Below are 72,089 nucleotides of genomic sequence, written 5' to 3' on the forward strand. Positions count from 1 at the left end.
TTGGGGTATTTTTATATTGCACGGATAAATCAGAAAACAAACAAAAAAATACTATTTTTACTTTATTTCAACTAAATAACAGAAAGTAGAAAGAGGGTACAGAAGGTTGTGCCTTCTAGTTTCATCCATCTCATGCTCATCAAAAGGAATCCACTAACAAGGTTGATCAAGTCTTGTTAACAAACTCATTCCGAATAACATGGAACCGAAGAAATTACGAATAACACTATGTTACCTCAACGGGGATATGCACATCCCCAACAATAAGAATATCATATTTCTTCTTGACAGTAGGAAGAGGAAATTCAAAACCTCCAAAAATAATTGATGGAATTTTTCCAATAGAATTGATACTGTGAACTTGAGGTTGTTTCCTCGGAAAGTGTACCGTATGCTCATTACCATTAACATGAAAAGTGACATTGCCTTTGTTGCAATCAATAACAGCCCCTGCAGTATTCAAAAAAGGTCTTCCAAGAATAATAGACATACTATCGTCCTCGGGAATATCAAGAATAACAAAGTCCGTTAAAATAGTAACGTTTGCAAACACAACAGGCACGTCCTCACAAATACCAACAGGTATAGCAGTTGATTTATCGGCCATTTGCAAAGATATTTCAGTAGGTGTCAACTTATTCAAATCAAGTCTACGATATAAAGAGAAAGGCATAACACTAACACCGGCTCCAAGATCACATAAAGCAGTTTTAACATAGTTTCCTTTAATGGAGCATGGTATAGTTGGTACTCCTGGATCTCCACTTTTCTTTTTGTATTCCACCTTTAAAAGTATAATTAGCAAGCATGGTGGAAATTTCAGCTTCCGGTATCTTTCTTTTATTTGTGACAATTTCTTTCATATACTTAGCATAAGGATTCATTTTGAGCATATTAGTTAATCGCATATGCAAGAAGATAGGTCTAATCATTTCAGCAAAGCGCTCAAAATCCTCATCATACTTTTTCTTGGATGGTTTGGGAGGAAAAGGCATGGGTTTCTGAACCCATGGTTCTCTTTCTTTACCATGTTTCCTAGCAACAAATTCTCTCTTATCATAACGTTGATTCTTTGATTGTGGGTTATCAAGATCAACAGCAGGTTCAATTTCTACATCATTATCATTACTAGGTTGAGCATCATCATGAACATCATCATTAGCATTTTCACTAGGTTCATGTTCATTACCAGATTGTATTTCAGCATCAGAAATAGAAATATCATTTGGATTCTCAGGTGGTTCAGCAATAGGTTCACTAGAAGCATGCAAAGTCCTATCATTTTTCTTTTTCTTCTTTTTAGAAGGACTAGGTGCATCAATATTATTTCTCTTAGGGCAATGAGCATACGGTACAAGGTGGCCTTCAGGATACAAAGGTTCCTGAGTCATTTTACCAGTTCTAGTAGCCACTCTAACAGCATAATCAGTTTTCTTACTATTCATTTCATTGAGCAAATCATTTTGAGCTTTAAGTACTTGTTCTACTTGAGTGGTAACCATAGAAGCATGTTTACTAATGAGTTTAAGTTCACCTTTAACATTAGCCATATAATCACCCAAGTGTTCAATCATATAAGCATTTTGTTTTAATTGTCTACCAAAATAAGCATTGAAATCTTCTTGCTTAACCATAAAGTTATCAAACTCATCCAAGCATTGGCTAGCAATTTTAGTAGGAGGGATTTCAGCTTTATGATATCTATAGAGAGAATTTACCTTTACTACCTGTGTCGGGTTATCAAGACCATGAGGTTCTTCAATAGGTAATGGATTAAGATCATATGTTTCTTCAACAGGCGGTAAATTAAGACCATGTATTTATTCAATAGGAGGTAAATTCTTAACATCTTCAGCTTTAATACCCTTTTCTTTCATAGATTTCTTTGCCTCTTGCATATCTTCAGGACTGAGAAATAGAACATCTCTCTTCTTCGGAGTTGGTTTAGGAATAGGCTCAGGAGCTGGCTCAGAAAGTGTCAAATTATTTTCATTTGTCAACATATTATTCAATAGAACTAGAAAAGTGGCCCGCTCGATGTGCGGGATAGAAATTTATAAAGTTAAATAATTAGAATATATTATTTGATTTGTCTAAAGGAAAATTGGAACCAAATGTTATAACATAGAAAAATATACGACTTCTTCGAACATAGTTTTGTCATAGTGTGTTTTTATTATTTATTCATATATAATTGTATATGTTATCAACCATTTATCATCTACCATGTACGTTACTTTTTATGATTAATGGTGTTATGCAAAATATAGCTGCATCTATTATTTTTGCATTTTTAACATGTTGCATTTTAAAGAGAAAAAAAATGAATACAGTTTAATAGTTCCATTGTTTTCGTGTAGGCCTAGTTAAATGTGCATGCAATATTGTTAATTCTCTGTTTAAGTAAGGTAAAAACTGTAAATTGTTAGAAAGTGTGTCTCACCAAAGTATTGATTGAAGAAGACAATTTTTCATGTATATTTTTCACTTTGGAGTTGGAAAAAAAATATTAGAACCGCACATACATACATACATACATACATAGATACATACATACATACATACATACATACACATGTTACTGACGTGTGAAAGAAGCAAATAGTTCATATTCAATCTAGTAATATTTCTCCAGTTTTCTTTACCACCATCGATCTCATGCTACTCCACTGGATTGGACATCCTCCACTTCTCGCAAAGCTGTATGATGCCATGCCATTGGATGGAAATGATGGACGTGAATGTAACAACCATATACAATGTGCACTTTGGTTGCTGCAACTGGCTTCATTATAGATTTTCACTATGAAATATGGAGAACAGGGAAGACATCGAGACCAATTACTGACATCTTTGATAATGAACAGTAGAAAATAGAAATGTTAGTGTTGCTACCTAATGGTGGAAGCATATAGTTCAAACACTATTGGGTTGGAATACTCCCAGTATGCAGCTTTGAAAATGGATTAGAGTTACAAACACATTAAAGCTTCTACGGACATGTTAGTACGAACTATTAAGAATGTAAAGTATACCATGAAAATAGTTTCTGTGGCATTCACCCAACCTACCCGAAAGTTTCTCTATTTGTAAATATAAGGTATATTTCTTTACACAAATAGAAATTATTTTCCATCTTCTTACAAAATTAGTCTTGTTCCTTGTATGCCCCTATTAAATATCCACAAATTCTCTACAACATACAGACATACTACAGTGAGGTGCAATGCAGTCACAATGAGGGGGACATTGTTTCCATATTTAGTTGTCAATGGTTTAGGGGCGAATTATAACACATGATAATATTGAGCTCATTAAGTTACCATGTAGACTCTTTGGCTATTTTCTCATTGTCTTTGTTGATACTAAAACATAACTCATTTACCATATTTATTAAATTAATAGTAGCGACGAAGTGATGACTTTGAGGAGTTAAAAACTGTCAGTTGGTGAATGACTCCAAATCTGCAGTTAGACATTTGGAAAAGTAAACACATACATCGAGAGAGGAATTCATTTATCTTTCTCACATGCAGAATATAGAAAATGGTGAAAATGTTATAAGTACATGCTTGGTAGAAACTGAGCCAATTGTAATAGAGAAGTAGTACGTCATTTCAATGACATGAATAATTCTAACTTCAGTAATGCAGTATTTCTGAGTTTCAAGTAATCTGAACGTCAAATACATAAAGGTTTACCTATTTCATTGCATCAACACAATTTGAGGGTTTGAACATTTTGTGAAATTAATTGATGATATATACAAGGTAAACATGTTGGCAGAGCTATGATTGGTGATTATTTTTCCTACACATAGCTTGTAGCAGAACTATAATCTAGCATAACCTAAACAAAGAGACAAGTCATGGACTATTATCTTCCCATTGTACCACCATGCTAATGCTGAAAACAATGTATAGTACAATAAAACATTTGTCTTGGTTTAATATAACAGAACTACTACCCTGTAACTTTATTCTATACTAAAAAATAATAAATGCAATAGTTGTAAGGTTCTTGCAACTCTTGTCAGGTAAAATGCCTATACAAAAAGAAAGTTTTAACAATTTGCAGGCCATTGATCATGCTCTTGATTCTTAAGTATGTGTTGGGTTTATCACATTCATATGAACGGTATGCAAATAAATGATCTATTTCTGGTACATTTTCCAAAACAACATGATTAATTGCTAGTTAGAGTCACTAATTATCACCACTGCTAGGATTTAGATGGTCCTAAGCAGAGCGCCCCCCGAACCCGACTATCAATACTCTCGATGTACCGATCAAGTTCACTATCCCAGTGTGCAATATCATGGCAGCATGGATGCGAAGGCGATTTTCAACCTGGCCTGATGGATGCAAGTGTTTGCTGGTTTTGGGTCTCTATGATGACCAAGACTCAGTGATCTCCGACATGCAGAATGACTTTGGTGCACTGCTCTGACGAAAAGCCGAGGTTGTAGAAAAATGTGCATGACATGCCATAATTGGGTCTGATTTGCCAGGAAGCATGTTGTCATTTGACCATTATTATTGTCGTCACTTACCCAAACTTGTACTGACATAACATATTACGCCATTCATGGGTCACTGTTTTCATGAGCTCAACTCCTATCACATTGCCAAAACTGAAGCCTTGCTTCTCTCGTGGATGTATGTATGTGTCGAAGGAAGCAGACAGGTAGAATGCCACCAGCCTTGACTCTTAAAAAATGTGGATAGGAACATCTCCATAATGCATCGCCATGCTTGCGTAGTGACAATTGACAGGAAACGAAAGCGCGCTTTAGCCTCATCGATTTTTTCAAGTCTGGATACAAAGAGTTTGTTTGGACAACTGAACAGGAAATCCTTTTACCGGAGCCGGACATGTGAACAAAGCAAGGGATTGAGTATTACCTGGCATTGCATTATGTCTATATCCCAGCCAACATCTAGTGTGCTAATGAGACTGGTATATATACTCAACCAAATTAAGGGCCATAAAAAAAATCTAGTAGCTCGGCATTGCTAACTATGCTCCACACTCGTGTAGTGGATGGAACACAATATCAAGAGATGCATCAATTGTTGGGCGTGGACCTGACGGTAAGTTCTTTACATCTGCGCAATTATGAATCTACAGTACAAAAATGTATGGAATTGGATCAATGATGTCAGATTTAATCATCAATCTCGGAATAGACCTAAAGGCTAAAGAAAACATACCTGAAGTTCCCGCGTAAAGAATCGATCGGATCCATCTAGAGCCAGCCTGAGCACGCGGAAGCACGTACGGTGAGTTTACAGCTAGCTGAAGACATACCGATCAAGCTATATTCCCTCAGTCTAGCTATGCACACCTATGTGTGTATGTTTTTCTGCGAGCTGAAATGAACGGTTAGAAAGCCGATGGCACCGAGCAGAACGCTTTTATTAGAAATATAAAAGCTCTTGTTCACGATTGTGAGATTATATTTTGCATCAATTTAGTAAACAGAACAGAGCACCTGCAACCACAAACTATTCAGGGAAACACACTATATAGCAGTTTGTAAGATTAGTTCCAAAATATTGGATTCAAAACCATTGTTAGTCCAAGATATTACAAATAAGAAGAGACTTGGATCATTATATGCAATTAAGTTGTTTCCTAACTCCATTGTTGCAACGTACTATTCGTAACTATAAAGAAGATGGCATTTTGATTTAATATAAAATTATCTGAGGCTTTCGAACTGCGCTACTCAGATCAGGCTTTGCGATGAAATCAAGGTAATTTCACCGTAACTTAACAGTCTTCAGTCACATTACCATTAAATTTACTCCACAAGCAGACATGTAGAACTACCTGCTTACCTAAAACTGAAACTAATTACCATGTTCTTTGTTCTCTGGTTGAAACTGAAACTTCAACAACTCAACTCCACCAATGAAGCTGCCCTGAACATTTAAAATATTTCTATTACGTAGACAAAACGTGCATATATATAGTAAGATTATATGTTAGGGCACGTCGTTATTTATTACTGTATTTTATCGGGTATACACCAAGAAATTTGGCATGTATGTGTGGAAATCAAATGACTTCTCTACATATTGAATCACATGCACCTGCAAGCGTGAAGTGAGTTAACGCTGCTCTACTGCATCAGTAGCTCGAGTTTGGTTCAGCCAGTGCATGCATCTGCATCCGACGGTAAGCACCATCGGGCTATTAGGTAATTATAAAGAGTTCGTGTTTGGTGAACAAACCTGGACTCTTTTTCTTCTATTTGACAGTAAAATAAACAAACCTGAAGCAAGTCATGGAGCATGAAAGCGATGCTGGCCCCTCCCTCAACCTTGTTGCTTATTTCTTCACAGTAGAAGTCGCCTTCGACTGCAGATTGATCTTTATTCTTTGCTGGCCCCTCCCTCATCCTTCCTGCGTTGAGCAGCTAAAGGTGAGATCTCTGGCGGCCAAGGAGGACTACGGAGAGGTCGGTGGCTCAATGATCCACGCACATAAAGCTAGGTTTGCTAAGCTACGTGTGCAGTAGCGGCATAGCCCAAGCTAGCCCCAATAGGTCAATGTACGTGGTGTTTCCGGCTGGCCGTGCATGTACAAATCAAGCCACTAAGCTAGCTTTGCCAAGCTACGCGCGCGCCGGTAATTTACAATCAATCTGAAATTTATCTTTAGAATCTGAGTGATCTTCTATGAAACCGAGTTCCTCAATCAATCTTGGCACATCTTGATAAAAGCAGTGCGGCTAGTGATAATCAATCAATCTACACCCTAGGGTTTGGGGAGGGGCATATATACCTTAAAGGGGTAATTGGAAGAATTGAGTTGATGGAGTACCAGGTCGTCTTGTTCGGTCTCCGATGATAGTCGACATCGCCGGAGCTCGAGGCCTTGGTGACAGTCGTGGCTGCCGCCGCCAGTTCGCGTCCCTCTTTTTTCTTTTGAAGCATGGCTGCCTCTTTTTCACGTACATATGAGAGAAACAGAGGAGATGAACATATCGAGGGAAAAGCTATCTTTTTTTTGAAGCATGCCTACCTCTTTTTCACGTATATATGAGAGAAAGAGAGGAGATGGAGCAGATCGAGGGTCTTTTTTCTTTTCACGTGCGTGAGCGAAGGGCTTTGGTTATTTTTTTCCACGTATATATGAGAGAAAGAAAGGAGATGGAGCAAATCGAGGGGCTTTTTTCTTTTCACGTGCGTGAGCGAAGGGTTTTGTTTTTTTGTTTTTTTAACGAAGTTTTTTTTTTTGACGTGGGCGAGATAACTTATTAAGGGCATTGGTGGGTAATTTTTAATCTTTTCAATCCATTGGTTGTGCTCGCCTAATCTATTTCAATTGTCGGCCAGATGTTTCTAATTATTATGAGATTTTCTAGGTAATTCTCTTTTTTCTGGTCACCCCGGGTAATTTTTAATCTTTTCAATCCATTGGTTGTGCTCGCCTAATCTATTTCAATTGACGGCCAGATGTTTCTAATTATTATGGGATTTTCTAGGTAATTCTTTTTTTTCTGGTTACCCCGTAAATCACCTTTTATATATAAATAGATTTCAGCTTCATCCGGCATTCTTTCCCTGAAAACAGAAACAGCACAAGTATCCAGGTAATCTCTGGAAATATCGGTTAGTCCATTATAAAAGATATCAAGTATTTCGTTTTTCTTAAGAGGATGATCAGGCAAAGCATTAAGTAACTTGAGAAGCCTCCCCAAGCTTGTGGGAGACTCTCTTCTTCAATTTGCACAAAATTGTATATATCCCTTAAAGCAACTTGTTTTTTATGAGCAGGGAAATATTTAGCAGAGAAGTAATAAATCATATCCTGGGGACTACGCACACAACCAGGATCAAGAGAATTAAACCATATCTTAGCATCACCCTTTAATGAGAACGGAAATATTTTAAGGATATAAAGATAGCGAGATCTCTCATCATTAGTGAACAGGGTGGCTATATCATTTAATTTAGTAAGATGTGCCACAACAGTTTCAGATTCATAGCCATGAAAAGGATCAGATTCAACCAAAGTAATTATATCAGGATCAACAGAGAATTCATAATTCTTATCAGTAACACAGATAGGTGAAGTAGCAAAAGCAAGGTGAGGTGTCATTCTAGCATTAAGAGATTGCTGCATCCATTTAGCTAATAACGTCTTGAGCTCATGTCTATCTTTGCAAGCTAAAATAGCTAAAGCAGCTTCTTTTTCAAAAACATAACCCTCAGGGATAACAGGCTAGTCTTCATCATCACTTTCATCAATATAATCAGTTTCAATAATTTCTTTGTCTCTAACCCTAGCAATTTGTTCATCAAGAAATTCACTAGGTGGCACAGTAGTATCAAACATAGAAGTAGTTTCATCATAAGTATCATGCATAGCAGAAGTGGCATCATCAATAACATTCGACATATCAGAACGAATAGCAGAATCAGGTTTAGGTGTCGCAAGCTTACTCAAAATAGAAGGTGCATCAAGTGCAGAGCTAGATGGCAGTCCCTTACCTCCCCTCGTAGTTGAGGGATAAATTGTTGTCTTAGCGTCTTTCAAGTTCTTCATTGTGACCAGCAGATATAAATCCCAAGTGACTCAAAGAATAGAGCTATGCTCCCCGGCAATGGTGCCAGAAAATAGTCTTGATAACCCACTAGTATAGGGGATCGCAACAGTTTTCGAGGGTAGAGTATTCAACCAAATTTATTGATTCGACACAAGGGGAGCCAAATAATATTCTCAAGTATTAGCAGTTGAGTTATCAATTCAACCACACCTGGATAACTTAATATCTACAGCAAAGTATTTAGTAGCAAAGTAATATGATAGTAGTGGTAACGGTAACAAAAGTAACGGTAGCAAAAGTAATATTTTTGGTCTTTTGTAGTGATTGTAACAGTAGCAACGGAAAAGTAAATAAGCGAAGAAAAATATGTGAAAAGCTCGTAGGCATTGGATCGGTGATGGAGAATTATGCCGGATGCGGTTCATCATGTAACAATCATAACATAGGGTGACACGGAACTAGCTCCAATTCATCAATGTAATGTAGGCATGTATTCCGAATATAGTCATACGTGCTTATGGAAAATAACTTGCATGACATCTTTTGTCCTACCCTCCTGTGGCAGCGGGGTCCTAGCGGAAACTAAGGGATATTAAGGCCTCCTTTTAATAGAGTACCGGAACAAAGCATTAGCACATAGTGAATACATGAACTCCTCAAACTATGGTCATCACCGGGAGTGGTCCCGATTATTGTCACTTCGGGGTTGCCGGATCATAACACATAGTAGGTGACTATAGACTTGCAAGATAGGATCAAGAACTCACATATATCGTGAAAACATAATAGGTTCAGATATGAAATAATGGCACTCAGGCCCTAGTGACAAGCATTAAGCATAGCAAAGTCATAGCAACATCAATCTCAAAACATAGTGGATACTAGGGAACCAACCCTAACAAAACTAACTCGATTACATGATAGATCTCATCCAACCCATCACCGTCCAGCAAGCCTATGATGGAATTACACACGCACGGCGGTGAGCATCATGAAATTGGTGATGGAGGATGGTTGATGATGACGACGGCGACGAATCCCCCTCTCCGGATCCCCGAACGGACTCCAGATCAGCCCTCCCGAGGGGTTTTAGGGCTTGGCGGTGGCTCCGTATCGTAAAACGCGATGAATCCTTCTCTCTGATTTCTTTCTCCCCGAAAGTGAATATATGGAGTTGGAGTTGAGGTCGGTGGAGCGTCAGGGGGCCCACGAGGTAGGGGGCGCGCCCTAGGGGGGCAGGCGCGCCCCCCACCCTCGTGGACAGGGTGTGGGCCCCCTGACATGGATTTTTCTTCCAGTATTTTTCTTATTTTCCAAATAGATGTTCCGTGGAGTTTCAGGTCATTCCGAGAACTTTTGTTTCTACACATAAATAACACCATGGAAAGTCTGCTGAAAACAGCGTCAGTCCGGGTTAGTTCCATTCGAATCATGCAAGTTAGAGTCCAAAACAAGGGCAAAAGTGTTTGGAAAAGTAGATACGACGCAGACGTATCAGTGTAGGACATAGAATCCATCATTAAGAGAATCACTCGGTTGCTGGGTGCATCAGAAGTCGGTCTTATGGCCGAAGGCGGGCCTGCTGTCCCTTTTCTTATTGTCCATGACCTCTCCACCCCGTGCGCCATAGTAAAACATAGTACTGTCGAGAACAGACTTGATGTGGGTGTATGATGTCTACTACACAACCTTCTTCTTGTAGACGTTATCGGGCCTCCAAGTGCAGAGGTTTGTAGGACAGTAGAAAATTTCCCTCAAGTGGTTGACCTAAGGTTTATCAATCCGTGGGAGGCGTAGGATGAAGGTGGTCTCTCTCAAACAACCATGCAACCAAATAGCAAAGAGTCTCTTGTGTCCCCACACACCCAATACAATGGTAAATTGTATAGGTGCACTAGCGGCGAAGAGATGGTGATACAAGTGCAATATGGATGGTAGATATAGGTTTTTGTAATCTGAAAATATAAAAACAGCAAGGTAACTAATGATAAAAGTGAGCATAAACGGTATTGCAATGCTAGGAAACAAGGCCTAGGATTCATACTTTCACTAGTGCAAGTTCTCTCAACAATATAACATAATTGGATCATATAACTATCCCTCAGCATGCAACAAAGAGTCACTCCAAAGTCACTAATAGCGGAGAACAAACAAAGAGACTATTGTAGGGTACGAAACCACCTCAAAGTTATTCTTTCGGATCAATCTATTCAAGAGTCCGTAGTAAAATAACACGAAGCTATTCTTTCTGTTCAATCTATCATAGAGTTTGTACTAGAATAACCCTTAAGACAAAAATCAACCAAAACCCTAATGTCACCTAGATACTCCAATGTCACCTCAAGTATCCGTGGGTATGATTATGATATGCATCACACAATCTCAGATTCATCTATTCAACCAACACAAAGAACTTCAAAGAGTGCCCCAAAGTTTCTACCGGAGAGTCAAGACGAAAACGTGTGCCAACCCCTATGCATAAGTTCACAAGGTCACTGAACCTGGAAGTTGATCACGAAAACATACATCTAGTGAATCACGTGATATCCCATTGTCACCACAGATAAGCACATGCAAGACATCCATCAAGTGTTCTCAAATCCTTAAAGACTCAATCCAATAAGATAACTTCAAAGGGAAAACTCAATCCATTACAAGAGAGTAGAGGGGGAGAAACATCATAAGATCCAATTATAATAGCAAAGCTCACGATACATGAAGATCGTACCACCTCAAGAACACGAGAGAGAGAGAGAGATCAAACACATAGCTACTGGTACATACCCTCAGCCCCGAGGGTGAAATACTCCCTCCTCGTCATGGAGAGCGCCGGGATGATGAAGATGGCCACCGGTGAGGGATCCCCCCCTCCGGCAGGGTGCCGGAACAGGGTCCCGATTGGTTTTTGGTGGCTACAGAGGCTTGCGGCGGCGGAACTCCCGATCTATTCTGTTCCTCGATGGTTTTAGGGTATATGGATATATATAGGCGAAAGAACTTGGTCAGGGGAGCCACGAGGGGCCCACGAGGGTGGGGGCGCGCCCAGGGGGCAGGCGCGCCTCCCTGCCTCGTGGCTTCCTTGTTGCTTCCCTGACGTATACTCCAAGTCTCCTGGATTGCTTCCGTTCCAAAAATAACTCTCCCGAAGGTTTCATTCCGTTTGGACTCCGTTTGATATTGATTTTCTTCGAAACACTGAGATAGGCAAGAAAACAGCAATTTGGGTTGGGCCTCCGGTTAATAGGTTAGTCCCAAAAATAATATAAAAGTGTTTAGTAAGGCCCATAAACATCCAAAACAGATGATATAATAGCATGAATACTTCATAAATTATAGATACATTGGAGACGTATAAGTGTAATCCTTTTTGTTAATGTTCTTCGACGAGTCCAAGTAAAGAGTATGGGAGTATCGGGGGTAGAGGATGATGAGGACGGCGCGTCCGCCGCTGCGCAAAATAAGTACACCTCAAATTATTTAGCCTCCACCGTGCAAATGAATGATTGAAATCAAAGGAAGGATATCCGCGCGGATGACTTACAGGGGATGATAAGGCACGAGAATCGCCTCCTTGTCCTTATTGGCGAGCATGAAATTGGCGATGTATTCCCTTGCGTATTCACGGTGCTCTGCGCAAACTCCCAAGAAGCGGTCGTGCATGAAGTACGGGTCAGCGACACAGATATGAGGTATCTGCTCAACCCCGATGAGGTAGTTCATGTGCAAGGCATAAAGGCGGACAAACGTAAAATCCAGCTTCTTCAAGTGAAACATGTCGAAGATGTCATCAAATCGAAGGAAGAACTTCTCCGGGGGGAATGTGTCGACGTACGACAATTTCCGCGGCACGTTAACCACGTAGAGTGGGTATCCTGGATTTTTTGAGGCGATGAGGCCTTTTTCTACCCGCAGCACATCGTCATGAAGTCTCCCTAAATCGCCGAATATGGCCCCTAGCGCTGCTTTAGGTAGGATTGGTTGACCGGGGATATGCCATTTTGCGCACCGGGGATATCTATACGGTCTTGAACCCGAGGCTGCTGAGGCGGCTGGATCATAGAAGCAGCTTTTTTGCCTTTCCTCGGTCTCTTCCTAGACTTCTTTACTACCGGAAGGTTGTCCATAATACGTTCAGACTCCGGAGGCGGCAATTCAGGCACCGACTCATGATGCTCAAACCCTAAGTAGGCGCCAGTACTGACATACTGTTGAGTGTCATCGTCATCCTCATCCTCATCTATGGCGACATCACCAACGACTAATGGAGCCTCTTCCTCACCCCCTCCGCTATCACCCAGCACGACAACCGACGCTAATTGGGTAGGTGAGGTGTTGATGTTCATACCACTACAGGAATCGAGTAATTTGCCGTCTGTGCCCTACAGACGGCAAAGACCTAAAAACAGACGGCAAAGAGTTTCCCGTCTGCAAGCTGACGGCAAAGCTAAGTCGACAAAAAGTACTTTGCTGTCAGCTTTTTGTCGCGCAGACGGCAAAGATTTTGCCGTCAGCCAATCCTTCTTTGCCATCAGCCGAACAAATAAAAGACGGAAAAGAAAATCGTCTTTGCCGTCAGCCAAAAATGCATCTTTGCCGTAAACCAGAAAGAACACAAACGGCAAAGCATATTTTTTTATATATAAAAAAACTGAACAGACAGTCCAATTGCAGATGCCAGATGGTCAAACGCTTAGACAAAATCATCACTTGCGGGTTCTTTTTCTAATATTCGTTCGTTTATGCGGCGTTTTGGTAGTCTGATGCCAATCATCTTTATGTATACATAAAAATGGTTTCATTACAGAGAGATTACAGAGGGGGTAATCTAAAAAAAAGGATTATAGAGGGGGTCAAACAAAAAAAATTACAGCGGGTGCCCGGCCGGCGCGGCACGGTGGAGCCATGCCATTGCCAGCGCGGCCAGCGGTGGCCGGCGCAGCACGGACTGCGGAGGTCGTTGAGGCAGGATGCGCCGCGCGCGGGGCCGACCGAGGACGGGGTCGGGTGCAGCGAGTCGACAGGGCGGGGCCGCTGGGGGATGGGCGGGGCAGGGACCGGCGAAGCCCTGCAGGAGCGAATCCGAACGGGCCGGGGACGGTGGAGGCCTGCGGGGGCGACGGGGCCAGGGACGGGCCCGGCGGCGCCCGGGGCGAAGCGTGCAACGGGGCGCAGACGCGTGAGTGCGGGGGCTCCGAGGCGAGGAGACCTGCGGGGGCGAAGCGCCAAGAGGTCGAGGCACCGGCGCCGGGGTGCTCTAGATCGGGAGCACGAGCGGTAGGTTCGTGAGAGACTGAGAGAGAGAGAGAGAGAGAGAGAGAGAGAGAGAGAGAGAGAGAGAGAGAGAGAGAGAGAGAGAGAGAGAGAGAGATGCGTACGAGAGAGAGGGAGCTCGGGGGAGAAGGAGAGAGGAGATGGGAGTCGTGGGTGGTGGCAAGTCCGGTCGTGGGTGGGGGCGGGTAGGGTCGTGGGGGCGCGTGCGTTGTGGGTTAGTGGGTTGGTGCGGGCATGCGTCCGATGTTCGTAGGATGTGTGTCCAAGACTTTGCAAGTCATCGATCCGTGTGTCGATCCGCGTGATGTGCTTTCTCTTTGCCATCCGCGAAAAAAAAGACAGACGGTAAAGAACTTACTTTCCCGTCAGCCAAAACAAACACAGACGGCAAAGATTCTTTGTCGTGTAGCAAAACAAATACAGACGACAAAGAATATTTGTCGTGTGTTTTTTTTTTGCAGACGGCAAACTGAGCTCTTTGCCGTCTGTCTTTTTTTTCAGACGGCAAAGTCTATTTTGCCGTTAGGTTTTCTTTGCCGTCTACTGATGACGGCAAACCTTTTCTTTGCCGTCTGCCCGATGAAAAGCTGACAGCAAAGACGTCCCTTGACGACAAATTAGATGTTTCCCGTAGTGTACCTAACTGCGTGCTCGTGGGTGTGCTCTCGGTCGCCTCCTAATACATCTCCGTCGTATCTACTTTTCTAAACACTTTTGCCCTTGTTTTGGACTCTAACTTGCATGATTTGAATGGAACTAACCCGGACTGACGCTGTTTTCAGCAGAACTGCCATGGTGTTATTTATGTGCAGAAACAAAAGTTCTCGGATGACCTGAAACTCCACGGAACTTATTTTTGGAAAATATTAAAAATACGGGAAGAAGAATCCACGTCGGGGGGGCCTCCACCTGTCCACGAGGGTGGGGGCACGCCTGCCCCCCCCTGGGCGCGCCCCCTGCCTCGTGGGCCCCCTGTTGCTCCACCGACCTCAACTCCAACTCCATATATTCGTGTTCGGGGAGAAAAAAATAAGAGAGAAGGATTCATCTCGTTTTACGATACGGAGCCGCCGCCAAGCCCTAAAACCTCTCGGGAGGGCTGATCTGGAGTCCGTTCGGGGCTCCGGAGAGGGGAATCCGTCGCCGTCATCATCATCAACCATCCTCCATCACCAATTTCATGATGCTCACCGCCGTGCATGAGTAATTCCATCGTAGGCTTGCTGGACGGTGATGGGTTGGATGAGATTTATCATGTAATCGAGTTAGTTTTGTTAGGGTTTGATCCCTAGTATCCACTATGTTCTGAGATTGATGTTGCTATGACTTTGCTATGCTTAATTCTTGTAACTAGGGCCCGAGTGCCATGATTTCAGATCTGAACCTATTATGTTTTCATTAATATATGTGAGTTCTTGATCTTATCTTGCAAGTCTATAGTCACCTACTATGTGTTATGATCCGGCAACCCCGAAGTGACAATAATCGGGACCACTCCCGGTGATGACCGTAGTTTGAGGTGTTCATGTATTCACTATGTGTTAATGCTTTGGTCCGGTACTCTATTAAAAGGAGGCCTTAATATCCCTTAGTTTCCGCTAGGACCCCGCGGCCACGGAAGGGTAGGACAAAAGATGTGATGCAAGTTCTTTTCCATAAGCACGTATGACTATATTCGGAATACATGCCTACATTACATTGATGAATTGGAGCTAGTACTGTGTCACCCTATTGTATGATTGTTACATGATGAACCGCATCCGGCATAATTCTCCATCACCGAACCAATGCCTATGGGCTTGTCACATATTTTTCTCCGCTTATTTACTTTTCCGTTGCTACTGTTACAATCACTACAAAAGACAAAAATATTACTTTTCCTATCATTGCCGTTACTTCCATATTAATTTGCTACTAAATACTGTGCTGCAGATACTAAGTTATCCAGGTGTGGTCGAATTGACAACTCAACTGCTAATACTTGAGAATATTCTTTGGCTCCCCTTGTGTCGAATCAATAAATTTGGGTTGAATACTCTACCCTCGAAAACTGCTGCGATCCCATATACTTGTGTGTTATCAAGACCATTTTCTGGCACCGTTGCTAGGGAGCATAGCTCTATTCTTTGAGTCACTTGGGATTTATATCTGCTGGTCACTATGAGGAACTTGAAAGACGAGAAAACAAAAATTTATCCCTCAACTACGAGGGGAGGTAAGGAACTGCCATCTAGCTCTGCACTTGATTCACCTTCTGTTTTGAGTAAGCTTGCGACACCTAAACCTGCTTCTGCTATTAATTCTGATATGTCGCATGTTATTGATGATGCCACTTCTGCTATGCATGATACTTATGATGAAACTACTTCTATGCTTGATACTACTGTGCCACTTGGTGAATTTCTTGATGAACAACTTGCTAGGGCTAGAGAGAATGAAATTATTGAAACTGATAATATTGAAGATAGTGATGATGAAGACTCTCCCCCTAATAAATATGAATTGCCTGTGGTTCCTGAGGGTTATGTTATGGATGAAGAAGCTGCTAGAGCTATTTTAGCTTGCAATGATAGATATGATCTTAAGAAGTTATTAGCTAAATGGAAGCAGCAATCTCTTAATGCTAGAATGAAACCTGACCCTGCTTTTGCTACTTCACCTATCTGTGTTACTGATAAGGATTATGAATTCTCTGTTGATCCTGATATAATTACTTTGGTTGAATCTGATCCTTCCTATGGCTATGAATCTGAAACTGTTGTGGCACATCTTACTAAATTAAATGATATAGCCACCCTATTCACTAATGCTGAGAGAACTCGCTACTTTTATATCCTTAAAATATTTCCGTTCTCATTAAAGGGTGATGCTAAGATATGGTTTAATTCTCTTGATTCTGGTTGTGTGCGTAGTCCCCAGGATATGATTTATTACTTCTCTGCTAAATATTTCCCTACTCATAAGAAACAAGCTGCTTTAAGGGATATATATAATTTTGTGCAAATTGAAGAAGAGAGTCTCCCACAAGCTTGGGGGAGGCTTCTCCAATTACTTAATGATTTGCCCGATCATCCTCTTAAGAAAAATGAAATACTTGATATCTTTTATAATGGACTAACCGATGCTTCCAGAGATTTCATGGATAGTTGTGCTGGTTCTGTTTTCAGGGAAAGAACACTGGATGAAGCTGAAATTCTATTGAATAATATGTTGACTAATGAAAATAATTGGACACTTCCTGAGCCAACTCCTGAGCCTATTCCGAGACCAACTCCGAAGAAGACGGGTGTTCTATTTCTCAGTCCTGAAGATATGCAAGAGGCAAAGAAATCTATGAAAGAAAAAGGTATTAAAGCTGAAGATGTTAAGAATTTACCTCCTATTGAAGAAATACATGGCCTTAATTTACCGCCTGCTGGAGAAATATATGATCTTATTCCATTACCTATTGAAGAAACACATGGTCTTGATAACTCGACACAGGTAGTAAAGGTAAACTCTCTCTATAGATATGATGAAGGTGATATTCCTCGTTATAAGTCTGCTAGACAATGCTTAGATGAGTTTGACAATTTTATTGTTAAACAAGGAAACTTCAATGCTTATGTTAGTAGACAATTGAAATACAATTCAAATATGCTTGAACACTTGGGTGATTATATGTCTAGAGTTAAAGGTGAACTTAAACTCATTAGTCAACATCCTTCTATGGTTTCCACTCAAGTAGAACAAGTACTTAAAGCTCAAAATGATTTGCTCAATGAATTAAGTAGTAAGAATAATGATTATGTTGTTAGAGTGGCTACTAGAACCGGTAAAATGACTCAGGAACCTTTGTATCCTGAAGGCCATCCTAAGAGAATTGAGCAGGATTCTGAAAGAAATAAATTAGATGCACCTAGTCCTTCTAAAAAGTAGAAAAAGAAAAATGATAGGACTTTGCATGCTTCTAGTGAACCTGTTGCTGAACCACCTGAGAATCCAAATGATATTTCTATCTCTGATGCTGAAACACAATCTGGTAATGAACATGATCCTAGTGAAAATGTTAATGATAATGTTCATGATGATGCTCAACCTAGTAATGATAATGATGTACAAATTGAACCTGCTGTTGATCTTGATAACCCACAATCCAAGAATCATCGTTATGATAAGAGAGACTTTGTTGCTAGGAAGAACGGTAAGGAAAGAGAACCTTGGGTTCAGAAACGCATGCCTTTTCCTCCCAAACCATCCAAGAAAAAGGATGAGGAGGATTTTGAGCGCTTTGCTGAAATGATTAGACATATCTTATTGCGTATGCGATTAACTGATATGCTCAAAATGAATCCTTATGCTAAGTATATGAAAGAAATTGTCACTAATAAAAGAAAGATACCGGAAGCTGAGATTTCCACCTTGCTTGCTAATTATAATTTTAAGGGTGGAATACCTGAGAAACCAGGAGATCCAGGAGTACCAACTATACCATGCTCCATTAAAAGAAACTATGTTAAAACTGCTTTATGTGATCTTGGAGCCGGTGTAGTGTTATGCCTCTCTCTTTATATCATAGACTTGACTTGAATAAGTTGACACCTACTGAAATATCTTTGCAAATGGCTGATAAATCAACTGCTATACCTGTTGGTATTTGTGAGGATGTGCCTGTTGTAGTTGCAAACGTTATTATTTTAACGGACTTTGTTATTCTTGATATTCCCGAGGACGATAGTATGTCTATTATTCTTGGAAGACCTTTTTTGAATTCTGCAGGGGCTGTTATTGATTGCAACAAAGGCAATTGCACTTTTCATGTTAATGGTAATGAGCATACGGTACACTTTCCGAGGAAACAACCTCAAGTCTAGAGTATCAATTCTATTGGAAATATTCCATCGATTATTTTTGGAGGTTTTGAATTTCCTCTTCCTACTGTCAAGAAGAAATATGATATTCTTATTATTGGGGATGTGCATATCCCCGTTGAGGTAACATAGTGTTATTCGAAATTTCTCTGGTTTCATGCGATTCGGAATGAGTCTGTTAACAAGACCTGATCAACCTTGTTAGTGGATTCCTTTTGATGAGCATGAGATGGATGAAACTAGAAGGCACAACCTTCTGTACCCTCTCTCTACTTTTTGTTATTTAGTTGAAATAAAGTAAAAATAGTATTTTTCTGTCTGTTTCCTGAATTATCCGTGCAATATAAAAATACCCCGAAAATAAAAGTTATCCAAATGCCCTGCCAATTTAATATGATTTTTTCTGGAATATTTGATAATATCTGGCACTGAGAACACAGCAGGGGGAGCAAGCACCTGGCCACAAGGGTCCAGGGTGCGCCCACCCCTACAGGGCGTGCCCCCTGCCTCGTGGGCCCACGGTGGCTCCCCTCCACTTATTCCTGCACCCACACACTTCTTCTCCCTCCCTAAAAATCACCAGCCAGCTCGAGCACGAGTTCTAGCTCATTTTGCTGCGATTTTCGATCCCCTTGCTCATAGCACCTCTCACAAAACTGTTTTGGGGGATTGTTCCTTGGTATGTGACTCCTCCATTGGTCCAATTAGTTTTTGCTCTAGTGCTTTATCCATTGCTAATTTGTGCTGCCTAGGTGACCATGTTCTTGAGCTTGCATGTCAAATTTATATGGTTCTAAGTAGTTCTAATGCATGATATAGGCTTTAGGCACTTGTAGGAGTAGTTGCTATCAATTTTGTTGAGCTTGGTTTACTTTTATTTGAAGTTACTAAAAAAATTCAGAAATTTTTCTGAGGAAGAAATATGCTTAGGAAAATGTACCAAGGTGGTTCTTCAAGGAAGCAAGGACCCAGGCTTGCAATGCGTGATGCTGACGATGAGCCACCAAGGAACGCTCCAGTGCGGCCTTGTGAATGGCCTTCAGAGGACTTTATGGATCGAGCGAAAATCAAGGAAAAATTTAACGCATATTTGTGTAACGCTGATCTTGTGAGCTTTGAGGAGGAAAAGTGCCGCCAGTACCACTATCTCACTAGTTCCTTTGTGAGGAGGTTTGAATTTTCATCTTCACGCAATTCTCAAACTGCCCTTTTTGATCTTTATGAAAAATCTTATACGATGGACATAGAGGATTTTACCACTGCTTGCAAACTTCCACAATGGGGTAGTGCTAGTGAACCTCGCAAATCTGAATTTAGAGATTTTCTTGCTAGTATAACTGTGGGGGAATCTAGAGATATAGCACAAGCTACCATAGGGAGCATTCATTTTCCTGCTATACATTATTTTGCTCTCTTTATAGGTAGGTGCATAAATGGTAAAGATGAAGCATGTCATATGTGTGTCCCTGACCTCAGTATTCTTAGGAGTGCTGTGTTAGGAGACAAATCTTATAATTTGGGAGCCATTGTTGCGCGTAGGTTGCATCACAATAGATTTAATGGAGATTTCTTTGGTGGAATTTATGCAACCCGCTTAGCTGATTTTCTTGGTGTAACCATACGTGATGATGATAGAATTACCTCCTACTTATCTAGACTTTAATGCTATGGTTCACCATCAGTTTATCGAGAGGAATGAACCACCTCTCCAGTACCGACTAATCTTTGACAGGCGTCACGCTGTCAATATTGTCCTCCCTGCTCCTGCTCTCTTTGACTTTCAGGCAAAGGGAAGACATTTTATAACCAGAGAGGAGGCAAATGAGTACGAAAGGAGGACGTGGGCAGCTCGCCTCCAAGCCGCAGCCCACGATGCAATAGCCGCTGCATCTCAGTACGACCCCGGCTATAACTATGGATATCCGCCAGGCCATCTGTGTAAATAAACCAACTTAGCTTGGGGGAGTACGTATTTCTCACCGACATTACATTCATGTTCACACACTCCTTGCTAGATGTCGGTGCTCATACTTTTTCTCTGTAATATCCATGCTAGTTTATTTTCTTTTCCTGCTTTCCTTTTGTGTGTTTGATAAACCTTAAGAAAAAACCCAAAAAAAATTAGTGTAGCTTTTAGTTCGTTTACTTTTCTTGCTGTAGTAGTAATAATTAAAAAGAAAACCCAAAAAGATTTCCTGTTCTTCTTTTGCTTGTTGGGAGCTTTCTCGTGTAAATAGTTTTATTTCTTTTCTTTTCTTTGGGGGTCGATAGGAGAAGACCATGATTAAATTGTTGAAGTGGCTCTTATATGCATCATTGTTAATTTAACCAAGAGCCCATATTGCCTTGTGTTCTCCTGTTTATTGAATGCTCACAGATTCTAGCTTAGTCCAATGCACGTGTCTGTTATTATTATTCACTACGTTCGGTCGTGCAAGTGAAAGGCAATTATGACGATATATGATGGACTGACTGAGATGAGAAAAGCTGGTATGAACTCGACCTCTCTTGTGTTTGTAAATATGATTAGTTCATCGTTCCTGATTCAGCCTATTATGAATAAACATGTTTGCAATGACAATTAGAGATCATAGTTGCTCGTGCCATGCTTAATTAGCTAGGAGTTTATAATGATCTACCTTGCGTGCCAACATGCTATTAAAATGGTTGTGATGTGGTATAGTGGGGTGGTATCCTCCTTTGAAAGATTTAAGTGACTCGACTTGGCACATGTTCACACATGTATTTGAAACAAATCAACATAGCCTTCACGATATTTATGTTCATGGTGGATTATATCCTACTCATGCTTGCACTTAATGTTTATTAATTTTAATGCATGTTCATGGCTGTTGTCGCTCTCTAGTTGGTCGCTTCCCAGTCTTTTGCTAGCCTTCACTTGTAATAAGCGGGAATACTGCTTGTGCATCCAATCCCTTAAACCCCAAAGTTATGCCATATGAGTCCACTATACCTTCCTATATGCGGTATCTACCTGCCGTTCCAAGTAAATATGTATGTGCCAAACTCTAAACCTTCAAATGAAATTCTGTTTTGTATGCTTGAATAGCTAATGTATCAACTAGGGCTGTCTGTATCTTCCACGCTAGGCTGATTATTCTCAAGAGGAGTGGACAACGCTCCTCACTCCCGAGAAAATGGCTAGTCACCGGGATGCCCGGTCCCATGCTTTATGCAAACTAAATCAAAATAGTTGCAAACAAAACTCCCCCTGGGACTGTTGTTAGTTGGAGGCACTCGTTGTTTCGAGCAAGCCATGGATTGATGCTTGTTGGTGGAGGGGGAGTATAAACTTTATCATTCTGTTTGGGAACCGCCTATAATGTGTGTAGCATGGAAGATATCGCCATCTCTTCGTTGTTATGTTGACAATGAAAGTATGCCGCTCAAAATGTTATTATCTATGCTTTAAAATCGAGCTCTGGCACCTCTACAAATCCCTGCTTCCCTCTGCGAAGGTCCTATCTATTTACTTTTATGTTGAGTCATCACCCTCTTATTAAAAAGCACTAGCTGCAGAGCGCTGCTGTCATTTGCATCCATTACTATTAATTTATATTGGGTATGACTATGACTGGATCTCTTTTACCATGAATTACAATGTCTAGTCAATCCTTGATCTTTAAAGGTGCTCTGCATTTATGTTTTGCGGTCTCAAAGAGGGCTAGCGAGATACCATCTTGTTATATCATATCATGATTGTTTTGAGAAAGTGTTGTCATCCGAGATTTATTATTATTGCTCGCTAGTTGATTATGCCATTGACATGAGTAAACATGAGACCTAAATGTTATTGTGAATATGGTTTGTTATAATCTTTGCTGAAAACTTGAATGCTGGCTTTACATATTTACAACAACAAGAGCAAACAGAGTTTGTAAAAGTTTTTCTCTATCACTTTCAGTTTATTAACTGAATTGCTTGAGGACAAGCAAAGGTTTAAGCTTGGGGGAGTTGATACGTCTCCCTCGTATCTACTTTTCCAAACACTTTTGCCCTTGTTTTGGACTCTAACTTGCATGATTTGAATGGAACTAACCCGGACTGACGCTGTTTTCAGCAGAATTGCCATGGTGTTATTTATGTGCAGAAACAGAAGTTCTCGGAATGACCTGAAACTCCACGGAACTTATTTTTGGAAAATATTAAGAATACTGGAAGAAGAATCCACGTCAGGGGGGCCTCCACCTGTCCACGAGGGTGGGGGGCGCGCCCCCCTGCCTCGTGGGACCCCTGTTGCTCCACCGACCTCAACTCCAACTCCATATATTCGTGTTCGGGGAGAAAAAAATAAGAGAGAAGGATTCATCGTGTTTTACGATACGGAGCCGCCGCCAAGCCCTAAAACCTCTCGGGAGGGCTGATCTGGAGTTCGTTCGGGGCTCCGGAGAGGGGAATCTGTCGCCGTCGTCATCATCAACCATCCTCCATCACCAATTTGATGATGCTCACCGCCATGCATGAGTAATTCCATCATAGGCTTGCTGGACGGTGATGGGTTGGATGAGATTTATCATGTAATCGAGTTAGTTTTGTTAGGGTTTGATCCCTAGTATCCACTATGTTCTGATATTGATGTTGCTATGACTTTGCTATGCTTAATGCTTGTCACTAGGGCCTGAGTGCCATGATTTCAGATCTAAACCTATTATGTTTTCATGAATATATGTGAGTTCTCGATCCTATCTTGCAAGTCTATAGTCACCTACTATGTGTTATGATCCGGCAACCCCTAAGTGACAATAATCGGGACCACTCCCGGTGATGACCGTAGTTTGAGGAGTTCATGCTTTGGTCCGGTACTCTATTAAAAAGAGGCCTTAATATCCCTTTGTTTCCGCTAGGACCCCGCTGCCACGGGAGGGTAGGACAAAAGATGTCATGCAAGTTCTTTTCCATAAGCACGTATGACTATATTCGGAATACATGCCTACATTACATTGATGAATTGGAGCTAGTTCTGTGTCACCCTATGTTATGACTGTTACATGATGAACCGCATCCGGCATAATTCTCCATCACCGATCCAATGCCTACGAGCTTTTCACATATTGTTCTTCGCTTATTTACTTTTCCGTCGCTACTGTTACAATCACTACAAAACCCAAAAATATTACTTCTGCTATCGTTACCGTTACTTCCATAGTACTTTGCTACTAAATATTTTGCTGCAGATACTAAGTTATCTAGGTGTGGTTGAATTGACAACTCAACTGCTAATACTTGAGAATATTCTTTGGCTCCCCTTGTGTCGAATCAATAAATTTGGGTTGAATACTCTACCCTCGAAAACTTTTGCGATCCCCTATACTTGTGGGTTATCACCTCCAGACGAAGCAGACCCTTTGGCCACAACAGGACCCACCCATTGCAACAATCACCAAGGCGCCGCGGGGTCTCGTTGTCATCCCCCATTAGTACCAGAGGAGCCAAATTCTCGTTGCCCGGTTTGACACTAGCCACGGAAACCTTGAAGACGTCCAGGGGATCGGCCACATGTGGAACAATGGTTCCTTCGGCTCCATTATCGTCGCCTTCCCCACGTCCACCTTCTGCTCGCCGATGGTGTACAATACGGTGCACGGGGTTTCATCGGTGTCGGTGTACAAAAAGAGGGGCACGCTTTTGTACCCCTTTACCTGTGCACGGGGCAGTCGGAGCCGCGCCTACGGTCACGCCAAGCAGAACAGGGGAGGTGGGCCAAGGTAAGACCGAAGCCCAAGATTATCAGAGCAACGCCAAGGCCAAGACCACAAAGAGCAGAGGGACGAAGCAGGTTCCCCCGGCAAGACCCTTGCCGGGGCAACCTCAGCAGCCCCGGAAAGATCCTTGCCGGGACAGCTCGCCCCACACCAACAGAGCGGGCCACCCTTGAGCCCACGGTCTCCAACATCACGTTGGGCCAGGGCTCGGGAGGCACCTCCGTGGTGGCATGCAGATCTTTGTGAAGACATATTCAAGATCAGATGAGGATTAGAAGACGATGATCCTCGGCAAGATCCTTGCCGAGGAAGGCCACCAGACCCCCGGCAAGGCCCTTGCCGGGGACGACAGCGCGCCATGGCAAGACCCTTGCCGGGCCACCCGGCAAGGCCCTCACCAAGGACGCCAGCAGTGTCACCGCCAGGCCCACGCCAACCAAGCTTCCACTGCCGTTCACATGCAGCTGCCAGCCCAACCAGCTGGGCGAGCACCTGCGTGGCAACATGCAGCTCCCAGGCCAACTCGTCGAGCGCCTGCGTGGCGGCATGCAGATCTTCGTGAAGGCTCCGCCACTGCGCCACCTCAGCTGCCTGCCTGCCTGCATGGCACCACGCACCTCACTGGCCAGGGCGCGTGTCAAAGCGAGTAGGAGCGGCGACGGACGGGACGGGCCTCGCCCCCGTCCCCAATAAAGCAAGGGGACACCTAAGCTATGCATTAAATGCATCTTGTCTTGTAATACGAGTGATAAGCTCAGGGCACTGTACGCCTTTCCACCTCCTGTGTGCCACTGTGGCAGCCCCTTCCGACTATAAAAGGAGGCCCATGGCATACTGGAGAAGGATTCGGCTCTATCGAACCACGCACTGACCACAGCTAGTTCGAGAGCTCAAGAACCCTCTGAAATACACCCACCAAAGCAGGACTAGGGTTTTACGCATCCTCGCGGCCAGAACCTGAGTAAACGATCCTTGTGCTGTCTACTAGCCCTGCTCTTCTCGCAACCCCGCGCCCGGGCAACCGTAGTAGGGATTCTTGTGATCCCATAGGTGTCGTTCCACACCGACAGTCGGCCTGCAAATAAAAGTCTGCGACGTGAGACATCCGAAAGGCAACGAAAACGGGAGATTATACATTTATTGAAGGGGGCCGGTGTGACAAATACCAAGAGGGCGTCGAGCTCAGCCAAAGACAAAGCACCGCCGAGCACGTCCGGTGCCGGAGCCGGTGCCGGAGCAGGTGCGGGAGCCGGTGCAGGAGCAGGTGCAGGAGCCGGTGTGGGAGCAGGTGCAGCTGCAGGTGCTGGTGCAACGCTAGTCGAGCTGGTCCTGAAGAAGTCGGCAAGGGGAAAGTCCGCTGCATTTTTTTTCTGGATTTTGCCCGCTCCAATTGAAAACGGCCGGAGCCAAGGTAGTAGACATATCTACAAGCACCTGTTTTGCGGCAGCTACTGCTGTTGCGACTGTCTCAGATGATTTCTTCTCAACCGCAATCTCAACCTTCTTGTCAATGTTTTCTTTAGTTAACCTCCGTCTTTCCTTTCTCTCCTCCGTGTTCTCACGGTAGTACTTCTTCCACGTGGCGCCGTCTCCGACACCGTGCACGCGTCCATACGACGGTCGAGTCTCCACCGGGAGTCCTTTCAATATGTTCAACGCCCAGTTGAATGGATTGTCCCACTTGGGCCTCGTCAACGCCTCAGACGGCGAGTCGCTTTCGGCCGCAATCCTGTGCTACTCTCTCTGCAAAAGCCACAAGGATTGTTTACAAATATGACTAACGTGCAGTCGAATTGATCAGAAACTAAAATTACCAGCAGTCTCATGAACTCCGTCGTGACCGCGTTTGTCTCGAAAACCTTGTTTACTGGGTCCCAACGATGCTGGGCCCTGAGGACGTCACGCTCCTGCGAGACGGTGAACTCCGCCAAGGGGTCTGGGATCCCAGACTCGCGGCTTCCGCGTCCTCCTTGGCCCATATGGACCTCTTCCCGCCGTAACCATGGCTTCCGAGGTGGTGGCACCCAATGATCCTCTGTTGAAGCCCCTTCATGTACTTCGACTTTTTTTTGGCAGCTTCGGCCTCGCAAGCCGCCTTGAATATTTGAAAGTGCTCTGCCGTGATTGTCGAATTATCCTTTACAATCTTGGAGTAGGGTTCCTTTTTGTTGACGATCCGATATTTCACCCTTGATTTCCAGGCAGCCAACGCGTCGCTAAACTTGGTCATGGCGTGTTTTTTTATCTTCTTCATTGTCGGGTCCTTATCTAGATCTTTATAATCCTTTTCATTCCGGCCCAGGAACAAGAATATCTGGTGCAGCTTATTTAGGAGGGAGGGCCTCATATTATCTATCTTCTTTAGTTTCTCATCGTTGATGGTGGCGGTTGTCCATATGATGGAGCCTATTTGATTGCCGTAGCACGCGCGCACTTCCTCGGGCAAGTTTGGCTCAAAATTGCCGTCGTCCACCTCCATGACCACCACTCTAGTAGTCCTGAGCTTGTTAGGAAGCCCTTGCCTCTTTGCTTTCGGTTCTATACCGGCTCCACTAGTCTCGGCGCCGGTCTCAGTCTCAGCGCCGGTCTCGATGTCGGTCTCAATCTCCAATGTGATAGGTGGACCTAGCAACATCAACTCTTGATCGTCGGCTTCCCTCAAAAATTCTTCTGCCGCCAGGTAGACGTTGTCGCAGTCACCAGAACCCGGTCCTTCATTGTTGCTAGCCATGTTTCCTACGATTAAATCTAGTCAATTAATTCTAGACCTAATAAAATGAATAATGACATGAAAAAGGCCTATGCTATGCAGGAACGTTGACTCCTTCCCGGTGCGGCAAATCCGGGGCACTCGATATGTCCTAGTTTGTAGCACAAGTCATGCCAAAATTCAACGAAAATTTTGGCATGACTTTTGCTAAAAAGTGGACAAATCGATTGCCGGAACAGAAACTAATCAACATTCCGGCAAAACATAGGCCACTCGGCTTCATTCCCTGGAAACAACAAAGCCACTTGGGCACAATCGAACCACTTCAATGAAAAGATATAACATGAGCAAACATTATTGAGGAATTTGCATATAACATGGCCACTTCAATGAAAATATAGAATCAACAACAATGGAATATGCAAAGGAACATCAATGACATATATCATCTAACAACAATCTTGTTTTTTGTTTACATAGCAACAATTAGTTTAACCAAGTTTTTGAAAAGAAAAACAATTCTGTTTTTTGTTTATAGCTAAATGCCATAGCTACTGTTTTTTATTTATAGCTGAATACTTTTGTTTTTTGCCTAAACCTACAAGTCTAGGAACTCCATTTTCTCTAACCCTTCTGACCTCACAAAAATTTCCACAGCAAGACCTTAGTACCTACACCCAATTTCTTCAAAATATTCAGGTCCATAGTCCAAATAATTCAAATTTCATTTGAATGAAATTTGGAACAGATTCAGGTCCATAGTCCAAATAATTTTTTATAGCTAAGTGTTTTTTGTTTACAGCCTCTATTAATTTAAATCTAAATGCTACTATTATTTACATAGCCTCTATTAATTTAAAGCTAAATGGAATTATTGTTTAGGCATTTTCATAAAAATTTGCCCTAGCTAATTTCCTAAAAATATTGCTAATCATTTTTCCTAAATGCTAAAAAATGCCTACTGCCCTGAACGAATCTAGGGTTCATATGAACACCTAGGGTTCATATGAACACCTAGGGTTCATATGAACATCAACACAGCATCAACATATATATGAATTGGCCTAGCAGAGAGAGAGAGAGGAGGGTAGGGGAGAGGATCGGCGGCGAGGGCAGGCTCTGGCTCCGGCGGCGGAGGTCCTGGGCGGGCTCGGGCAGCGGCGGTGAGGTCGAGGGCGGTGGCGGTGAGCCTGAGGGAGGCGACGGTGAGGTCGACAACGGCCTCGGGCGGCGGCTGTGAGGTCGAGGGCGGCCTCGGGTGGCGGCGGTGTGGTCGAAGCCGGCAGGGCGACGGCGGCGATGGAGCAGTTGGGGGAGAGGGGTGAGTGGAGGGGGCAGGACTTAACGAAATTTTGAGCCCGCGCGGCCGGGGGTTAAGTCAAACTAGCAGTAGCACGTTTTGCTGAAATACGCTATAGCTAAGTTAGCTATAGCGTTTTCCAGCGAAACGCGCTACAGCTATTCCTTTCTATTTTCTTTTTCTTTTTCTTTTGTTTTCTTTACATTTTCTTTTTTTCATTTCTCCTTTTTCTATTACTTTCATTTTCATTTACTTTTCTACTTATTTTTCTATTTATTTTCTTTTTCATAGCAGTAGCGCTCTACAGCATAAACGCGCTGCTACAAAGTTTTTAGCAGTAGCGTGCTTTTGGAACAACCGCTACTACTATTCCTAGCCTACCGGCACCAGCGAGGGAAGTATAGTAGTAGCGCTTTTCCGCGCAGACGCGCTACTGCTACAACAATGGTTGTAGCGTGCTTTTGTAACAAGCGCTACTAATAATGTGACGCCCCCGATTTGACCGTACACTAATCATGCACGCAAATGTGTACGATCAAGATCAGGGACTCACGGGAAGATATCACAACACAACTCTAAAACATCAATAAGTCATACAAGCATCATAATACAAGCCAGGGGCCTTGAGGGCTCGAATACAAGTGCTCGATCATAGACGAGTCAGCGGAAGCAACAATATCTGAGTACAGACATAAGTTAAACAAGTTTGCCTTAAGAAGGCTAGCACAAACTGGGATACAGATCGAACGAGGCGCAGGCCTCCTGCCTGGGATCCTCCTAACTACTCCTGGTCGTCGTCAGCGGCCTGCACGTAGTAGTAGGCACCTCCAGTGTCGTAGGAGTCGTCGTCGACGGTGGCGTCTGGCTCCTGGGCTCCAGCATCTGGTTGCGACAACCAGATAGAAAGGGAAGGGCGAAAAGAGGGAGAGAAGCAACCGTGAGTACTCATCCAAAGTACTCGCAAGCAAGGAGCTACACTACATATGCATGGGTATATGTGTAAAGGGGCATATCAGTGGACTGAACTGCAGAATGCCAGAATAAAAGGGGGATAGCTAGTCCTGTCGAAGGCTACGCTTCTGGTCATCTCCATCTTGCAGCATGTAGAAGAGAGTAGATTGAAGTCCTCCAAGTAGCATCGCATAGCATAACCCTACCCGGCGATCCCCTCCTCGTCGCCCTGTTAGAGAGCGATCACCGGGTTGTATCTGGCACTTGGAAGGGTGTTCTAGTTGTCATAAGGTCAAGGTACAACTCTGGGTCGTCCTTTTACCGAGGGACACGGCTATTCGAATAGATAAACTTCCCTGCAGGGGTGCACCACATAACCCAACACGCTCGATCCCATTTGGCCGGACACACTTTTCTGGGTCATGCCCGGCCTCGTAAGATCAACACGTCGCAGCCCCACCTAGGCTCAACCGAGAGGTCAACACGCCGGTCTAACCCTATGCGCGCAGGGGTCTGGGCCCATCGCCCTATGCACACCTGCACGTTGCGTACGCGGCCGGAAGCAGACCTAGCCCCCTTAATACAAGCGCGAGCTTACGGTCCAATGCGGCGCGCGCCACTCAGTCGCTGACGTCAAAAGAGCTTCGGCTGATACCACGACGTCGGGATACCCATAACTACTCCCGCGTAGATGGTTAGCGCGTATAGACCAAATGGCCAGACTCAGATCAAATACCAAGATCTCATTAAGCGTGTTAAGTATCCGCGAACGCCGACCAGGGCCAAGCCCACCTCTCACCTAGGCGGTCTCAACCTGCCCTGTCGCTCCGCCACAAAGATCCACTTGCGGGTACTCCTACGAGCCGACCCGACTTTAGTCACCACATGTGTCATGTATATAGTATATAAGTATATACCCGTGATCACCGCCCAGGTGATCACGGCCCGATAGTATAGCACAGCAGATGGACAAGAATGTAGGGCCACTGATGGAAAACTAGCATCCTATACTAAGCATGTAGGATTGCAGGTAAAGGTAACAACAGTAGTAGCAAGGATAGGCTATGCATCAGAATAGGATATCGGAAAGCAGTAACATGCTACACTACTCTAATGCAAGCAGTATAGAGAAGAATAGGCGATATCTGGTGATCAAGGGGGGAGGCTTGCCTGGTTGCTCTGGCAAGTAGGAGGGGTCGTCAACTCCGTAGTCGAACTAGGCAGCAGCAGTGTCGGTCTCGTAGTCTACCGAAGAGAAGAGGGGGAAAGAAACAGTAAATACAATGCAATATAAACATGACGATGCGTGACATGACAATGAGCAGTGCGAGGTGTGTCCTAACGCGACAGTAGGTGGTACCGGCGAAGGGGGGGACATCCGGGAAAGTATTCCCGATGTTTCGCGTTTCGGACAAACGGACCGGAGGGGGAAAGTTGCGAGTTCGATAGGTTAGGGAGGTGTGGTGGACGAACGGACTGCGTATCCGGATTCGTCTCGTCGTTCTGAGCAACTTTCATGTAGAAAGTATTTCCATCTGAGCTACGGTTTAAAAGATATGATTTTCTAAAGATTTACTAATTTTTGGAATTTAATTAATCATTTAATTTAATTCAAAATTGGATTTATGACATCAGCATGATGTCATGCTGACATCAGCAGTCAACAGGGGTTGACTAAGTCAAACTGACATGTGGGTCCAGTGGGACCCACCTGTCATTCTCTGTTTATGTTAATTAGGGTTTATCTAATTAATTACTGTTTAATTAAATTAACTAATTAATTAGATTAATTTAAACAGGATTAATTAACTTAATTAATTTAGTTCATTAATTAATTTATTGAATTTATTTTTATTATTTGCTTTATTTATATTATTTATTATTATTATTATTTATTATTATTATTTATTTATTATTATTATTATTTTTAATTCCTTTTTTTTACGTTTTTAGGGGCGGGCCCGCTGTCATTGGGCCAGGGGCCTTAACGGGTTCGGGCGCTCGGGTGCGGGTGTCACCCGAGCGGGCGCTGGGCAACGGGCGCCGTTGCAGGCGAGGCACCCATCGGGCAGACCCGAGGCGACGAGGCGGCGAACCCAGTCGGCGACCACGGCCACGGTGGAGCAAGACGGGCACGCGCGGCTGGGCGCCGGTGGGTGCGGCCAGGGCGCGGAGGGAGTGGAGCAGGCGCAAGGGGAGAAGAACTCCGGGCGCGGCCACGGGAGGTCGCGGGCGCGAGGAGCGCGCCCCCGGAGCGAGGCAGGGCGTGTGTGCGAGGACCCGGCCACGGTGGGCGCGCGCGGAGACGATGGCGGGGTGAGGCCAGCACAGGGAGGAGGCCGCGGCCCCGGGGCGGTAGAGGGCGCGGGACGACGGGCACGGCCGGTCGGTGCCGCCCGTGTCCAGGGCGCGGCCCGCCCGCGGTGAGCGCGGGGCCGGAGCGCGCGGGGTGCCGCGATGGTCGCGGGGCGAGGGAGTGCGAGGAGAGGGGGCGGGAGCTCACAGAGGAGGAGTAGGGTCAGGGCAGCGGGCGCGCGAGGAGGGCGAGGGGGACGAGCGGCGGAGAGGATGCAGGCCGACGGGGTGGCTCCGGCGTCGGGGCCTCCGGCGAGCTCCTCGGGCGGCGGCGCATCCAGATCGGGGAAGAGGGGGAGGCGAGGCGGTCCGGCGATGGGCGGTTGAGGATGAGGCGGCGAGGTCAGGGCGACGGCGTCGGGGCGCGGTCGTCGGCCCGATCCCGATCCAGAACTGGATCGAAGGGAGGGGGAGAGAGCGAGTGGGGGTGGGGATCAGGGGGGTTAGGGTTTGGGAGGATAAAGGGGGCGCCGGCTGGGCCGGCCTGGCTTACCTAGTGGCCAGCTGGGCCGAGGCCCAGCGGGGGGGGGGGGGTTCTTTTCCTCTCTTTTTTTATGTTCTGTTTTCTGTTTTGTTTCTTTTCCCTTTATTTATTTTTCTTTTACTGTTTTACTATTAGTTTTCTTTTATTTTAGTTTTATAAAAATTATCACTAGCACTTAAATTAATACTTTTAAATATACTAATGCCACATTAATTCTCAACCCAAATTAAAATAGTTTAATATTTTATAAAATTCAAAAGGCATTTATTTTAATATTTAAACCTCTATTTTAATTATTTTGAACACTTAAACATTTTATTAAATTTAGGTTTCTCCACCATTATTACCCATGATTTATTTAACACCTTTACAACATTTTAGTTTTGACTTTTGAAAACTTTAAATGTTTGACTTGATTTTGAATTTGAATTGGTTTTGAACTAACGCGAGATTAGCAACAGTAACCGAAGTGACATGGCATCATTAGCAGAGGGTTACTGGCATCATTACTAGAGGGTTACTGGCATCATTACTAGAGGGTTACTGTAGCTTAATTATCCGGGCGTCACAAATAAGTAGCAATAGCGCCGTGTTTTGACCAGCGCTACTGCTATACCTCTGTGTATAAGGTTTTCCCAAGTAGTGAAAGGGCCTCGCTCCTGTCGCTGCCCTTTAGTCCCGGTTGGTGGCTGGAACCGGGACTAAAGAGCAGGCTTCTGTCCCGGTTCTAGCCACCAACCGGGACTAAAGAGATGCCTATATATATATATGCTCGCCACTTCCCGCTCACTCCTCTGTTTTTTGGCCGGCCGGCGTATGGAGGTGTGTGTTGCTCTGCTCTCACCTCCTATGCACATGAGGTGTTCGATGAAATGCCCGGGCCACACTTAAGCTTTCTCCTCTCCAAGCTCGACCTCCAAGTTCATTTTCCACAAGATTTGTCTAGGTTTGACGGTCAGTCCCGTCGTGTCCCCGTCCTCACCTCCGTCGATCGCACGGGCCGATCTCATCGTCGGCACCACCGTGGTGAGCCTCTTGTTCTTATGTTCTTTCTAAAAGATAAAAAATTCTTACTTGTATGATTTATAGATACTTGTATAATTTTCTTACTTTTATTATTGTTTGTTATATATAGTGCCATGGTTTTGGTATCCGCCCCCGTCGGCCCTCATCCTGTCTATGATTTGTATGTGGTATGTTATCTTTTATTATGATTTGTTTCATTTAGTGTTTATGACAATTATGCCTACTAACGTGACATAGATGTTTTTATCTAGGAGGTATGTGAACCGGAAAATTCCAACCGAACCTCTTGTCAAGAGGTTAAATTTAGTTAAAAAACAATTACTTGAAGAAAAAATTGAAAATAATTGAGGAGGAGAAGATGGAATTGGAGTTGCATGTTGCGGATGTCGTCCATGATCACAAGATCAAGATGGATGCAATGCGCTTGAAAATTAGAAAGATTAAAAAATATGTCATTCATACTGAGGCTTGGTATCTTTATGCCGTTGCATCAATTGTTACCATAGTTGCGATTATGATCGCATTTGTTGTTGCATTGCAATGTTTTTCGTAGTTTCAATGTATGTTTTAATTAGATGCTCTAGAGAGCTATATTTTGTTCTATGAGAACTAGGTATGAACTTTATGTATTTATTTTTTCAGTAATAACATTTGATCACTACTGTACTTTGGTTTTAATGTGATGACGAACTTGTATTAATTTGGTCACTTCTCTATTCATGATGTTATGTAATAGTTTTTGATACACTTAATTATATAATGCACGCAGATGAACCGGCAATGGATGTACGGTGATAGACGCACCTCCGAGTACATTAAGGGCCTGCATAATTTTCTCGAAGTGGCTGAGGCAAACAAGCATAATGGTTTTATGTATTGTCCATGCCCTATCTATGGGAATACGAAGGATTACTCTGACTCGAAAATCCTTCACGTCCACCTGCTTGAGAAGGGTTTCATGCCACACTATAATGTTTGGACCAAGCACGGAGAAAGAGGGGTTATGATGGAAGACAACGAAGAAGAAGATGATGATGACAACTATCCGCCCCCTGAATACAGTTATACTGCAATGGGGAGAGCTGAAGATCAAGAGGAACCAGACGATGTAGCCGATGATGATCTTCGCCGGGTCATTGTTGACGCAAAGAGACAATGCCAAAGTGAAAGGGAGAAGTTAAAGTTCGATCGCATGTTAGAGGATCACAAAAAAGGGTTGTACCCAAATTGCGAAGATGACAACACAAAGCACGGTACCACACTTGAATTGCTGCAATGGAAGGTAGACAATGGTGTATATGACAACGGACTTGGGAAGCTACTAAAAATATTGAAGAAGAAGCTTCCAAAGGATAATGAATTGCCCAACAATACGTACGAAGCGAAGAAGGTTCTATGCCCTCTAGGATTGGAGGTGCAGAAGATACATGCATGCCTTAATGACTACATCCTCTACTGCGGTGAGTATGAGGAATTGAACGCTTGCCCGGTATGCGGTGCATTGCGGTATAAGATCAGACGAGATGACCCTGGTGATGTTGAGGGTGAGCGCCCCAGGAAGAGGGTTCCTGCCAAGGTGATGTGGTATGCTCCTATACCACGGTTGAAACGTCTGTTTAGAAACAAAGAGCATGCCAAGTTGATGAGATGGCACAAAGAGGACCGTAAGAAAGACGGGAAGTTGAGAGCACCCGCTGACGAGTCGTAGTGGAGAAAAATCAAGAGAAGGTAGGGGGACTTTGCAGGTGACGCAATAAACGTATGGTTTGGTTTAAGCGTAGATGGCATTAATCCTTTTGGGGAGCAGAGCAGCAATCATAGCACCTGGCCCGTGACTCTATGTATCTATAACCTTCCTCCTTGGTTGTGCATGAAGAGGAAGTTCATTATGATGCCAGTGCTCATGCAAGGCCCTAAGCAACCCGGCAACGACATTGATGTGTACCTAAGGCCATTGGTTGAAGAACTTTTACAGCTGTGGATTGGAAAAGGTGTACGTGTGTGGGATGAGCACAACCAGGAGGAATTTGACCTACATGCGTTGCTCTTTGTAACCATCAATGATTGGCCTACTCTCATTAAACTTTCAGGACATACAAACAAGGGATACCACGCATGCACGCACTATTTAGATGACACCGAAAGTATATATTTGGACAAATGCGGGAAGAATGTGTACCTGGGACATCGTCGATTTCTTCCGACCAACCATCAATGTCGAAAGAAGCCCGCCCTCCGTACTGGTGATCAGATACTCGATATGGTCAATGATTTAGAAGTATTCTTTGGAAAGGGTCCTGGCGGACTATCTGTTCCGAATGACGCTGAGGGACGCGCACTCATGTGGAAGAATAAATCTATATTTTGGGACCTACCCTATTGGAAAGACCTGGAGGTCCGCTCTTCAATCGACGTGATGCATGTGACAAAGAATCTTTGCGTGAACCTGCTAGGCTTCTTGGGCGTGTATGTGAAGACAAAAGATACACTGGAGGCACGGGAGGACTAGTAACGTGTGCACGAAAAAGATGACATGCATCCAAAGCAGTATCAAGGTCCTGCCAGCTACGCTCTTACCAAAGAACAGAAGAAAATCTTCTTTTGAATGCCTACTCAGTATGAAGGTCCCGTCTGGCTTCTCGTCCAATATAAAAGGAATAATAAACATCCCAGAGAAAAAGTTCCAAAACCTATAGTCACATGACTAACATGTGATGATGCAACTGCTTCCGGCTGCATTGAGGAGGCTTCTACCGGAAAATGTTCGATTAGCCATTTTGAAGCTATGTGCATTCCTCAATACAATCTCTCAGAATGTAATCGATCCAGAAATCCTACTAAGGTTAAAGAGTGATTTCGTGCAATGTCTTGTCAGTTTCGAGATGGTGTTCCCACCATCCTTCTTCAATATCATGACACACGTCTGGCATTCTGGGGCCTGTATTTCTACACAATATGTTCCCCTTTGAGAGGTTCCATGGAGTCTTAAAGAAATATGTTCGTAACCGTGCTAGGTGATAACCCACAAGTATAGGGGATCAGTTGTAGCCTTTCTCGATAAATAAGAGTGTCGAACCCAACGAGGAGCTAAAGGTAGAACAAATATTCCCTCAAGTTCTATCGACCACCGATACAACTCTACGCACACTTAACGTTCACTTTACCTAGAACAAGTATGAAAGTAGAAGTACTTTGTAGATATTGTAAGATAGGTTTGCAAAATAATAAAGAGCATGTAAATAAAAACTAGGGGCTGTTTAGAGAAATTAACAATTAAGTTAGTATAGCGAGTGTGGAAAAGTGGTTGTAGGAGTTACGGAATTGTCCCTAAGCAATTGACTACGTTACTAGACCGATAATCATCATTGCAACTTTATATGAGGGAGAGGCATAAGCTAACATACTTTCTCTTCTTGGATCATATGCACTTATGATTGGAACTCTAGCAAGCATCCGCAACTACTAAAGATCATTAAGGTAAAACCCAACCATAGCACTAAAGTATGAAGTCCTCTTTATTCCCATACGCAAACAACCTACTTACTCGGGTCTGTGCTTCTCTCACTCACGCCACCCACCGTAAGCAAATCATGAACATATTGCAAACCCTACAGCGGGGATCCCTCATGTCCGCGTGACACGGAGAGCACCATAGGACAACACCAATAATAAAACATGCAACTCAAACCAATCATAGCAGTTCACTAATCACCGATAGGACAACAAAAATCTACTCACACATCATAGGATGGCAACACATCATTGGATAATAATATGAAGCATAAAGCACCATGTTCAAGTAGAGTGTACAGCGGGTTGCGGGAGAGTGGACCGCTGAATATAGATGGGGGAAGGTGGTGAAGATGTTGGGGAAGATCACGGAGGTGTTGGTGTAGATCGCAGTCACACGATGATTGCCCCTGCGGCGTTCCGGCGCCACAGGGAGAGGGGGGGAGAGCCCCCTCCTTCTTCTTCTTCCTTGACCTCCCCCCTAGATGGGAGAAGTGTTTCCCCTCTGGTCCATGGCCTCCATGGCGGCGGAGGGGCGAGAGCCCCTTCGAGGTTGGATCTCTCTCTCTCTGTTTCCTTCTATTTCTGCGCTCCCAGATTCTGGCCATTCACCGTTTCTTAAATTCCCGGAGATCCGTAACTCCGATTGGGCTGAAATTTTAACATGATTTTTATCCTGATATTAGTTTTCTTACGGCCGAAGAAGGGATCCAACCGCCTTGCGGGCTGTCCACAAGGACAAGGGGCGCGCCTCCCGACCTTGTGGCCCCCTCGGGCATCGTCTCACGTTGATTCTTTTTCCCAAAAATCACATATATTCCAAAAAAAATCTCTGTAAGTTTTTATCCCGTTTGGACTCCGTTTGATATTGATTTTTTGCGAAACAAAAAAGATGCAACAAACAGGAACTGACACTGGGCACTGGATCAATATGTTATTCCCAAAAATAGTATAAAAAGTTGCCAAAAGTATATGAAAGTTGTCGAATATTGGCATGGAACAATCAAACATTGTAGATACCACGGAAACATATCAGCATCCCCAAGCTTAATTCCTGCTACCTAGCATAATCTTGATCATGTAATCTAATCATGGCATGAATATTAAGACACGAGTGATTCAAAGCAATAGTCTATCATTTGACATATATTTATATATAAAAATTAACTGATGGATTAATTAGAAGCAAGATAATTAGGCTAGAAAATATCACGTTAATCAGAAAATACCAACCCTTGATCTACAAATTATCTTTCCCTAATAATAAAGCACGGATCGACTTTGTTGGGTTCACCGTCACAATACGTTTTCTTCCTGTGAATTATGCTTTTAATTTGAATTTAAAACGTATAAGCGAGGTGGTACTAATAAAATTTGATACGTCCCGAACGAGCGAGGCGTAGATGCATCCTCATCCTGGCGACGACGGCTTCCCCGGTGGGCCGAGCCACGACACGGATTGCTTCCGGGTTCACCGTCATTATTTTTCCATCGAATTCGAAAAATAAAAAGCCAGGCCACATATACATGGTACTCAGGAGTCGAATTCAACACCTCCACTTCGTTACCCAAGGGTGCAACCAATTGAACTAGCGTATGATACTGTTTGGAGTGGGCCGTTCATACTAATGAATAGTACTACCGATGACCTGCAGTGCTTCACCGGGCTTGAAAAAATAGAGTGCTAGGCCTTTGCTGGGCCGCAAGCCGCGTGGGAGAAAATAGATAGCGCTGGGGTGATCAGGTGAGCATCCATATTTTATGTTAGACTAGTAACTACTTAAAACCGTTGGATATGCGTAACAAATATTGTAGCAAATAAACGTGAGTCCCTTACGTGTCCTACCTGATCTCTCATGCAAACTAAAAAAAGTGTAGATTATATCTCCGGAATAAAAAAGGTGTCCCCACGTTACCTACCGGGTCTCTCATGCAAACTAAAAAAAGAATAGAATTACATAACGACCTTTTGGTCCAGCAAATGCGCGGCATCCTCCAGTCCCAACGTTCCCTACCTGGCCTCTGATGTAAACTAAAAAAACTGAAGATTACGTACAGAAACTGAAGATTACAGCAAGGGCGGCGGCATCCTCCAGTCGCCAACGAACGAGGTAATCTTCGCCGGGACAGCGGAGACCTCCTCCTCCCCTGCGGGGAAAAACAATTGGATGCACCGGGATGAAGATGCTCGGCGACGCACGGCCTGCGGAGCTGCCAGCACAGGGCACCATAGCTGTCTGCTAAAAGGATTGTAAAAGGTCTATCCAAGGTAGCAAAACCTCTATCAACGATTGTACAGTAGGATAATGAATGATGTAAACATCTGGAAAGCATGAGCATCCCATCTGCATGTATCCACGACATAGGTAGGAAAATTATTATCGGCATGCAAGTCCGATCTCTGCACAATGTACGCTAATATGAGGACATATATCTCCTTTTACAAACAACCCATACCTACATAATGGAAAATAGAACAACCTTTCGTATGTATAGATTTGCTAATTCCGAGTCACCTGAGTGTTAATTATGTCTCAGTCGGTGAGAGATCTCAATCAAACGTTTACATTCTTGTCAGATTCCACGCTTTTGTAACTATGAAAAATTTGTCTAGAATTTGTTTTTGCACTATAGAAGACTAAATTAAAGCATAGAAGCGCGCGAACATATTTTTAGATATGTATGATCAAATTTGTAAAGTCAACTAAGAAATAATATTTCCTCAGCCAACCATCAATAGTCAGATCTTTCTACTTTGTTCGCAATATATATGAGTGCACTATTATACCGAGATGAATACCTTCTTGATCAGCATGAAAAAAAATTAAAAGTCAACTGAGAACAAAATATTTTTGCATTGCTTAGCTGTAGGCGGACCCTTATATTATAATCATTAATTGTTACTAGGATATATTTATAGAGTATATAATTACAATATGAATGACTTTCACAAAGACATATTATTTTCCGAAGGATATACCATCGTATCAAGTTTTATTTATAAAACATCTAGCTTTATTAAGAAAAATTATATGTAAATTTTGAAAATTATATGCTAATGTGTTTCAGTCACACTTTGGGTTCCATGCTTTGATCCAAGTAATCTTTTATTTTAAGTTATCTTTGTTACAGAATTACATCTTCTGTTGGTTGAGTCACATCTTATTTATCATGCCAAAACCAAATTAATCATTCAGAAAAACAAAAGATAAATCTGACAACAATAAATACACAATTCGGACCTGCACTGAATATCATATGTTCGGTAATATTCGGAGTCTGCCTTTTTCCTTTTTGTTTCTGGAGTAGTGAACTGAGTTTTAGAATAAATTACATGTATTGGCGTCGGCCGCACAACAGGTAGTCACGTTGAAACTGTATGGCTATTCCCATGTAGGTTGTCGCAATGTCGGTGCATGCCGAGAAGAAAAGACTGCTAAGTTCGAGTGGCAAAGTATTCTCACAAGATCGAGAAGAATAGGAGGACAAGATGTCTTGGTGGTGAATTCTATATCAAAGCATTACGTCTTCTGGTCTCTGTATAGTTTTCAAATAAAAATTTGGGACATGGTAAACGTAAGTTGTTGAATTTTTTTTGAATGATTTTAAGTTGTTGACGCTCAATTTGAATGCAATAGTTGTATGAGTATAACCCTTTGGAAAAATATCCATGGTTGACAACTTCTTTTCGCCTATGATGCAATTAAACAATCACACTTTTGTATCAATTTATAGGAAAAGATTAAAAAAACTTGGAATCGCAGCTACGTAGTAAAATCAATGTGATTAAGATGTAAAAATTTTGCAACCTATGTTTTCACAACGACTACATTGAAGAGGGGGCTAGGGGTAGTAAGGATTGAATTAAATAAAAGATATAGTGATAATATATTTTTATTTTCAAGATAGATTATGTTGTAGAAAGTTATGTTCAAGTGGATCACACAATGAAGCTACCCACAACCTAAATGTTAAGATCCATATATTGATCTAACATCGCATGAGAACTGTCAGCTAGCTTGTGTTCTAAAATTTCTACCCATTGATCCAATATCACATGTACATACATACGGTCAATAATGTAGTACTTATAGGAATTACAAAATTTACGGCTCATCTTAAAAATTATAATAATATTACATTTGGTTACACATTTGTATTATTTCCTGCCCATGTAAATGAGAACATTTACAAAATCATAATTCATTTTACAATCACTTTGTAGTTCAAACAAATCAATTTGGGAAGCTATCACTATGCTAAATATGATGCCCTCATATTAAATGCAACAATCTAAATATGATGCCCTTTCATTAAGTTCAACACCCTAAAGATGATGCCCTCGCATTTGCGAGGGCCACTCTGCTAGTTAAGACAACAATACTTCAAGCATACTAATAAAGCAATCATGTCTTCTCAAAATAACATGGCCAAAGAAAGTTATCCCTACAAAATCATATAGTCTGGCTATGCTCCATCTTCACCATACAAAATATTCAAATCATGCACAACCCCGATAATAAGCCAAGCAATTGTTTCATACTTTTGATGTTCTCAAACCTTTTCAACTTCCACGCAATACATGAGCGTGAGCCATGGACATAGCACTATAGGTGCAATAGAATATGGTGGTTGTTGAGAAGATAAAAAGAAGGAGATAGTCTCATATAAACTAGGCGTATCAACGGGCTATGGAGATGCCCATCAATAGATATCAATGTTAGTGAGTAGGGATTGCCATGCAACGGATGCACTAGAGCTATAAGTTTATGAGCTCAAAAAGAAACTAAGTGGGTGTGCATCCAACTTGCTTGCTCATGAAGACCTAGGGCAATTTGAGGAAGCCCATCGTTGGAATATACAAGCCAAGTTCTATAATCAAAAATTCGCACTAGTATATGAAAGTGATAGCTCAAGAGACTCTCTATAATGAAGATCATGGTGCTACTTTGAAGCACAAGTGTGGAAAAGGATAGTAACATTGTCCCTTCTCTCTTTTTATCTCAATTTTTTTATTGGCTTCTTTAGCCTCTCTCTTTTTTTGATTGGCTTCTTTGGCCTCTTTTTTTTCCTCACATGGGACAATGTTCTATTAATGATGATAATCACACTTCTATTTACTTACAATTCAAGAATTACAACTCGATACTTAGAACAAAATATGACTCTATATGAATGCCTCCGGCGGTGTACCGGGATGTGCAATGAATCAAGAGTGACATGTATGAAAGAATTATGAACGGTGGCTTTGCCACAAATACGATGTCAACTAGATGATCATGCAAAGCAATATGACAATGATGATGTGTGTCATAATAAACGGGACGGTGGAAAGTTGCATGGCAATATATCTCGGAATGGCTATGGAAATGCCATGATAGGGTGGTATGGTGGCTGTTTTGAGGAAGGTATATGGTGGCTGTTTTGAGGAAGGTAGTGGGCGTATGGTACCGGCGAAAGTTGCGCGGTACTAGAGAGGCTAGCAATGGTGGAAGGGTGAGAGTGCGTATAATCCGTGCACTCAACATTAGTCATAAAGAACTCTCATACTTACTGCAAAAATCTATTAGTCATCGAAACAAAGTACTAAGCACATGCTCCTAGGTGGATAGATTGGTAAGAAAAGACCATCGCTCGTCCCCAACCGCCACTCATAAGGAAGTCAGTCAATAAATAGCTCATGCTCCAACTTCGTTACATAACGGTTCACCATACGTGCATGCTACGGGAATCACAAACTTCAACACAAGTATTTCTACAATCCACAATTACCCACTAGCATGACTCTAATATCAGCATTTTATATCGCAAAAATATTGCAAGGAACCAAACATATCATATTCAGTGATCTACAAGTTTTATGTAGGATCTTATGACTAACCATCTAATAGCTAGACCAATTCCCGTCAACACTCTAAATAGATATAAGTGAAGCAAGAGAGTTTGATTCTTTCTACAAAAGATATGCCCATGCTCTAACAAATATAAGTGAAGCAGAAGAGCATTCTACAAATGGCGGTTTTCTATGTGTAGAGAAACAGGCAATCCAAACTTCAAATGATATAAGTGAAGCACATGAACCATTCTATAAAGCCATACTCAAAAGATGTAAGTGGAGTGCAATGAGCATTCTATAAATCAACCAAGGACTATCTCATACCAGCATGGTGCATTTATTAAAAGAAAAGAAAAAGCACACGATGCTCCAAGATTTACGCATATCATGTGACGAATAAAAATATAGCTCTAAGTAAAATTACCGATGATCGTTAGAAGAAAGAGGGGATGCCTTCCGGGGCATCCCCAAGCTTAGTTTCTTGGGAGTCTTTGAATAGTACCTTGGGGTGCCTCGGGCATCCCCAAGTTTAGGCTCTTGCCACTCCTTATTCCTTCATCCATCGCGATCTCACCCAAAACATGAAAACTTCAATCATACAAAACTTAACAAAACCCTCGTGAGATCCTTTAGTATAATAAAGCAAATTACCACTTTAAGTACTGTTGCAAACCCATTCATATTTTATTTTTGCATCCTAGCTACTGTAATATAACTTTTCCATGGCTTATACCATCGATACAATCGATAGTTTCATCAAAACGAGCAAAACAATGCATCAAAAACAGAATCTGTCTTAAACAGGACAGTCTATAATAATCTGAACATCTATCATACTTATATAAATCCAAAAATTCTAAAACATTAGGACAAAATAAACAATTTCTCTAGAATTAGTTTGCAAAAAGTTTTCGAAACATTCGACGTTCTAGTAAAAAATGAAAATTCACGCGCTATAGCCAAAGTTTCTGTTTTTGAACTACACAAACCAAACAAGCAATCTAATCATCCTAAAGGCAAATCTTGGCCCATTATTTTTATAATACAATGGATTTACACAAGGGTATAATTATTTTTGTTGAAAATTTTCTGTAATCAAGGTTTGCAAAGTTTCCATGGGCATGAACAAAGTTCAAGGAGCTCCCCCACTTCAACGGTGCTCGTCTTTCTTACTATCACCTTTCTTTTTGAAAAACTTTTAGGTTCCCCACTTTATTTTTTAACTATATAAAAGCACTCAACAGAAATAAATTACTTTCTAAAACTTCCGGGTTGTCTCCCTGGCAGCGCTTTCTTCAAAGCCATTAAGCTAGGCATATAGTGCTCAAGTAATGGATCCACCCGGATCCCAAGGTATATCAAAGGCAATTTTAATTAACAATGATTTATAATTTAGTAGTGAGCACAAAGTAACATATCATGTAATGACGAAGTCTAACTCTCTTCCTATGCATCGGCATGTCATAAAAGAACAATACATGCACACAAGGTAAATGCCAATGCATAATATAAACAGTTTCTTGTAATTTTATCGTATTGGAAACATAGAGAGGCGGATATGTAGTTCCTCTCTCATAATAATTGCAAGTAGGAGCAGCAAGCACACGCATATTATATTTATCAAAACTAGCAGTGTGACCCGCGCAATTGCGCGGCTAGATTTAGTACATATTTTGATATTGAGTGTTGAATATCAAAATAATATGACCGGCATATATACTTTATGGAAACACAACCACTATTTGGTAAACATTTATTTGTACTAATCGTATTGTGGTGTGGGTATAAGACTATCAATAGAAGACCGATGGTATTAAGGCTTTGGGCTCATGTGTAAACCATGTACTTTCAACTTATCTTGGTCTTCTCGTATTGCACAGTTCATTGTGTTTTGACTTCTATATTCCCACTAAAAAATTAGGTAATCATTTTACTAAGGTAAAATAAACATTGTCGGACTTGAGGTTAGTTGATTTCTTCATCCAGCCGCCTTCTGATTGGCTAAATGGCGATCGTGTTTTTCCTCGATGCTTTCCTCCAAATGGTTCCAAGAAATCTCATCTCAAACTATCTGACTTAGAAAAATATAAATATACTCTCTCCCTCCTTCCCTATTCGATCTCTCCGTATCGGCATATTACTTTTCCCATGTGTGTCTCTAGTATTTTCTGTTAGAATATATCTTCTTAGCACAAATTAAATTTCATGTCATATACTTGACATGGTTTGTTACAATATTTTTTGCTATAACATCTTCTTAGCTAATCTCTTTATAACTTATTTTCATTATTGTGTGCACATGTTTTGTCTATTTCACTTACCCACATAGATATTCATCATCAGGAAGTGTTCCTAGCTTATTTGTGTGAAGGATTGGACATATATGTTAATTGCATGGCTTTATCTAAAGTAGTTTCTTAACTTATCTATTTACTTACTTTATTTCTGATGTACATGAAAAGCACGGCTAGATTATCATACAATCGTACGTAATCCTTATTGTACCTTTATTTTTCCACCTTATAATTTCCGTGTCTGATCTATGTCAGATTTGTATAGTATGACATGTTTAGATGCTTACCACATTCTCAACTTACTCTAATATTCTTCTTTTGTACTTATTAGTTTCGGACTTAAATAAAAAATATTCTTACGTCAAGAAATATTTGTTTGCATGGCCATCTAAATATACTATTTTTATATATTAATCAAAATTGGTAATTCAGCACAAATTGTTTGTTTTATCTTTTCCATATTGTTCTTCATTGCCTTTTCTTTTACCCAATTCTATGTTTTTGTCTAAGAAATAAATTTATTTTTCAGTCAATATAGCATTAGTATTTTTTTTGCAATTTCGCTATTTATGAAAAGGCTACTTTGCAATCAAAATTATTTATTATTTCGAATTTCGTATATAAAATACCGATGTATTATTTTTCCATGTGAATATGGACAAAACAAAATATACTTATTTCCACCTTTGTATATATTATATTAGCTTAAATGAATGAATGTGGAGGTTTTATGAAAACGCTACTTTGCTATCAAAATTATTTATTATTTTGAATTGCATCTATAAAATAAGGATGTATTATTTTTCCCATGTGAATATGGATAAAATAAACACTACTAGGAAAAGGCCTGCTAGTGGCGCACCTGTTTTGGCTACTAATGGCGCACTACAATTGCGCCACTAGCATCACGCCATTAGAATTTTTTATTAATGGCGCACCACAGGTGCACCATTAGTATATCCCACGGTGCGCCATTACTATCTGACTTAGTAATGGTGCACCATATAGAAGTGCGCCATTACTAACAATTTTTTTCCAAAAAAAATTCAGAATTTGTTTTTCAAAAAATTTTAAAAAAAATTCACAAATTTTTTTTCGTTTTTTTTCTTAATCTCGGGTCACTATGGCTTAATCTCAAGCCAATATGCTTAATCTCAAGTCAAATCGCACTCCGTGGTCAAACTTTCCGGAAGGTCACCCATCCTCACACTACTCCAGCCTGAGCACGCTTAACTTCGCAGTTCTATCCAACCCCAGCACCAGCTCACTTCACAGGCACTTGTTGATATATCTATCATATCAATCCTATTAAACCTTGTTGATGTCTAGGACTTTGTTCATGTTCATGAGTGTGATGAAATTTTGAAAAAATATTTCAAACTTCCCGATCATATTACGTATCATATTTTGAAAAAAATAAAAAAAATTGAAACCAAATTTTTTTCTGTTACTAGTGGCGCACCTAGCAAATGGTGCGCCACTAGTACGTTTGAATTTTTTTTCATTTTTCCCCCTCTAGATCTTAAAAGCCTCGTATCTTTCGTTCTGTTAGGTTTTTGGGGATTTTGAAGATGTTGAACGGGATTCCCCTTGTTCAAATCGTATGTAACTTTTTGAGTAGATGATTTTTCATATAAAAAACTTTTTAATCCGAGTTCGTATGCAAAAGTTATACCCATTTTACAAATTCCAGAGAGATTTTGCAAATAAAGTCGAAATTCATATTTGTAAATTTTCCCAACAACTAGACCACATATCACATGGGAAACTTATTTTATTTTATTTTTTTGACATTTCCATCATTTTCTTTTATTTTTTCTAAAACTGAAAAGGCGGTCCACAGGGGGTGCATTCCGTGAAATTTTTGGGCAAACTAGTAATGGCGCACCACACCCACGGTGCACCATTACTAACTTTGAAAAAAATAAAAAAAATTGTTAGTCGTGGCGCGCCATTACTAGTTAAAACTAGTAATGGCGCACTGTCCCCTCGGTGCGCCATTACTAGTTTTGGAAAAAACAATAAAAAAAATATTGGTTAGTAGTGGCGCACCGAGGGTTGGTGCGCACTATCCCCTGGTGCGCCATTACTAATTTTGAAAAAAAAAATTGTTAGTAGTGGCACCTTGGATGTGGTGCGCCATTAGTATTTGGACACTAATGGCGTACCAACACATGGTGCGCCATTAGTATATAGTAGTGGCGCGCCACATGTGTGGTGCGCCATTAGTATCCATATTATCTATAGCCCTTTTCCTAGTAGTGAAATAAACTTATTTCCACCTATGTATATATTATTTTAGCTTAAATGAACGAATATGGAGGTTTGTATGTCTATGATTGGTTGGACATCATCATTTATCTTCGATATTTGGTTGGACATCATCATTTATCTTCGATATGTCCGGCATGTTTAAGTTTTTTTCTATTTTTATAGCGCATTCCTGCGTTTAATTTGTTTTTGTTTCATGGCTATAGTGGCATGTCTTGGTGTCGGCTCTTAAAATTATATACGCATGCTGTTTCGCATTCTATGCATGCAAACATATGGTCCTGCGTTCTTCTTGTGTTGTATATATACTTACGTGCCCGGGGAGCTCACGACTTCTATTTTCTTTCTACAGTCCAAGGACAGCCCGTCTCCGTGTATTGCCGTGAAGGCCAGAGGTTGAATACGTACGTGTCCTCGGAGGACCCGTCTCCGTGTATTGCCGTGTCTATCGTGTAAACGTCCTTAAATGCCTTTTGATTGTAAACTTCCTTATAAGTGTGATCCGTTTGTACCTGTCCAATAATGACGCGTATTTTACTTATCAGCATTTTTCTAAATATGAACAGAACATGACTTTTTTTTCAATCTGTAACATGTCGTTTATTTCCCCGTACTTCACACACCTAAACATGTACGTGTCTTTTTCATCATAGATACATGGCGTGACAGACTTTGTATGTGCAACACAATATATGTTTGTACAAACTATTTATATGTAACGTTATATATCTAAATCTCAGCCGTTTATATCTAAAAGTTTACGGTCGAGATAATTTAATCTGTGTGGATGAATATGATGGCTTGTTTGTCTTCTATCTTAGGTATATAATAGATCATCATGTGCAATAGTAGAACGCAACCCATCAATATAATCCTTAATAAGCGCAAACTTCTCCGATATAGTGTAGTTGGGAGAATTCAAAAAGATAATAGGACTATCATATGTGGGTGCAATAGCAACAATTTCATTCTTAACATAAGGAACTATAGCAAGTTCATCTCCATAAGCATAATTCATATTGGCATCATGGCCACAAGCATAGCAAGCATCAAGTTCATCAAAAAAGGGATATTTCAAACGAATTCAAGGGATCATAGCAATCATCCTTCGGTAAGCACGAAGGGAAATTAAAAAATGTATGAGTTGAAGAGTTACTCTCATTAGAAGGTGGGCACCGGTGATCAATCCACTCTTCCTCCTTTTGTTCTTCGCTCTCATCATCTTTTTCGTCCAATGAGCTCACAGTGTCATCAATTTCTTCATCCATAGATTCCTACAAAATATTAGTCTCTTCTTGGACGGTGGAGACTTTCTCAATAAATGCATCAATATCGGCATTGTATTCATAATTCTCACAGCAATATTTAAGTATAGCAAAAAAATTAGGCCTATAAACATCATCATCAAAAGCTTCATACTTTTCAAACAAAGATTCAATTTCATAAACACCCTTAAAAGATACGAATTCTTCTATTCGTTCCACATCATAGTTGTAGGAGATATGCCCTAGAGGCAATAATAAATGTTATTGATTATCTCCCTGTTCATAATTATGTTTATGTTCCATGCTATAACTGCTGTGGTTCCCGAGCCCGTATATCCATAAAGGCTCTGGGGAGAACCCATATGCACGTGTGGAATAATAAACGATAAAATGTATTCCTAGTCATGCCTCTAAGACTAGCTCAAGTGTTGCATGATGATTATGTTTTCCCAATCATGGGCATGTCTATGCCAAGCAACTTTGAGGGCACAATGCCAGGAAGGACATTTGTGTTGAATCGACCCGAATTGATGTTATGCTATGAGATACATTCGTCACAAGTTTATTGGTACATAACATAGAGATGGTTAACGTTTGCATGATTCCTTAGACCATGAGAGTATCGAGTTTCTTCATGCTTGCTTCATGAACTTTGGGGTTTGTTAAACGTCATCCGTAAATGGGTGGCTATTACGGCGGCTTACGGGTTCATGGAAAAGTGTGTCAAGTAACTTGATAGCTCAAGATTGGGATTTGCTCCTCCAACGATGGAGAGATATCTCTGGGCCCTCTCGGTGTTACGGTATCCATCATCGTCTCGCCAGACACTTTGTGATTTGATCACGGGGATGCCGGAACACGATAACGAGAAAAGAGAACAATACCGGTAACGAGGTAACTAGCATAGTGGACAAGTTGTTGATCCACGGGAATGCCAACATGTCTCACCTCGGGTATTTGTAACATATCGCGAAGCAACAGGAATAGCACACGGCAACTGGAGGTTCACTCGAATATTTATTCGTGTGGGTATAGGGGTCAATATGGGTGTCCACGGCTCCGATGTTGATCATTGATCGGAAGGGGTTCCGGGTCATGTCTATACTTCACCGAACCTATAGGGTCACACGCTTAAGGGTCATCTATCTGCTGAATACTAGACAGGGAGTCTGAGAGAAAATCACCGAAAAAGTTTCGGACACCGAAAAGTTTCGGACAGCGGAATCGTACCGCAGAGAGAGGTCATCGGATAAGTTTCGATGATACCGAAAAGTTGTTTCGAGATACACCATTAAGTCAAATTGGTTTTGGCACATGCCTGATAATTCTTGGAGGATGCCAGAATCATTCTGGAAGCTTTTTGGAATTTTCTGAGATAAAAACCGGAAATGTTCCGGAGCTGCCGGAGCCACTTCAGATGCGTTTCGCAGATGAAAATCCCTAAAACCGGAATTGTTTCGGAACGCGTTGAAAATCATTTTAGTGGGTACTGGAAATGTTCTTAGCCCACATAAATATTTTCAGTTCGATCAGACGCTGAAAAATGTCGTCGTGAATAGTGAAAATCAGCTTTATGGTTACTTTATGGAAAGCCACCTTTTGGGGCTTTGCTCCAAAAGATCTTGGGGATGACATGGATGGATAGGAGCCATTTTTTGGGCCCCTCATGGGGGTGTGGCCGGCCACATGGGGTATCCCCCCTTGGGGACCCTCTTGTTCCTTGGTTTCACTCCTAGGTCCTTGTGGAAGGACTTCATTCATGTGCATTTTGGATTTTTTGTGAAACTACCCTACCCCCTTGGGATTTCCTATAAATAGAGGTGGAGGGGCAGCCCTCCACACTCATCCCTTGCTCTCATACACATGCCATGCATTATCTGGCTTCTTCTCTCCCTCCCACGAAAAGAGTTTCGTAGAGCCGTAAGGCTGTCTGAGTTCCGGCAGGAACTAGTTCTGGACGGCGAAGCCCTGTCGGATAGATGACACCGTATGTGTGCAACTCTGTAGAGAGATCGTAGTTTCGGTCTTAGTTCGTGAGTGACTCCCGAAGGGCTGTCCGTGTGACCGTCCGAGTTTCGAAGGTCCTCCCGAATGGCTGTCCGAGTGACCGTTCGAGTTTCGAAGGTCCTCCCGAAGGGCTGTCCGCGACACCGTCCGGGGGACTGTTCGACCGCCTCCCGGAGGGCTGTCCGAGGAGCAGATGAGGGTATACATCCTCGCGGTTGGGAGGTTGTAAATCCTAGCTGCGGGGATCTGCACCGCCGATCATCATCGACTCTACTTCCCGCTGCGCTACGAGTCGGTAACGAAAAAGATCAAACCATGTATGCAGTCTCCATAGTGGTCCTGGGCTGGTGCGTAGGTCAGAAAATTTTTGTTTTCTGCTGCGTTCCCCTACAGTGGCATCAAGAGCCGTGCTATGCGTAGATGCAGGTTTCGATCTAGAATACATGGAGATGTATGGGTATTGCATAATATAATTAGGTAGTAGATGAGATCTATTGCTGAAAATTATTTATGCGGGTTACAGATGAAATCTGTTACCCGACGTTCTTGTTGCTTCCCTAGAATTTGCGTTTGCTCAATCTCGAGACAGCATGGTGGAATTTGACAAAGTTCTGGCAATCCGTGATCCTGATTGATCATGGAAGTGCTATCAGTTCTTTGGGTTCTGCCGTAGTCAAAAGAAAGATGAAATTCACAGATGAAAGGGCATTGCAGATATTATCTGCACGGGGGTCATGCGTATGACGAAGTTTAGTATGGGGCTCGAGATTTAATTATCTCGTGTTTCATACACCCCGAGGTGTTAATCTAGCAACTTGAATAATCATACTTGATGATAAAACGTAGGTAGCTGCGGTTTAAGTCAAAACCTTAGAAGCCACGTAAAATAAAATTTTGCATAAACCGATTAGAGGTGTCTAACTTGGTTTTGCAGGATGTGCATGTGATGTGGTATAGCAGTGCTCATACTAATTCGATTATGTATGAGATGACTATATGATGTAATTTGATTAACATGACCTGCGTGTCATGGTTCGGCATGATGGCTGGAGCCATATGATTGCACTTTAATGACCTGCGTGTCAACCTTAAGTAATGCATTAATTTTATACGCTATGGAGATAGCAATATTATCTAGTGCATCGACAAGGTGGTGGCAATCTTCGCAAAGGTGAACACCAACACGAATGCCGAAGACGAAGAAATGAAATACTTCTCCGTCAGAAAGGGCTATACCATATCATGCTATTATGAATTGCCTGAGATGTTTATCCCTTATGTTGCACCCTTCTTGATTGCGCGGTAGTCGCTTTTTATTAGGGTGATCTCTCACAAAAATACCAAGTAGTTAGTGTTCTCCCAAGTGTAGCACCGTCACGGCACCTATCTTTTCGGGGTGCGCCGTGTCACACGGGTACGAACGATTAGAGAAGTGTGAGGCGGGTGAGTTGAGACCTCGCAGCAAGATCACTTGGTTGTCTTGACGTTCAGGCATGACCGTCATGAGCTCGGAACACACGCATCGAAAGATGAACAAGAGTCACATAGAGATGTGATTGGCAAGTTGGCCTACCGGTTGAGATTTTTCATCATCAGTGGTGTTACACCAATGGCGAACAATTGAAATGTGGGTCTTGTATCACTCACAATCAATTTTGAGAGATATTGATTTGAGTGGGAGCGCACTGTTGAATTAACATGTTTAATTCTCAGTGCAATTAATTATGAACACTGTCTAAGTGTTTCTTGCAAAATAGTTGTAGAATAATGGCTCGCGTTTCCACCTTCCCTATTAAAATTGAATAGCTGTTAAATATCTGGTTAAAACTTTACGATTGGTAACGTAATATGAGGATTGTCCTCAAAAGTGCCGAGAAGGACTTTGTCCTATCGCATGCTTTCCGTATCCTCCCGCTAATGCTATGGATCATGTGACTCTCGTCCTTCGATCCAAAAGCTATAATTCCATTTCAGTCAAGTGCAATATGTTTGCTTCCATGAAACCCAAACTTCGAAAGTTGGGATAGTTATATGATATTCATGGAACTGGAAATTATTTTCAGATACAAACAAAGCAATGTTTGTTTGCAAGTATTAGTAAAAGTGTTTACTATGCATTTGACTGTTGGGAAAGGGATCCAGAAGAACGCCTGTCATATAATGAAAGGTGAATAAAACAACAACTTAAAGAGAAAGGAAGTGTCCGAAGGGTGTTAGTATGACTTACACGCCTAGGAAGTCCGGGGCTAACGCCACTCTTAAGTTGGGTGCTTCTTTTGCGAGTAGGAGAAATACTAAAAGTTAAACTGTTAGAAGTATAAAGGCAGAAAGAAAGATGACTGGAATATCCAGCTCATGTATGAATGTCATACAAGTTTTTGATGTATAGTAGGCTGGTCAAAGATATAGTTCTTGGGAATTATGGTTAAACATGTTAATCACTAATTCTTGGGTATTGTGAGTTAATCACAAAGATACCCGCTCGATTGCATTCAATTGCGAATCACTGTAAGAGCTACTATGGCCTAAAAAGACTAGCCAGAAATGAGGTTAAGGTATACACAGGGAACATAGTAAATGTTACTATACCTTCCATCGGTGTATTGCCGTCTGTATTTATTTTCATAATTCATTTAGAGTTTTACAAACTCTCGCCCATTGCATAAGGTATCTTGCAAGAAGGTTGTTCATAAGAGAACCTTTTATGTTCGATGTTATGAATAACACAAGGGCCATACTTTCATTATGAATGAGATGTATGTTATGAATATTGATAATAATACAATACCTCTGGGTTTACTTTCATAATTCATTTTAGAGTTTCATACACTCTAGCCCATTGCACAATGTTTGTTGCAAAAGAGTTGTTCATAAAAACAACAATTGTTGTTAAGTATTATGAATAACATGAAGGGCCATGCTTCCATCCAAGATGGGACGTATGTTATGAATATTGAGGGTAATCTGATACATCCATAACACTGACGCTAAATGTCGCAAGACTAAAAGAATACCACACAAGTGTGGCACTACATTTGGTCACATTGGAGAAACCCGCATGGAAAATTCCATTATGATGGATTTTGAAGTCTTTTTGATTTTGAATCATCTGACACTTGCAACTTTCCTCCGAAAAGTGAACTGACTAAAATACCGTTCACAGGCCATAAGGAACGAACAACAAACTTATTAGTGATCATACATTTGATGTGTGTAGTCCGATAAGTGTTGTTAGTGGTGGATTTATTTATCTTCAGAAATGACTCAAGTAGATATATGGATATTTACTTGATGAGACGTAAGTCTGGATCTTTTGAAATCATTCGAAAGGTTTTCAAAAATGAAGTAGAAGTTATTGTAACAAGAAAATTATCTTTCTGCAATTTGATTGCACAAAGGAATATTTGAGTTACATGTTTAGCGAATGTCTGATGAGTTGTGAAAGGGGTTTCATAACTTGCACCTCCCGGAACACCACTGCAAGTGAAAAGTCCGTGGAGATGTAATCTAACCATTTATGACATGGTAAGGTCAAAGATGACATAAATAAATTTGCCATTATCCTTTTTAAAGTGATGCTTTAGAGATTGCGGCTTTTACACTGAAAAGAGCTACATCGGGTCTGTTGAAATGAAGCCATGGTATGGTACGCCCAACCATGTTGTATCTTTTCTTAACATTTGGAATATGGGGCTTGTGTAAAAGGTTACAAACCTATTCCAAATCAGACAAGTGCTACTTTGTAGGTTATCCCAAGTCATTGGGTATTCCTCCCTCACTATACCGAGGCAAATAGGTTTGCCACAAAGAACGGTATGCTTTTAAAGAGAATGGTTCTTTCTAAAAGGTGAGTGGGAGAATAGTGCAACTCGACGAGATAAACAGTATCTTCATCAGATCAAAGGAAAGAGACCTTGGAAGTAATTCCAGAGTTTCCTACTGCGACTGATATGGAAGTCTCTACAATAAAATGTATGAACTTCGGTCGAACTTGCATCTGAACCACATAGGCAAGGCTCGTGCAAACCTCTTAGGTGCGCAAACGAGATATTGTTGTTAGACAACATTATACCTACGATACACAAGGAAGCGTTGATGGGCCCTGACTCCAGAATTGGCTAAATGCCAACACAACCCGAGTTAGTTTCCATATAAGTGATTCAAGATTAAAACCTTGATACACCTTTCGGAAGACTTAGAGTCTAACGAATATTTATGGAACTTAAAACTGATACGGATAAAAATGTTTTATCCATAAAGCTCGACTTGTTGAAATAACAGGTTCAAGAGTTGACTACGATGATGTTGTTTTCATCGTAGCGATGCTTAAAGTCGGTTCGGGTTGAACTAGCAATTAATACATATTTCAATCATGAGATATGAAACATGGATGATAAAAGGATTTCCATCTGATGGAAATGAAAGCTAGAACTTGTATATGATATAGTCCAAAGTAATTTGTCGATCCAGAGGATGCTAGTAGGTATGCAAACTTCAGAGTTCCAGCAATGGACAGAAGAGAGCAAAATGGAGTTGGAATCTTCGTGTTTTGATGAAATGGTCAAAGGGGTTTTGACTTCATCAATGGGTAACGAAGATGCTTGTAATTCAAGAAAGTAAGTGGGAGCGTAATAATATTTCTAAAAACCTTATGTGCTTGGCACATTGGTAATTGGAAATAAATTTCTTGACACAAATTAGGACTTCATTTGAAAATAGTTTTTCGATGAAGTGCTTAGGCTAAATAGCCTCAATATTAGGCATGATGATCTATGGAGATAGATTTACCTAATGGGGCTAAGCAATGAATACATATTGACAAGATGCTAAAACCTTTTAGCATTTAAAACGCCAAGGAGTGATTCTTGCCAAAGTCACATGGAAAGAGTTTTTGCAAGACTCGGTGTCCCAAAACACTGATGAGTAAAATACATGATGCAGATTCCACACACTTTTGTGTTTGGATTAATCATGTATTCCATGGTATGTAAAACAACCAGATATGTCCGATACTCCCAAGGTGTTGCGAGTATGGATACCAAAGTGATCAAATTACTGATCATGGGACAACAGTGAAAGATGTCACAGAGTACTAGAGTAAGTACTGATGACATGGTTTTCTCGCAAGCAGAGATCATGAAGAGTTCGTTGTAAAATGTTACATCGATACAGTCTTCATCTTTTCTCCATGCGATTTTCGATTTAAATTAAGGGTTTTTTGTAACACACAATGTGGTGGCACAGTTAGTTGGAATTTGTTCAAACTAGTTACTGTGGCGAATTCTATAACAAGGGCTAAGTATGTTGACGCTTTAGAAGCGACAAAGAAGATGTTGAATCATATAGTTCATTCATGAACTTAGTATAGTTCCAAGATGGCTTTTGACAATGGGACACTACTGCAGGTAGTTGCTCCATAACTCAGTCTGAGGAATCCAGGTTCGACCTGTGATTCACATACATACAAAGCCAAGTCCACACAAAATATGAATTTTGTGAAAACGCGAGGACATGCAAAGATACACACGGAACTGAAGTCGTCAGATCCATTGGACATCAGGCTATACCACAAGCGAAGCATATTTACACCGGTGTGCCACAGGTGTGAAGTGCATTAGCATAAGCTAGATTATTGTCTCTAGTGCAAGTGGGAGTCTGTAGGAGATATGCCCTAGAGGCAATAATAAATGTTATTGATTATCTCCCTGTTCATAATTATGTTTATGTTCCATGCTATAACTGCTGTGGTTCCCGAGCCCGTATATCCATAAAGGCTCTGTGGAGAACCCATATGCACGTGTGGAATAATAAACGATAAAATGTATTCCTAGTCATGCCTCTAAGACTAGCTCAAGTGTTGCATGATGATTATGTTTTCCCAATCATGGGCATGTCTATGCCAAGCAACTTTGAGGGCACAATGTCAGGAAGGACATTTGTGTTGAATCGACCCGAATTGATGTTATGCTATGAGATACATTCGTCACAAGTTTATTGGTACATAACATAGAGATGGTTAACGTTTGCATGATTCCTTAGACCATGAGAGTATCGAGTTTCTTCATGCTTGCTTCATGAACTTTGGGGTTTGTTAAACGTCATCCGTAAATGGGTGGCTATTACGGCGGCTTACGGGTTCATGGAAAAGTGTGTCAAGTAACTTGATAGCTCAAGATTGGGATTTGCTCCTCCAACGATGGAGAGATATCTCTGGGCCCTCTCGGTGTTACGGTATCCATCATCGTCTCGCCAGACACTTTGTGATTTGATCACGGGGATGTCGGAACACGATAACGAGAAAAGAGAACAATACCGGTAACGAGGTAACTAGCATAGTGGACAAGTTGTTGATCCACGGGAATGCCAACATGTCTCACCTCGGGTATTTGTAACATATCGCGAAGCAACAGGAATAGCACACGGCAACTGGAGGTTCACTCGAATATTTATTCGTGTGGGTATAGGGGTCAATATGGGTGTCCACGGCTCCGATGTTGATCATTGATCGGAAGGGGTTCCGGGTCATGTCTATACTTCACCGAACCTATAGGGTCACACGCTTAAGGGTCATCTATCTGCTGAATACTAGACAGGGAGTCTGAGAGAAAATCACCGAAAAAGTTTCGGACACCGAAAAGTTTCGGACAGCGGAATCGTACCGCAGAGAGAGGTCATCGGATAAGTTTCGATGATACCGAAAAGTTGTTTCGAGATACACCATTAAGTCAAATTGGTTTTGGCACATGCCTGATAATTCTTGGAGGATGCCAGAATCATTCTGGAAGCTTTTTGGAATTTTCTGAGATAAAAACCGGAAATGTTCCGGAGCTGCCGGAGCCACTTCAGATGCGTTTCGCAGATGAAAATCACTAAAACCGGAATTGTTTCGGAACGCGTTGAAAATCATTTTAGTGGGTACTGGAAATGTTCTTAGCCCACATAAATATTTTCAGTTCGATCAGACGCTGAAAAATGTCGTCGTGAATAGTGAAAATCAGCTTTATGGTTACTTTATGGAAAGCCACCTTTTGGGGCTTTGCTCCAAAAGATCTTGGGGATGACATGGATGGATAGGAGCCATTTTTTGGGCCCCTCATGGGGGTGTGGCCGACCACATGGGGTATCCCCCCTTGGGGACCCTCTTGTTCCTTGGTTTCACTCCTAGGTCCTTGTGGAAGGACTTCATTCATGTGCATTTTGGGTTTTTTGTGAAACTACCCTACCCCCTTGGGACTTCCTATAAATAGAGGTGGAGGGGCAGCCCTCCACACTCATCCCTTGCTCTCATACACATGCCATGCATTATCTGGCTTCTTCTCTCCCTCCCACGAAAAGAGTTTCGTAGAGCCGTAAGGCTGTCTGGGTTCCGGCAGGAACTAGTTCTGGACGGCGAAGCCCTGTCGGATAGATGACACCGTATGTGTGCAACTCTGTAGAGAGATCGTAGTTTCGGTCTTAGTTCGTGAGTGACTCCCGAAGGGCTGTCCGTGTGACCGTCCGAGTTTCGAAGGTCCTCCCGAAGGGCTGTCCGAGTGACCGTTGGAGTTTCGAAGGTCCTTCCGAAGGGCTGTCCGCGACACCGTCCGGGGGACTGTTCGACCGCCTCCCGGAGGGCTGTCCGAGGAGCAGATGAGGGTATACATCCTCGCGGTTGGGAGGTTGTAAATCCTAGCTGCGGGGATCTGCACTGCCGATCATCATCGACTCTACTTCCCGCTGCGCTACGAGTCGGTAACGAAAAAGATCAAACCATGTATGCAGTCTCCATAGTGGTCCTGGGCTGGTGCGTAGGTCAGAAAATTTTTGTTTTCTGCTGCGTTCCCCTACAATAGTAATCATATATACCACTATCGTAAGAAGCTAAGGTTTCATTGTCGTTAAATTTGCATGAAAAGGGAAGGTGTGGAGCCTTCATCCTAGAGCAACAAGTATAATCATATCTCAAGCATAGTTTCCGAGCATATCAATGCAACATATGTATTTGATCCCATAATAGTTTCCCTTTTTTGAGTCAAGCGATAATCCCTAAAGTATGCACGTTGATCCAACGTGTCTCCCATTACATAATTGAATGGGGTTTTCTCAGGATTATTAAAGTAGTGCATAATATCTTTCACATAATGAGCATCAGGGGTTTTAGGAGGTTCCCCATCTCCATGAGTAGCAAGTAAACCTAATTTTTTTGGTATTTCGTGTTCCATATCCATACTAAAGATAGAGAACAACTTAGAACATCAAATAAAATCTACTTAGTGATAAAGCAAACAAGCACACACGAGAATATTCACCCCACGCTATTGCTCCCCGGTAAAGGCGTCAGAAAAAGGTCTTGATGTTGGAAATATGCCCTAGAGGCAATAATAAATAGGTTATTATTATATTTCCTTGTTCATGATAATCGTTTATTATCCATGCTAGAATTGTATTGATAGGAAACTCAGATACATGTGTGGATACATAGACAACACCATGTCCCTAGTAAGCCTCTAGTTGACTAGCTCGTTGATCAATAGATGGTTACGGTTTCCTGACCATGGACATTGGATGTCGTTGATAACGGGATCACATCATTATGAGAATGATGTGATGGACAAGACCCAATCCTAAGCCTAGCACAAGATCGTGTAGTTCGTTTGCTCAGAGCTTTTCTAATGTCAAGTATCATTTCCTTAGACCATGAGATTGTGCAACTCCCGGATACCGTAGGAATGCTTTGGGTGTGCCAAACGTCACAACGTAACTGGGTGGCTATAAAGGTGCACTACGGGTATCTCCGAAAGTGTCTGTTGGGTTGGCACGAATCGAGACTGGGATTTGTCACTCCGTGTAAACGGAGAGGTATCTCTGGGCCCACTCGGTAGGACATCATCATAATGTGCACAGTGTGACCAAGGAGTTGATCACGGGATGATGTGAGTTATGGAACGAGTAAAGAGACTTGCCGGTAACGAGATTGAACAAGGTATAGGGATACCGACGATCGAATCTCGGGCAAGTAACATACCGATGGACAAAGGGAATTGTATACGGGATTGATTGAATCCCCGACATCGTGGTTCATCCGATGAGATCATCGTGGAACATGTGGGAGACAACATGGGTATCCAGATCCCGCTGTTGGTTATTGACCGGAGAACGTCTCGGTCATGTCTGCATGGTTCCCGAACCCGTAGGGTCTACACGCTTAAGGTTCGATGACGCTAGGGTTATAGGGAAAGTATGTACGTGGTTACCGAATGTTGTTCGGAGTCCCGGATGAGATCCCGGACGTCACGAGGAGTTCCGGAATGGTCCGGAGGTAAAGATTTATATATGGGAAGTCCTGTTTTGGTCACCGGAAAAGTTTCGGGTGAAATCGGTAATGTACCGGGACCACCGGGAGGGTCCCGGGGGTCCACCAAGTGGGGCCACCAGCCCCAGAAGGCTGCGTGGGCCAAGTGTGGGAGGGGACCAGCCCCAGGTGGGCTGGTGCGCCCCCCCCCCCCCCACCAAGGCCCAAGGCGCATGGGAGAGTGGGAGGGGGCAAACCCTAGGTCCAGATGGGCCTTAGGGCCCATCTAGTGAGGCGCCCCCCTCTCTCCTCCCCTTGGCCGCCCCCCTTGATGGGATCTAGGGCTGGCCGCATCCTCTTGGGGGTGGAAACCCTAAGGGGGGCGCAGCCCCCTCCCCCCCTATATATAGTTGAGGTTTGGGCTGCCCAAAACACACGAGAACGTCTCCTTTTTGGCGCAGCCCTACCCCTCTTCCTCCTCCTCCTCTCCCGCGGTGCTTGGCGAAGCCCTGCGGGATTGCCACGCTCCTCCATCACCACCATGCTGTCGTGTTGCTGCTGGATGGAGTCTTCCCCAACCTCTCCCTCTCTCCTTGCTGGATCAAGGCGTGGGAGACGTCACCGGGTTGCACGTGTGTTGAACGCGGAGGCATCGTTCTTCGGTGCTTAGATCGGAATCAACTGCGATCTGAATCGCTACGAGTACGACTCCCTCATCCGCGTTCTTGCAACGCTTCCGCATCGCGATCTACAATGGTATGTAGATGCACTCTCCTTCCCTCTCGTTGCTAGTAAACTCCATAGATTGATCTTGGTGATGCGTAGAAAATTTTGAATTTCTGCTACGTTCCCCAACACTTGATAACCCACAAGTATAGGGGATCAGTTGTAGCCTTTCTCGATAAATAAGAGTGTCGAACTCTACGAGGAGCTAAAGGTAGAACAAATATTCCCTCAAGTTCTATCGACCACCGATACAACTCTACGCACGCTTAACGTTCACTTTACCTAGAACAAGTATGAAACTAGACGTACTTTGTAGGTGTTGTAGGATAGGTTTGCAAAATAATAAAGAGCACGTAAATAAAAACTAGGGGCTGTTTAGAAAAATTAACAATTAAGTTAGTATAACGAGTGTGGAAAAGTGGTGGTAGGAGTTACGGATTGTCTCTAAGCAATTGATTACGTTACTAGGCCGGTAATCATTATTGCAATTTTATATGAGGAAGAGGCATAAGCTAACATACTTTCTCTTCTTGGATCATATGCACTTATGATTGGCACTCTAGCAAGCATCCCCAACTACTAAAGATCATTAAGGTAAAACCGAACCATAGCATTAAAGTATCAAGTCCTCTTTATTCCCATCCACAAACAACCTACTTACTCGGGTCTGTGGTTCCGTCAGTCACGTCACCCACCATAAAAAATCATGAACATATTGCAAACCCTACAGCGGGGATCCCTCACACTTGCACGTCACGGAGAGCACCATAGGACAGCACCAATAATAAAACATGCAACTCAAACCAATCATAGCAATTCACCAATCACCGATAGGACAACACAAATCTACTCACACATCATAGGATGGCAACACATCATTGGATAATAATATGAAGCATAAAGCATCATGTTCAAGTAGAGGGTACAACGGGTTGTGGGAGAGTGGACCGCCGAATATAGATGGGGGAAGGTGATGAAGATGTTGGGGAAGATGACGGAGGTGTTGGTATAGATCGCAGTCACACGATGATTGCCCCGGCGGCGTTCTGGCGCCACCGGGAGAGAGGGGGAGAGGGCCCCCCTTGACGATATCCTGGACTAGGGGGTACTCACCACGTCGTCTGCCGACCAGCTAGATCGGGCCGAGGACCCCCATGGCGGTTCACTCATGGGAAACTTCGGGCAACCCATGCCGCCCACGAGGAAGATTCCACCAGACTTGGTGATCAAGACAAGGACTCCTCTCCACCAACATATTCGGCTAGGACTCTTGTTATCCTAGGCCTCTGGTACATTATATAAGCCAGGGCCAGGCTAGTCGATAGATCATTATGACATTATTCATCATACCCTCAGGTTTTAGACCACAATATGATCCCGAGGTAGATCAACTCTGTAATCATACACCTCGAATATAATCAAGCAGGAGTAGGGTTTTACCTCTAAAAGAGGGCCCGGACCTGGGTAAACCCTGTGCCCCTCGTCTCCTGTTACCCATCGCTCTAAGACGCCTAGCTTAGGACCCCTACTACGAGATACGCCGGATATAGAACCGACACCCCTCCTTCTTCTTCCTTGACCTTCCCCCTAGATGGGAGAAGGATTTCTCCTCTGGTCCATGGCCTCCATGGTGGCGGAGGGGCGAGAGCCCCTTCGAGATTGGATCTCTCTCTATCTGTTTCCTTCTGTTTCTGCGCTCCCAGATTCTGGCCTCTCTCCGTTTCTTAAATTCCCGGAGATCCGTAACTCCGATTGGGCTGAAATTTTAACATGATTTTTATCCGGATATAAGCTTTCTTGGAGATGAAGAAGGGATCCAACCACCTTATGGGGTGTCCACAAAGACCAGGGGCACGCCCTACCCCCTGGGGCGCGCCTCCCGACCTTGTGGCCTCCTCGGGCATCATCTCGCGTTGATTCTTTTTCCCAAAAATCACATATATTCCAAAAAAAACCTCCGTAATTTTTATCTCGTTTGGACTCCATTTGATATGGATTTTCTGCAAAACAAAAAACATGCAACAAACATGAACTGGCACTGGGCACTGCATCAATATGTTAGTCCCAAAAATAGTACAAAAAGTTGCCAAACGTATATGAAAGTTGTAGAATATTGGCATGGAAAAATAAAAAATTATAGATACGACGGAGACGTATCACTAGGCCAGAAGGAAGAATCTCCACGGGCCATCAAACAGAGGAGGTCAAGCATCTCCACGGGCCATCAAACAGAGGAGGTCATTGGGTTTTGTGTTGACTTCATTCCTGACCTTATGAAGATTGGTCTCCCTCAAGCGCGGTATGAGGGGAGACTGACTGGAAAAGGCATGCTAGAAGCAGCCTCAGTAATATGTAGGGACTGGCATTCTTGGTCTCAAGCACACTACACAGTTCGACAGAATTCTACCTTGGTGACCCCGTATGTCAATGAACACAAGAATATTCCACGCTCCAAACACCCGGAGCAGTGTGACGACTGGATTACATGTGAACACATCAGGACTTTCGGCAGTTGGTTGCAAACACATCTCATGGGTGACAACACTGTTGCAGATGAGCTGTACTCAAGGCCATGGGACCATCTTCGACTGTATTGACTTACAAAGGGTACGAGATAAATGGGAATACATTTTACATGATCTCCCAAGATCAAAAGAGCACCATCCAAAATAGTGGTGTCCGCTTTGATGCAGCAACCAAGAGGGGAAAGGACACATATTATGGTTACATAGTTGACATATGGGAACTTGACTATGGACATAATTTTAAGGTTCTTTTGTTTCGGTGAAATGGGTCAATCTGTCAGGAGGTGGGGTACAGGTATACCCGCAGTACGGAATGACAACAGTGGATGTGAACAATCTTGGGTACACAGACAAACCATTCGTCCTAGCCAATGATGTGGCGCAGGTTTCTATGTGAAGGACATGTCTACCAAACCGAGAAAAAGAAAAGATAAGGAAGCGAATACATCATACAATGAGCCAAAGTGCCACATAGTTCTTTCAGGGAAAAGAGACATCATGGGAGTGGAGGGCAAGACAGACATGTCTAAAGATTATGAAAAGTTTCATGAAATTCCTCCCTTCAAAGTGAAGGCTGACCCAAGCACCCCGTTGAACGATGAAGATTATCCATGGTTATGGCGCAATAAGCAAGGGACACACGCGAAAAAAAAGTGAAGACTTTCTCTCCACAACTATTCTGATAATGGCTCTGATGATGGCTTTGATTACACGAAGAAAAAATGAATCCCTTTGTAGTAGATCAGATTTCGTCCGAAACCGTGATACTTCGAAAGAGATTGTCCATTTTGTACACAAAGTGCATCCAGTTTTTGTAGTAGCCCTCTCAACTTTCTAGCACATGCCATGTGGGTGAAAATATGATACCATGCTAACTTTCAACCTTTTCATAGTTCATTTGTAGTGCTTTTCAATTTCAGGGTCATTCAGCTTTAAAAAAATCAGTAAATGCATGAACAATACCAAATGAAGTCATAAAGGGTTGAAAATTGATGATGTGGCTTTGAATAATGCATGTTGAACGCACAAAAAGTATGTAGTTGAAATAAGTTCAAAATGAAATCCCTTTTGTAACAGATGAGTTTTCGTCCGAAACCGTGATATATTTCCAAAGAGATTGTCCATTTTTTACATGAAGTGCATCCAGTTTTTGCCGTAGCCCTCTCAACATTTTAGCACATGCTCCGTGGGTGAAAATATGATACCATACCAACTTTCAACCTTTTCAGAGTTCATTCGTAGTGCTTTTCAATTTCAGGGTCAGTTAGCTAAAAAAATCAGTAAATGGATGAAAAATACGAAATGAAGTCACAAAGGGTTCAAAATTTATGATGTGGCTTTGAATGGTGCATGTTGAATGCACAAGAAGTTTGGAGTTAAAATAAGTTCAAAAAATGAAATCCTTTTGTAACAGATGAGTTTTCGTCCAAAACCCTGATACTTCAAAAGAGATTGTCCATTTTGTACACGAAGTGCATCAAGTTTTTGCCGTAACCCTCTCAACTTTTTAGCACATGCTATGTCGGTCAAATAATGATACCATGCCAACTTTCAACCTTTTCAGAGTTCATTTGTAGTGTTTTTCAGTTTCAAGGTCATTTAGCTCAAAGATGTACTAATAGCAAAAAGAATGAACTAAAAATCTTTTATAAAACTCTAATATAGCAAAAACAATGAACTAAAAAGTTTTTATAAAACTCTAATAGCAAAAAGGATGAACTAAAAAGAGTCAATTAAAATATAATATTCATCAATAGCAAAAAGAATCAAAATAATATTAACTAAAATTATCAAAGTATTTTTTTGTTAAAAAGTTTAATAGTAAAAAGAATTTTCATAAAGTATTTTTGTTAAACACTTTAATAGCAAACTAAAAAGCTTTTATAAAACTCTAATAGCAAAAGGAATCAACTAAAAAGAACTATAAAAAATAAAACTTATGCAACTAAAATTTAAAATTTATGCAACTAAAATTATATAAAATTTATGCAACTAAAATTATCTATACCTCTATATCTATATCTATACCTACTAATAAAGCAAGGTGCGTTTCTCCAAGTTTTTCATCCGTTCACCGTCGGAAATATTTTTTTCTATCCGATGTGGTACTAAACTTTTATGCGTCTATCCGCTAGAAAAGAAAAAAGATTTGCCCCGTATTCTGTAATTGGGCCACGCACGCTTCGGCCCAACTAAGCCAGCCCACTTTTTATTGCCCACGCAGTTGAGAAGACCTTATTTGTCGTGTGGAGCAATAAATAGTTGAAGCTGCCCACAGGCGCCTAAGACTGGGCCGGCCCGTTTCCCCTTTTTCGGTGTTCTATTTTTATTTTTCATTTTATGTTCCTTTCTCTTTATCTTATATATTTATTAATTAAAGAAATTACAAATATAATCAGAATTACAATTTTTGTTCAAATATTCAAAAAATGGTCAGAATTCAAATAACAATTTCCTGATTTGGAAAATGTACGAAAATTTTACAAAAATTCCTGTTACAAAAAATGGCAGAATTTAAAAATACAATTACCTGAGTTGGAAAATGTACGAAAATTTTACAAAATTTCCTGTTTCAGATTGTTCTCATTTTTGAGAAAATGTTTGTGTTTTTCCAAAATTCTTCGCGATTTTTTATAATATACTTTCTATAAAATGTTCCGTATTTTAAAATATTATACTTTTAGTGAAATGTTCAAAATCCAAAATAATATTTTCTTTTAAGAAAACATTTTCTAATTTTTTTGAAGATGCACTTTTGAAAATCTAAAAATTCACAAAATTATGTGTTTTTATAAATTTTCATGTTTTCCGAATTTCAAAAAATATTAATGTTTCTAATTTTGTTCGTGTTTTTCCAAATTTATTGGAACTTTCAAAAAATAATTGTTCGCATTTTTGGAAGAATGTTCGTGATTTGAAAAATTGTTCACGTTTCCAAGAATATTCGCCAATTCATATTCTTTTTTAATGTTCAAAATAATTTAAAAATATTTCTAATCTAACACTATTGTATTTTCTTAAATATTCGCGCTGCGCACTGGTTAGCGGTGCGTATTCTTTCTATGTTGGTTGACTATAAATGAAAATAATTGTGGGCACATGCCAAAAAAAATAAGTTGTTTGGCTTTAATTAGAGGAAAATCATGGACAATTGAGCACTAAAATAATCAAAGAGAATAAACCCTAAGAAAGAAGGGACATTCGTTCCTGATTATGCTAATGAAACAAGATTTATGCGTTGCAATTAATAATCCACCTGGTCTCGCCGTCATAGGACAGATTGGTCGAAGCAACGCTGCCCTGAAGGTTGCCTCGCAGCCACCAAATGAGGAGGCAGGCACGACCCCTAGAGGGAGGCAGACCGAGAGGAAAAAAGGCATAAGTTGGGCTCGCCACCACGCCGACCAACCGCACAACTATCAAGATTTCCGGTGTCAAACATGTCCAATGGGAAGACCATAACTCCTTGCTCTGGCGCCTACCAGTGTGGAGACCTTTTTTTGTGACATATAAATTATCTTTCCTGTTGCTTCTCGCAAAAAATAATCTCTCCCGTTGCAACGCACGGGCATTTGTGCTAGTATAACTAAAAATAACATTGTCAAAAAATAACATTAAAATTTTGAAAACATAACATATGCAAAAAAATTAAAAAAAAAGGCCCGCCTACTAGCCACCATTGCCTGCATACGACTAGAAACCCTACAAATGGGCCAGGATGCAGGCCTGCAGTGCAAGCAGGCAAAACAGGGCGTCAGATAGGCATTTACTGCCAGCAGTAGAGAGGAGCTCAAGAGAGAAGCGGCAGCAGCCCTTATAAACAACTCTGAGCCCATTTCAACTAGCGAGGTGGCACTAAAGTTTTGGATGCAGCAGCACAGACCATTGGTCCTGGTTGGTGGCACCAACCGGGACAAAAGGCCACCCTTTCGTCCCGGTTCGTGCCACCAACCGGGACCAATTGTCTGTGCTTCCCGCCCTGTTGGTGCCCCCAACTGGGACCAAAGGTGATGCTATATAAGCAGCACTTAGCAGTTTTCTCCCTATTCTCTCCCCTGACGCCGAAACGCACGATGCCGCCAGGCTGCTCCGCCGCTCCCCATCACCATCCCTGCCCTGACACCACCAGGCTGCTCCGCCGCCCGTGGCGCCGGCCGCCGCTCCCTGCCCCGACGCCAAACCCCAGTGAGCTCCCCGACCCTTTCCCCTGCGCTGTCGCCCCCCTGCGATCTACTAGCCGCCGCCGCCCCTGCTCTGCTTAGCTGCCGCCGCCACTGCTCTGCTAGCCGCTTCCGCCCTTGCTCTGCTCTGCTTAGCCGCCACCGCCTTGTTCATACATTTTTTGTTCATATAGCATTTTTTCCATATATGTATGTATGTATGTACGTATGTATGGATGGATGGATGTATATAGAGACTGTTCATATGATGATTTTTTTTCATAGAATATTTGTTTCATAGCATTTTTTTGTCCATGTATATATGTATGCGTATGTATGTATGGATGGATGGATGTATGTATATATATAGAAAATGTTCATATGATGTTTTTTTCTGTTCATAGAATTTTATTTTTGTTCATAGAACTTAGTTAAAATTTACCGAGTTACTAAGTTACTAAGTTAAAATGTTCATATATTCAAAATGAGTTAAAAGACTCACTATAAGTTAAAATTTACCACCTCCCAGATAACTTCGACATGAGGGGGACGTCGAACATGCATGAGAGAGGCGGTCCACTAACCCGACCAACACTCGAGGCCACCCAAATCCTAGAAGAAAGAGCGTTGTCGATCTACCCCCCTCCCGCCCCTACCCGTAATTGTTATGTATAATACTATATATTGGCGTCTAATTCACGGGTCTTACATCAGTGAACCGACGGGACTTTATTTATCCGGTAGGCGGCCGACATAGGTCAATGGGGTAGAATGGATAGTTTGATCTCCTGCATGGCGATTATTTTTTGCGAAGTGTCCTCTCCTGAAAGTATAACCACGATAACTTCGACATGAGGGGGGATGTCGGACATGCATGAGAGAGGCGGTCCACAACTAATCCATTGCTCATATATGCATATGATTCCTTGTTGTGATTAGCTAGGTCTATGTTTGCCACTAATCCATCTCTCATGTTTGTATATTTCCATGTTGTAATATTTGCACAAACTATGGAGAGAGACTTGGAACAAGAAGAGTTGTTGGGGGATATAATCCTTCAGGGAGGTGATCCCTTGTCGTTTCTCAATGACACCGATGGTCAGGAAGGAGAGGATGACGACTCCGATGATCCAACAATGGAGGAGGAAGGAGGTCATGACGGCTCTGGTGACCGAACGGCGGAGGAAGGAGATCATGATCACGGCTACGGTGACCGAACGAAGGAGGGAGCCTTAACTGTTGCAAAGTCCGGCGAGGTATATATATGTATATATTAAGCCTGTGCTGACTTGATGCATTAATTGTTTTGGTATGTACATACATTAATGCTTATTTCTTCTTTTAGCCCTCCAGATCGAGCCAAACTTCCGTAAGGAGACGAGGCCCGAAGAAAAGGCTGCGCCAGGATGAAAGGTTCACGATCACAGAAGTTGCGAAAGATGGCCAACCGATTGCTGCCAAGCGTACCAAGGACGCCTTTGTACATCAGTGCAGAGTTGTTGTTAGGGAAAGCGTCCCGATCAGCATCGAACAACGGAATAAGAAGAAGTACCATGAAGTTTCTTATGTCCAGGATAGACTGAAAGATGATCTTTGGACCTAGCTGATGAAAAATTTCAGGCTACCGCCAGAGGAGGACCCGACTAACCCTGTTATAGAGCCAAAGGTCAAGGCGTTTGCTATTAAGAAGATGGCAGCACTATTCAACAACTGGAAGAAAGAGTTGAACAAAAACTTTGTCGAGAAAAACAAGACTCCAGAATTCATCGGTCCATATGAGAAGATAAGAGATCACTGGCCTGCATTTATGGCCTACAAGACATCGGAGAAGGGCAAGCAAAGGTCACTGACATATTGGGGAATGTAGTAATTTCAAAAAAAATCCTACGCGCACGCAAGATCATGGTGATGCATAGCAACGAGAGAGGAGAGTGTTGTCCACGTACCCTCGTAGACCGAAAGCGGAAGCATTAGCATAACACGGTTGATGTAGTCGTACGTCTTCACGATCTGACCGATCAAGTACCGAACGCACGGCACCTCCGAGTTCAGCACACGTTCAGCCCGATGACGTCCCTCGAACTCCGATCCAGCCGAGTGTTGAGGGAGAGCTTCGTCAGCACGACGGCGTGGTGACGACGATGATGATGTTCTACCGACGCAGGGCTTCGTCTAAGCACTGGTACAGTATTATCGAGGTGGACTATGGTGGAGGAGGCACCGCACACGGCTAAAAGATCAAACGATCAATTGTTGTGTCTCCAAGGGGTGCCCCCCTCACCGTATATAAAGGAGTGGAGGAGGGGGAGGGCCGGCCCTCTCTATGGCGCACCCTAGGAGGAGTCCTACTCCCACCGGGAGTAGGATTCCCCCCCTTCCAAGTAGTAGGAGTAGGAGTCAAGCAAAGGGGAGAGAGAAGAGAAGGAAGGAGGGGGCGCAGCCCCTCCCCCTAGTCCAATTCGGACTAGGCCTTGGGGGGGCGCCCAGCCTCTCCTCTCTCTTTCCCCTAAAGCCCAATAAGGCCCATATACTCCCCGGCGAATTCCCGTAACTCTCCGGTACTCCGAAAAATACCCGAATCACTCGAAACCTTTCCGATGTCCGAATATAGTCGTCCAATATATCGATCTTTACGTCTCGGCCATTTCGAGACTCCTCGTCATGTCCCAGATCTCATCCGGGACTCCGAACTACCTTCGGTACATCAAAACACATAAACTCATAATATAACCGTCATCGAACTTTAAGCGTGCAGACCCTACGAGTTCGAGAACTATGTAGACATGACCGAGACACGTCTCCGGCCAATAACCAATAGTGGAACCTGGATGCTCATATTGGCTCCCACATATTCTACGAAGATCTTTATCGGTCAAACCGCATAACAACATACGTTGTTCCCTTTGTCATCGGTATGTTACTTGCCCGAGATTCGATCGTCGGTGTCTCAATACCTAGTTCAATCTCGTTACCGGCAAGTCTCTTTACTCGTTTCGTAATACATCATCCCGCAACTAACTCATTAGTTACAATGCTTGCAAGGCTTATAGTGATGTGCATTACTGAGTGGGCCCAGAGATACCTCTCCGACAATCGGAGTGACAAATCCTAATCTCGAAATACGCCAACCCAACAAGTACCTTCGGAGACACCTGTAGAGCACCTTTATAATCACCCAGTTACGTTGTGACGTTTGGTAGCACACAAAGTGTTCCTCCGGTAAACGGGAGTTGCATAATCTCATAGTCATAGGAACATGTATAAGTCATGAAGAAAGCAACAGCAACATACTATACGATCGAGTGCTAACTAACGGAATGGGTCAAGTCAATCACATCATTCTCCTAATGATGTGATCCCGTTAATTAAATGACAACTCATGTCTATGGCTAGGAAACATAAGCATCTTTGATCAACGAGCTAGTCAAGTAGAGGCATACTAGTGACACTCTGTTTGTCTATGTATTCACACATGTATCATGTTTCCGGTTAATACAATTTTAGCATGAATAATAAACATTTATCATGATATAAGGAAATAAATAATAACTTTATTATTGCCTCTAGGGCATATTTCCTTCATGACAAACAAGCAAAATACTGCAAAGAAGAAGTATCACCATCACACGGGGTCAAGTGGCTACTACAAAGCCCGGCCATTGTGAGACAAAGTTGAGCAAGACCTGCTTACTAAAGGGGTCCAACCAGCGACATTGCACTGGCCAGTTCGGTCAAGGACTTGGTTCTTCGGGGTTGGTGGAACTTTGGGCCCAGAAACAGGGAAGTGTGTTTGGACGAACGGGCAACTTGCAATACCTATCCGGAAGCTTGAGAAAGCAATCAAGGCAGCGCAGGAAGGGACGTTCATTCCCGACAGAGAGAAGGACGAGCTGGCAGAGGCCCCCGGGAATCCTAAACACCCTGGACAAACACGAGGCACACCAGGCTCCGTTCCGTGGGTGCATGGGTTTCCCAACAGCGGTGGGTATTGAAGCCGAGAGAGAAATAGGAAAGAGGAAGCAACTGAAATGCAGAAACTCAGTGTAAGATTAGCGAAACTAGAGGAACTTGAGAGCCAGCGAGCTACCGGCCAACCATCTCAGCGGCATGAAAATCCTTCCTTGGACGCTGCCCCAGGTTCAACGGAGCTTGTTCAGCCTGATTTCACGGCTCCTCACTACCCCGTGGATAGTATCACGGGGGCTGAACATTGTGTGCTAATGGCGAAATGCCAGAACCTGACCATGAAGGCAGCGCTCGACTTTGTTGTACCTCCTTGAGCTGATGGAACTTTCCATTGTCGTCCGATTCCACATGGCTATGCTATTGTAACGGTGGATAAAATAATGGAGGGATTTTAGGAGCTGGAGCTTGACTACCCTACAGGTGATGGGGGGATTCATCTGGAAAATGCTTTAAGGAGTACCTGTCTATGGGGAAAGGAGTACATCAAGCTTCCAAACTGGACGCCTCAGCAGACTCAGCCGGATGAGGCCCCTCAGCAGAGTCCTCTTCCAACTCAGCTGTCTCCGGCATGTTAGCGGACTCCGCCTCCTCCTTCGCCTCCTTCGGCGCATCAGTGCACTCCGCCTCCTCCTCCGCCTCCTCCGGTGCGTCATCAGACTCCGCCGCCTCCTTCGGCACGTTAGCCGGAAGAGAGACGCCACTGCTCCGGCGGCTAGCAGTACAAGAGGCGGGAATAAATTCAAATTTGGTCCAAGCCTTAAGGCTCCGGAAAAGTTACCATATGAGAGGACCAACGAGGAAAACACGGACATCAGTGCTGCCGAAGTGCAGGCCCATTTTGAATGGAGGAAACGTCCACCTCCGAAGGAAATAGTAGATCCGGTGAAAGCGAACCGCACTCTGGATGCCCTTAAGAGACAACCACCATCTCTGCCGCAATCCAACTATGATCGCATTATTGCAAAGACATTTGAGGAAGCGCAGCAGTTGGGAAGTACTACCAGCAGTGTTTTAAGAGAAGCAAAAC

This window comes from Aegilops tauschii, chromosome 7 (assembly GCF_002575655.3).
Source record: "Aegilops tauschii subsp. strangulata cultivar AL8/78 chromosome 7, Aet v6.0, whole genome shotgun sequence".
In the NCBI taxonomy this organism is placed as follows: Eukaryota; Viridiplantae; Streptophyta; class Magnoliopsida; order Poales; family Poaceae; genus Aegilops; species Aegilops tauschii.